This window comes from Rhododendron vialii, chromosome 8a (assembly GCF_030253575.1).
Source record: "Rhododendron vialii isolate Sample 1 chromosome 8a, ASM3025357v1".
Classification (NCBI taxonomy): domain Eukaryota; kingdom Viridiplantae; phylum Streptophyta; class Magnoliopsida; order Ericales; family Ericaceae; genus Rhododendron; species Rhododendron vialii.
Window position 1 is genome coordinate 32,904,124 of NC_080564.1, and position 60,948 is coordinate 32,965,071.

The window sequence follows — 60,948 nt, forward strand, 5'->3', positions numbered from 1 at the left end:
TTACTTCAAGCCAATCCTTTGAATCTTCTTTCTATGTGTGGTACTCCTATCCTCAAATTCCCGAGTTACAACACACAATCAATCTTTATCCGTTCATTGTTATAATAAATGGTCAGGAATACGCTCAAACTTTTTTCCGAAAAAATTTGACTTTTCTCTGAAAAAATATTTTTAAAATCTAGACCGTCCAAACACATTTGAACGGCCAGAATTAGGTGCACAACCGACACAACGATTGTGCGCGTAGCATTATTATTATTATTTTTTTTTATCACTTATCACTTAGATAATGCGCCATGAGAGTCACCTCAAAGTCTCAAACTATAATATATGTTATCACTTCTCAACAACTAGTAGGCCATAGCTTTACTATATATGTTACTCCCTTAATGGAGCTCACACGCTAACCTTGTCTCTTCAACAACTAGTAGAAACTCATCAAAATAAACGTGATTATGGTTACGTGTAGATCGACGAGTCAAGTAGTACTAAGTTGTCGAAGTTTTAAAAACAACTCGATCGAACTGCATTCAAGCTAGATTGGACGTAAGTACAGACGCACGTGCGTAAACAAGCTCATGAGTAGTGTGTTGGAGTTCAAGTAGCTAGCTAGCTCGAAAATTCGCATTTTAGAAACCTTTACTTATCACCCGTTTTGACCCGTCTTCGAAAACTAGGTTGGTTTTCTAATAACATCGATCAAAGACTTATCAACTGGTTGAGCTTTCAAAATACGTTCGAGCAAAGTTTCACGACAGAACAACCTCAATTTCTAATCGAGCTTTCAAAATATGTTCGAGCAAAGTTTCACGTCATAACAACCTCAATTGCAATTCTTTGGAATGAAATATGTATGCGTACCGCTGTGGATCTCTTGGCTTGCTTAGACTAAAGAACTGCAAAATCCCATATCACTATTACGTACGAAATTCAATCTACATTCTATACTCATCTATCGCAAAAGATCATAAATATATTCCATTGGACTTGTGTAGCAACCTATCACACCCAAGGGTTACCTCAATTAGTACCTAGGTTTTCAGTGTCTTCACCACCTTAAAATTGTTAGTGGCTATCCTCTCTTTTTTTTTTCCTAAACGGTTAGGGCGTTTCAGCCAGCTTACTCACACTTCAACTAATTCCCTCCTCGATCTGTCAAAGGCATGTCATCCGCACAGGAACTAGAAAATTCACAAGAAAATTACTTCCTTTCGACTTGACCTCAAGAATCGAACCTTGATCAATCGTGCCGGAAACAAACCCGCCCACCAACCAACCAACCAAACCGACCCCAGAGCATGTTGTTAGCTACTACCTACGAAAGTGCAAACACACAATCAAAAGAATTCCCCATTTCCTCTGAGGTAGGTTGGTACGTAGGAGTATCATTTTGAAGGCTTAAAATACTCAAAAAGGATCACCAAATGGAAGTCAATAAAGACTACTGCATTGGGCCCTGCATGCAGTATCCTGCGCACTAAATAAGCTAAGTGGGATATGGGTATATCCTCCGAATAATTTTCCTCCAATGACAGCCCCTCTCTATGTGATTTCCAAATCTCTTTTTGATCGAGTGGACTGGAGTCAAGCAATACTCCTACTTTTCAAAACCCCCACGGCATTTAGAAGACGAGACCCTTTTCTTGACTTCAACTGGGTGACGAAGTAATATTTCCATAATCTCCTAAAGTAAAGTAGCTTTTTTCTTAATTTGTCGGCCTAATGTAATACTACCTTCGTCCCAAAAAAAAAATTGTCTGATCAGCAAAATCAGAACTAAAAAATAAACGTAGTTTCGTCGAAAACAATTCTACTTTTTTTGCCGCTAGTTGTCGGATATTAATGAGTTCTTTTAGCTTATCACAAAAGAGGTTTGGCAAATATGCATTTTTTTTAAGTTTTAATTTTGGAGATCGGACAATTTTTTTCGAACGGAGAGGATAGCTTTCGACTATTCTATATGGATATATATCAGTTCACGGGATGTTAAACGTTGATCATGATTTGAATGCACTATATGGAACCATGATCAAGAAGTCATTAATATCCCGGTTATTAAAGAATAGCCTAGGCCTGGTTCTAGTAAGTTTTTTTTTTGGGGGCTTTTTTTTTAATTGAGAGTTTTGTTCTTATTAAAAAAAAAAATTGGTGTTCGTTAGTTTTATGCCAAACTTTTGTAAATTATTGATTCGCATCGACGAGAGGAATCGGAAAAATTTTAAAAAATTTACTTTTACCCAAATATTTTTAGAAATATCTAAAATAAAGCCCCAAAAACCAACTTTTGGGGCATTATCTTGGATATTTCTAAAAGTATTTTGGTAAAAGTAAAAATATTTGGGTTTTCCAATTCCTCTGGTTGAGACGAATCAATAGTTCATAAAAGTTTGACGTAAAATTACCAAACAAGTTTTTTTTTTTTTTTTGAATAAAGACAAAACGCCCGAAAAACCTAAAAAACTTAACAAGGTTAGCTGTGGTTAATCCTTCATTTGCATGCTTCGTGCTCCCTGTGGACATGAAACTCTAGCTGTAACTCAATGATGAAGCACTGTATTCTGAATGCATATCTAATTGCACAAGGCTTGTCTGCCATCCACATTTGGACCGCAGACGTGCGGTTGGAGTGTTCGCAATTATCGGATGGTGTTTTTAACAGTCGAGATTAAAAAAACACTTAAACTCTTCTCCGGAATTTTTTTTTAAAATCTGGACCGTTGAATGGAAAGATGAACGGTTGTGATACAACTGCATAGACTCTCTATAGTTGGACCGCAGAGACACCGGGTCCTATCTAATTACTAGGTTGGAATGATAGTGGAATATGCTAGTCCAGACTCCAGTTGAAATCGAACAGTTCTCGACAGTTGAGTGCTCCTTTATACATACACCCTTAAAAGTGGGAACTGGAATATCTTCTTAGTTTCTCCTTTCTGTCATACCACCTTCCATGTTCGGCGTCGCAGCCTCACATATTTTGGGTCACTGAACTGTGCCAAACGAGTACAGGGAACGTGATGAGAGTTGACCCAATCCAAGTTATGTCGATTCGTTCGTTCGTATGTAGAAAAAGAAAACGAGGATGGTTTTTTTTTTTTTGATAACCTGATTCCGAGTCAGCTTGCGCGTTTAGAAACCTGAAATTGATGATCGAGCGAACAACCAGAATACAAGACGCTTATACAACTTCTAGCTAGAAGAAAACGTCCGCTTATGCACTCGTGTGTGATTTTCAATCGCCTACGTACGGAGGTACTAGGATCAATTTTGAGGTGGAGAGTTGACGACTTTACTAGATCGACCATGGTAAAAACTAGCAATATTGTTCCCATTTTGCAACACTTAGACCCAAGTCAAAAGTCTATATGGGTGTTATTGGGTATACAAGACCCACGTCAAGAGTCTATATGGGTGTTATTGGGTATATAAGAAACCATGTAAAATACTACTAGTAACTTGAATTTAACTATTTGGGTCATGTGGTTAGACTCCAACAAGTAACTGATCCAGTAGACATGAGTGGTTACAAACAGAGCAACCCATTCACACAATCGTGGGGGCTCGGGCCAGGGAAAAGAGTACCCCTAGTCCAGTAACTTGTTAACACAGAACACATACGTACCTCTAATTCGTGGCTTCAACAAATGCCACTAACCAAGGTAATCATATACTACTGCACTAAAACTTTCCCTGCCTATCAGTCTATCTCGTAGCCAGGGCAACTCTAGACATTAGACAAATTGGGAATAAGGTACCATTCCATATATTCTCATTCAGAACGAAGAATCAACTAGCTAGGTGTCCGAACGGCCGTCACCCGCATAGTATAATTAAACATGTACGGTTTTACATCGTGTGATCTGTTCCCCAATTGATAAGAGAGTCGCTACGTTAGTTTAATCCAAATCCATCCTTTTGAGCCAAAAAAAAAAATTATCACATCGAAGCTATATTTCCCTGAAATGGCACACCATGTGTGCTTGCTACTATATCTTCTCTACAAATCAAAACACCACCATTTCTTTTTTCTCTAAATTTCCATGTTTTCCGTAAAGGAATAACCCTTTTCACGGTCGCATATCCGAGACTGAGAGAGAGGAGACTAAATAAATCTGCTCCATCCATTGTGGGTGGGTACTTATTTATCATGGAAATTGCTTGAGGATCTTTTTGCCAACTTTATCAGTCCTAAACGTATGGTAGCAATCACAAAACATCTACTTCTCGCCGCGTATAGGAGACTAGATGTCATTCTTCCCTTTATTTTGTTGGTTCATTAGTTTTACTTAGAATCGAAGAATCGAGAACCTAAAGCACTAAAGGGTTGTAGCGCCCCAAAGAACTTGATCATTCATGCAAAATATCAAAGTTAAGCCGGTACTAGCTAGGAATATTATCAAATATACTAATATGTACTGACTCAAACAAATGGATTAGCTTGATTTTTCGAATTGAAAATAAACTAGAGTCTGAATGCATGCATGACAACTAATATTCGATTAAGTTGATTTTATTTTTTTTGGTAAGCGTGATATGTTTACTGGATCCTATGATATGAACTTTTGAGAATGATGGTGGACTCGATGTATGGTCATCTCTCTCTGTTCTTTTTCAAATATATGTTTTAAGTGTTCAAATTAATTTATACTCACCTCGATTAATGTATGTGAGAACAATCTCACAGAGTCTATTATTAATCCCTCCTGTCACTTTGCAAGGAGAATCTTTCCATTGAGTTCAACAGTTGAAAACTTTTGACTGCCACTTATTCTCCACTTGAGGATCAAAAGATAGGTCTAATCACCAAACACTTCAGCTTTATGGATGGAAATACTTACTATAATACAATAAATATCATGCCAAACTTGTGCAGCAATAAAGGATGAAAAATGGGTATTTTATTGAGTTTATGGTCAGCAAAGAGAGCACATTCGCCGACCAAAAACCAGTAGTGTTTTTGAAAAAAGAAAATACAAACGTCAGCCTGATAGGCAATGAATAATGTGCAAAAAAAAAAAAGCACATTGGCATCTTTAAAAAGTATATAGATATTCGGGAAAACGTATTATATCTATGAAAAATACATTGAAATTCTTAACATTTTCGGCGTTAAAGTGTGAATTATTCACTGCATAGTGGGATGAAGTTAACAGAATCTAAAAATTATTAAAAAGAAACACCAACCTTTTTCTCTTTCATTCATGAAGAGCTGCATTCTGTGGAATGATTTGGGGTATTGACATGATTTTAGTGGCCAATAATGCAACTTTTTTTCCTTTTTTAAAAAGAGATCGAAAAGATGCAGGATGATCTGTTAGGAGTGAAATTATATATCCAATAGTTCGGGAGCGCCGCCACATAGTACTCCAGATCACTTCACAACCACTTCACAATCACACATTTTTGGAGGAACCACGACAAAATATATGAACCCTACATATAAATGTGTGGTTCTTAAGTGGTCCGGAGTATCACGTGACGGTACTCCCAGACTACTGAATAATAACTTCTGTTTGGAACTTTGGTTGGCGTAAATTGCTCGATTGACCTTGTCCATGGTGCGATATATATGTATATATATTTTGCTTAATTTACACTTTTCCACCCTAAGGTGTTTTTTATTTCTCTGTTAACCCGCAAAAATATATTTATTTGCTCACAGTTTGGTCCCTATAGTATGACATTGTTCTAAACTTGGCCCGATTCCTGTCCATCCAACCATTTTCTTGGATGAAATCTGCCATGCATGGAACACCGTGGCAACTTGGAGCTACGAGGAAGCACGTGGTTTTTTTATAACCCAATCCACACTGAAAAAGCGAGACATTTGACAATGTTTGCTTAGAGTTAATGACAATAGGAATCAAGTGCGAGACCAACATGTCTGTTGAATCTAAAAAGATCATACTCCTGATTCTACGACATAGATGGCAATGAACTTTGAGTCACGGAAACAATTTGGCGTGGTGATGGCCTACACTCTGATATACTACTATTTGATTGTTTAACCAATACAATAGTAGTCAAATCCTCAAAAGGATCCGTAAGTATTTGTTTCACATAATCCTCAACCACTAGTAATTTGGTGGACACAATTGATTTTACCGAATAGAGTGTTTAGTCAGAGTAAGTTAGACTACAACATATTTGAATTGATTACTACGGAGTAAAATATAAGCACAATTACAGTCAAAACAACAATATATTGTAGATGCGTTTTTTTTTCTTTTTGTCACAGAATAAAAGTTAATTGATTCTTATTTCAATTAACATTCAATTCTTGCTTACAATAATTTATGGTCACTTAACCTTTGTGTTCTTCGTGATGCCAATTGTTATAGAGTTTAACTTCTACACGGCCCTGCCGTGTACTGGGATTACACGACCAGCCATTCAAAAATTTACACGTTGCTATTACAACAAAGAAATGCTAATAAGGCATCGTCCCAGCCAAATCTAAGCCGTGTTTTGAGGCCACCACATGGGGAAATTTTGATTAATTTTTTCTTAGTAACCACATGTCCGAGTTAGTTTGAGCACACTTCGACTAATTTCGTAACCTAGAAGTTAACAATCGGACGAACTTCTAATGGCCCCAAAGTTTGAAATGTTTTGCTTTTGTAGAAATGGAACTTGTGACCTCACAAGTCACAAGATTTTGTGATTAAATACCCCATTACCAATACTCCTGGGGAAGTCGAAACAATTGCGATAGTACTTGAGGCAGTAAACAAGCCGAATCGAGCCGAGCTTAAAAATGTTCAAGTTCATTTGATAAGTACTTTAATGAACTCGAGCTCGAAAAAAAAAATGACGATCCAAGCTTCCCTATGTTTCACTCAAACTCAAATTTGTTTATGAGTCTAACAAATCAAAATATTAGATATTTACACTCTCGTATAGGTTTAAAACTGCAAATAAATTTTATTTTCTACATAATAGTTTATATAAATTATAAAACATGCAAAAATTTTAAGTTTATAGTATTTTTGAAAGTTTACACATGTACATGATATAAAAATTTCATTATGTACATTTAAAATTGATGCCCAGATTTGGCTCGTTTGGTACCCAAATTGAACTCAAACAAGTATTTATCGAGTTAAGTTTCGAACAATTTACAAACAACTCGGTCCGCTTGTAGCCCTAAATTAGTACTCGTGAAAAGCCTGCTTTAAGGTTTTTTCAATTTTCAAGGGATTTATCAAAGTGGATATGAAAAAACAATAAGTGCTCCCTACAGATGCCAAACATTTCAAACCTTGGGGCTACTGGAGATTTGCCCGGTCTTTAAGTTCAAAGTTTCAAAATTAGTTAAGATGCACTCAAGCAGCTGATGGACATCCAATTATAAAATATTCCTCGCGTGCTGGCTTCAAACCACCGTTTAGATTTGGCTGCATCACTTCTTTGATGCAATCATTACATATTAGCTAATGTGTAAGGTTTTGAATGCCTGGCCGTGTAGAAGTTAAACTCATTGTTATAAGAAAAAGTTGTGGTTTACCTTACAAGTCAATATTAAAAATAAAATTTAATTACTTATAACCTTTATTGGCACATTGTATTATGATCATTAGTGGTGCCTGTTTTGAGAACTTTAATTTTCGCCAAGTACTTATAAGCTAATATTGCATGTTATGAATATTTGTGGATTTAGTACTTATGAATGCTTGTGACAATTATTATGAGACATTATGCTTAATCATACAACTCCATAAACTTATGAATTCTTACTTATGGGAATTCATGGTATGTTTATTCTTTATTTCTATGAATATTTGTGGCTTTCTCATAAATGTTCCAAGAGTTTGTTATGGTTTGTTTGTGGCTTGTGAAATTTGATTATGAATTGGTTTATAAATTTTGTGGTATAACTTATTAATATAGTTGTGGTTAAATAGGGTGACATGTCAGGTTTACGTGTTCTTATCGTCACATTCCTTGAATCCCTGATATGGCGCGAACAAACTGTTTGCCGTGTGCATATGGTGCGTGTTTTCGTTACGGGTATTGAAATAATCATTTGAAGCTTTTTTCGATAATGACCCTACCCAATGGGCGGGCCACTCTGATATATATAGTAAATGGAACTTCTTTATTCGATGCACCTTTTAATTAAGGGCTAGAAATTCCATTCCCTTTTTTTTTCTCCCCTTTTTGGGGTATTCAAACAAATTTTATTAGCCAAAGCATTTTGTGGTATTCCACCGCAGTACCTCATCTCTTCTGGTTCTCGAATCCAGATTTTGAAAGGGAACCCCAAAAAAAAAAAAAAAAACTGCTAATCTCATGGTTGACGTATCAAGTATTGGGGAAAAGTTTCAATACACACCCCTACTTTCAAAAAATGTTACGCCTGTATTTGAAAAATGTCATATCTCTTGGTGGTAAATGAGACGTTGCTTAACTGTAAATGTTTGCTTTACAGTGGTTAGAGGTGCATGTGTTACACACTTTTAATTTATAGGTGTTACGTTTATTGGCTAAAATGTTATGTTCTCTCAGTAAAAATGTTACGTCTCTTAATATTGGGTGCATATATATCGTATCCCCAAAAGGTAGTTTGTATTGTAGCATTACCCCCAAGTATTGGGAACTTTCGTGGGAAAATTGCACAGTTTTCGTTTTTAAAATAATTCTTATTATCAGAAATGGCTATGCATGGTTGAATTTTCGTAAAATTTTTGTTTCGTGAAAATAAAACTTGACTATGACATTAAACCATTTTATACTTAGGTTAAGAAGGCATATTGTATGCTACTGGATTATTACATGACCCCTTCACATTTATTAATCTGATCTGCAATGTAGCACAATGTGTGTGAATGACCTAAGGTTTTTTTTTTTTTTTTTTTCCAGGCGAAAGTCCATTTTATTAGATGCAGTTAATGGGGTTTGAATTTCTCGCAAACACATAGGAGTATATGGTTCCTACCACTTGTCTGCCACTCCACTTGCACCAAAAAAAAAGAAGAAGAGGGGGATTGCATTTGACAACAAATTTCATTTGCTCTTCAAAACAGAGGTCAATGTAAGCATTTATTGATATTTCCGTTTGACAAAAAAAAAAGTTATTTATTGAGGGAAGAAGTCTAGGAACAAACCTTCCGAACACAACTGTGTCCGTAATTGTTCCATGTGTGTAGCCAAACATATATTTCAAACGGCTCCGGATGCAGTTGTGTTCCTAATTAACATTGCTCTTACTAAGGTTTTTCTTTTCATGGTCCATTTTCACCTCAAAAGCAAAAACAGAAAAAAACAAAAAAAACTGAGGTCCTTGTTAGCACTTATTCAAGATTTCCTTAATCAGTTTTTAAACTCTACTTACCAAAATTTTAGTAGGAAATTTCAGTAACATCCATTTGCCCCGGGCCGCCCCGGCCCGATTTAACATCACCCAATCCTTTCCCTATATAAAGGGGCCTCCCCTCCTTTCCCAAATCCAACAACTGCCTCCTAACTGAAGGCCTCTCTCTCTCACTCTCTCTCTTTCTCACTCTCTCTCTCTCATACTTGGGGTGATTTTGGAGAAATGGGTATAAACTCAAACAGGGTAGAACACTTCTCAGACGCTACAAACCACCATGAAACAACGGTTACAATTTGCAGTAGTACAGAAGCAATGCCAAATTTGGGAGTGCACAAAGTCTGTCTGCCACCCCACAAAACCACTCTCCAGAAACTCAGACACAGGCTGTCCGAGATTTTCTTCCCGGATGATCCACTCCACAGATTCAAGAACCAAACGTGGCTCAAGAAATTCCTTCTGGGTCTGCAGTTTTTCTTCCCCGTCTTCCAGTGGGGGCCTAATTACAGTCTCAAACTCCTGAGGTCTGATGTCATTTCTGGTCTCACCATTGCCAGCCTCGCCATCCCACAGGTCATATACACAAATACATACATACACATATATGTATGCATATATAAATATGTCAATCTACGCGTACGCGTGAATTCCATTCGAAGTTATACGTTGCTTTTCAAGTTGTTGGGTTTGATCTATCTTGTTTGGTTGCAGAATCCGTTTTGTAGGACTCTTAACTTATTTGTTTACTTGCTGGTTCGCAAAACTTACTTTAGAAATATTTTTGAAACAGAACTGGTTTTTGACGAAATAAGTTCTCCAAAATTCTTGAAAACCGTATTTGTCAAAAACGAGTAAATTCTCAAATGATTAGCATTATTTCAAAAACAGTTTCGGAGAAAGTACGATGCGAAAATGTCTCAAATAATTGCAGATTTTTGAGAGTAATACTGTAGTCCCTTTTTACTGATACCACGTAGATTTCATATTGCAGGGGATAAGTTATGCAAAGCTTGCGAATCTGCCGCCTATAATTGGGCTATGTAAGTATCAAAACCAGTAACTACTCTGTTTTTTTCTTCTTAGTTTCAGTAATTTACTAGAACTAGTTTATATGGTAGATTTCTTTTGATTGAGGTGGTTTTTATTTGAATTGGGTTTTCTATGCAGATTCAAGTTTCGTGCCTCCATTGATATACTCTGTCCTCGGGAGTTCGAGACACATAGGAGTTGGTCCAGTCTCCATAGCATCTCTTGTCATGGGCACCATGCTTAGTGAAACTGTTTCGTATGCCGACCAACCGATTCTCTATCTTCAGCTGGCTTTCACTGCTACTTTCTTTGCTGGTGTTTTTCAAGCCTCTTTGGGCCTACTAAGGTATATTATTCGTCTCTGAACAATTTTAACTGTGTAATCTTACTGTGTTCAGTAACGTTTAATCTTTTAAAAGAAACATCTGTCATGTGGCTCTATCGTTAACCGGAGCCCCCTACCACGACCCTTCACTTGTGGCCAGCATGGCCCCAAAAATTTTGATCTTGGTAGAGTTGTACTGGGGACTTGTTCTTATTTTCGTCCTTGTTACCACTTGAGCAAGCCCTGTGGTTATATCTGTTGAGTGTTCAAATTTTTTAATTTTTCTGTTTTCAAAAAAACAGGACAATGATTTCAGTTTTTTGTTGACTGAAAAAAGCAGATATGAAAACTTGTTTGGTGGCTGGAGGTGGTCGGGGATGAAGAACAGACCCGAAACTTGTTTGGTGGCTGGAGGTGGTCGGGGATGGAGAACAGACCCGAAACTTGTTTTCAAACAATTTGTATAGAACTCATACGATGGTAGTTAGTATCAAACATGTTTGAGTTTCTAGATTTCTTTTAGGTAAAACGAAAGGGAAAAAACGAGGCAAAAACGTTATGAAACTAGTCTTGTGTGTTGTACAAAACAAAAGATTATGAACTAATGGCAGATTTCTTTTAGGTAAAACGAAAGGGAAAAAACGAGGCAAAAACGTTATGAAACTAGTCTTGTGTGTTGTACAAAACAAAAGATTATGAACTAATGGCATCATGAGAAATTAGTGAATGAGGTTTAAAATTTTTTGCAGGCTAGGATTTGTGATTGATTTTCTCTCAAAGGCCACCCTTGTTGGGTTCATGGCCGGCGCAGCAGTAATAGTATCTTTGCAACAACTGAAAGGGCTACTTGGGATTGTTCACTTCACTAGCAAGATGGAAATGGTCCCCGTTTTATCCTCCGTTTTCAGCCACAAAAACGAGGTAAAAAAATGGGATGCAATTGTTCACTTCACTAGCTTGTTTGGCCAACGGTTTTCAGACCTTAGCTTTTGAAAGGTTCGAAAACTGTCAACCGAACAAGTTTTAAAAAGGCATGCTGCCAAATCGATTCTGGAAAGCGCAACTAATCAGAGCGGATCCCAAATGATTTCTCTTATTGCTTTCTACCGTTTCTTTAAGTTCGACAGTTGCTGATCATTTACTTCACTAAATCTGATATGTGCAGTGGTCATGGCAAACTATTGTCATGGGGATCAGTTTTCTGGTGTTTCTGTTAGCAACAAGGCAAATAGTGAGTATGCTTCCTACAAAGCCCCCACCAAAAGGAACCAGCTTGCTTCTTACTATATACTAAAAGTCTGTTTTTGTTTGAATGATATAGAGCATGAGGAAACCAAAGCTTTTCTGGATTTCAGCAGCTGCACCGTTGACGTCGGTTATTCTTTCCACCCTCATTGTCTACCTCCTCAGATCCACGGCTCATGGAATTTCAACTGTAAGAATACAGATATCCATCTTTTTTTTTAGCCGGCAAAGAAAATTTCAGTGTCATAGAGTTGAAATGAAGTTGCTACAATAGGAAAAACAATGCGTTGAGAGAACATTCGAAGAGCATGAAACTCTCTTTCGGTACTGCTCATCAATCTCGTTTTTTATACGAAAAAATGACGCAACAAAAGAACAGAAAAGTGTAGCTGGCAAGATAACAAACTCACAGAAATACACCTTTTCCCATTACAATGTAGTTGCAATCCATTGGAACGGTATCACTGCTGTGTTCTCAAACTGCAATTCTTTGTGGCAGATTGGGCACTTGCCAAAGGGTCTGAATCCACCTTCATCAAACATGCTGTATTTTCAAGGCACTTATTTGGGGGTTGCACTCAAAACTGGCATCGTAACCGGAATACTCGCTCTTACAGTAAGTTTTTCCAGAAACTATCATTATCTCAAATTATGTGATCAAATGAAGCAAAACAGCTGTAAAAAGCAAAAAAGGCTAACATTATCAACACTATTTTTCTTGTGTTAAAAGGAAGGAATTGCTGTTGGAAGGACATTTGCTGCTTTGAAAAATTACCAAGTTGATGGTAACAAAGAAATGATGGCTATTGGTCTTATGAACATGGCTGGTTCTTGCTCCTCGTGCTATATCACTACTGGTGATTATCTCTTTGTCAATTACCCTAGTCTGATCTATACAGTTATCTCACATAGAAATCAATTAAGCTAATTTTTAATTACCTTTCGACTAATCTTTTACAGGATCATTTTCTCGATCAGCTGTGAATTACAATGCTGGGGCGCAAACAATCGTTTCAAACATTGTAATGTCATCAGCAGTGCTTGTAACTCTTTTGTTCCTCATGCCGCTGTTCACTTACACTCCAAATTTCATCTTGGCCGCCATTATCATAACCGCTGTGATTGGACTGATCGATTATCAAGCTGTATTTCGCTTGTGGAAAGTTGACAAGCTCGATTTCTTGGCTTGCATATGTTCCTTTCTCGGTGTTCTCTTCATTTCGGTCCCCTTAGGCCTAGCAATTGCTGTAAGTTCTTCTCTCCAAATGCATGGCTAGATTAATTACTTCATTTGGCTATGTCAAAATCCAAAATTCCAAAATTCTTAACTGACAATTTGGGTACGATTTTAGGTTGGAGTTTCGGTTTTCAAGATTCTCCTCCATGTTACCCGGCCAAATACAATGGTTTTGGGAAACATTCCCGGAACTCAGATATATCAAAACATTGGTAGATACAGAGAAGCTTTAAGAGTTCCCTCCTTTCTCATTGTCGCGGTTGAGTCCCCTTTCTTCTTTGCAAATTCCACATACCTCCAAGAAAGGTTAGTAAGTGTATCAGACTTCTGCAATTTATACATCTACGCAAAGACCAAGTCTCTTTGTATTCCAAATGCAATTACTCTGATCTAATTGTTGCAGTATCTTGTTGCAGAATACTAAGATGGGTTCGCGAGGAAGAAGAGCGCATAGAATCGAACAAAGAAAGTACGATGAAATGCATCATTTTGGATATGACTGGTATGTGCATTGCAAAAACTTTTTGCTAAAATTTCTCTGTAAATGTGTACTACGCGATATCTTATGTATTCATTATCCTCATTCTATCAAATTACTATTAAACAAGTTTTGGTTGAACTTGTGAAAAAACTACCTAAATGCATTTGTTATGGTGTCTAAAATTTCTAGTTTTTGACTTTCTACCATTTCCTTCTCCCAGCTGTTACAGCAATCGACACGAGTGGCATTGACACCATATGTGAACTTAGAAAGATGTTGGAGAAAAGATCACTCCAGGCAAGCGACTCTCACAACCAATCAATTAGACCCTTAAATTTCGATCAGTTTTCTAAAATTCTAAGTCATGTCTGTTCTTTGTTTCCCAGTTTGTGTTGGCAAATCCTGTTGGCAATGTGATGGAAAAGCTGCATCAGTCGAACGCCTTGGAGTCATTCGGGTTGAATGGACTATATTTGTCAGTTGGTGAAGCTGTGGCTGACATATCATCACCATGGAAGGCTGAGCCATGAAATCTCAAAGTGGTTCAAAGATGGAATCAGCACTTTCATTCATTTGTAGTCTAGGCTCGAGTTAGTTCCAACGAGAGGATTTTCGGCCTTTTTTTTGCTTTTCTTGTTTGAGAGAAGTTTTTAAGTACAAGAAGATTACTTACTACTATTAATTTCCAATTCATTTTGGGAATCACACAGTGCTAGGCTCTTCTAAGAAGAGGTTTTGAAACCAAGTTTACCCGATAATGACATAAGCCTTGGAGTTGTTTACTTCATACCACTCTCATAGGCATAGCCTTCTCCGATTCGGTTGCGAATTTGCGATAAGCTGCAGCCTTGTACATTGGGTAAAACTATACTCGCAATCTCTCTTGGTCTCGTCTCTTTCGTTGTCGAACGCAGTGTACCAAATTGTTTCCAGTAGTTCAGTATCGAGAAGAATAGACAAAAACTCAGACATGATATACCATATAGTACCTCAATGACTTTAGAAACCAGATAAATTGGTGCAGTGATGGAATTCAGATAATTGGGGAGTGAACAGACCAATGGAATTCAAAGTTCTCTTTGCGAACGTCCGACCAACTTTTGCTCCTGTGACATTTGGCCAGAATCCTGTTAGGAATCGAACTGCATGTTCAACCCGCAACGCCCCCTACGGATCTTGGAAACTATAGTCACCCTCAAGATCGAACGGCAAACGAAACAGTGCGTGATGAACAAAAAAGAAAGAACAAACAGATTTACATGAAAAACCTCAACGCGAGAAAAAACAAAAGAAACCACACTATCCACTATATGGAGTACAAGTCTTCTCTCTGAGAAGAGTTTTCTCTCGCCTCCCTCTCTATTTTCTCTTAAAACTCTTAACCCTAATTACAAGCTAACTGCGTCATAAATAGGTAAGGCCAATGGCCTAAAATGCCCTTTCCGAATTACGAAATACCGTTTTTGCTGCAGTTCGTTTGCTCCTAAAATCACACCCTTGGGCTGCAGCGTTGCTGAAGGTTGTCTGCATACCCAACAAATCCAGATCCGGGGGTGCTGTAGTGCACCCCCGCACTATATGTGTAGTGCGCCCTGCGGCCGATCCAGCCGTACATTTCGGCAATGGACGATTCGGATATTCATCTGAACAATGGACAGTTCAAATTTATAGGAGCTCGAATTTTCATATCGAGATGTACGGTCGGATCCGCCAAATCCCACACCATTCGATTTGATCCTCAACCAGCCTGTAGGTACTTGTCGACTCCTTCCATGATGTTCCATCCATATGCCTATTCTGCACGCGTCTCCACAAGGTTGGTCGTCCTGTTCAATGCGACCATTATTTTTTTAGTCTGAAAATTGTACGTATGTCTTTTTGTGGTGGACTATCATTTAAAAGAGATCGTATGATAGAAGATAGATTGAAAATCCAAACGGTGCGAGTAGCCAGGTTGCTGTCAATTAAAATTGGCATGCTTGGACCTCCCTTTAAATCCACATCAGCTTTGACATGACAGAAGACAGATCGGTTGGATTGTGAATTGCTGTAAAAAATTAATGTTAAAACTCAAGGATGGGATCAGGGGGTCTAGTGGCGGCGATCGCTACGACAAGAATTTTAGAAAATGCAATTATTATATGTAAAAAAAAAAATTATGCCCAACTTATATAGTCTCGCCACCACTAGATTTTTTTAGTATACATTTCACTAATACTAGGGTAAAATCCTGATTTCGTCCTTGGTTACAAGGTCCACCTCAGTTAATCGGAGATGCTCTTATTTGCATATCAAGAAATTAAATGGTATGTACTTCCAGATAGCGGGCCGTTTTGGCACTTAGGCTCCGTTCCAGAAATGGAATAAAAACTTATTTTTTGTTCAATAATAAGGCTCGTTCCACAAAGATAAGGAGGAGGTGCTTATTTTTGAAGAATTTATATAGGTACCAGTAGGCGCCGGGGAGGGAAATCGTACCGATGGCCGCGCCGGGCCGTCTCCAGCCACCGGACTGCCTATCCAAGCCGTTCAAAAATTCTTTAAAAAAAACCGAGGGGGTGATCATATATACACGAAAAAGGGGTGCTCGGATCAAGCACCCTACACACCTCGGATGCCGTTGATTCCCGCGTTGGCCCCCTCGATTTTTTTTTTTAGAATTTTTGGACGGCTTGGATCGGCCGTCCGGTGGCCGTAGACGGCCCGGCGCAGCCGTCGGTACGATTTCCCTCCGCCGTCGCCCATTATCATAGCAACAGTCTTATTTTTTGTATAAGGCAACTTCAAGCTCAAAAATCATGTGTTTACGCAAATAATTTTTCTATCACTATGGATCTTATTTGATAGATCTCATTGAAATCTTTAATACGGTGCAAAAAAAATTGAATTTTTTTTTTATTTACATTATTTTTGAGTTTGAAAATGTGAAAGAAACTTTTTATTTGGGTTTTGTGGAATGACCCTTCTTATTTTTTAATAAGAAGTGACAAAATAAGTACTTAATTTTTAAGAAGGTTTCCGGAACGGAGCCTTAGTATTTAGTTAGAAAACTTTCTTCCAAAAACAAATTCAGTTCGTTTCAGCTAGAAGAATTAATTAAAAACAAATCAGGGCCCTGTTTTGGAAAGAAATTAAATGATGAGAAATTTCCTTATATTTTTCTTTTTAAACCACTTTAATTCATCTTTCATGTTCCTCGATCTCCTCAAGGTGAGCAGGAAAATTTAAAAGATGATCAAATTATAAGAATAAATTGCTTAGGACACATTTCAAAAATAGCTGGAACACCTTAAAAATGCCTGAAGGATTTGATAAAGTACGAATGTCATCATTGGATATTAATTTTCTAATAGATATTGAAACGACTTAATATCTGGTATATATTGGCGAGTTTGAAAATACTTGGATGCATTTTGAAATAGTTTATTAGAAGAAAAAAAAACATTTTAGATTTTTCTAGGCGACATAAACGACTTATGCATTTCTTTTATGTACTTTAGTGAAATAATGGAAATTCACTTTTTTGAGTAGAATTAGTTTCCAACATACAAACTTTTTTGAAAAAAAAAAGGTTTTCAAGATGATGATATCTTAAATTTTTTAATTGATTATGTAAAGACCCGGTATTTTTAATAAATAATAATTATTATTATCAAAATAAAAATACTATTTTTGTTAATTTATTTAATGCGAAAAATTATTTATGTCGTCACGCTAATTTTATTTCTATAATCGATCATGTGCGCGCGTATCAGACGAGATTTTTCTAGTGTGTGCGTGTGTTATCCCGGACCAAACCCAGCCTTTTTTCCCATTTCATTTTCGGCAGAGAAGGGAGACAAATTCCCCCATTTTACTCCCTAATTCCCTCATATTTGGACAACACATAAGTACCCATGGGTCATTACCCCATGCAACCCACTCTTATGCCCCCCTTTTCCATTTTTCTTTTCTGTCTTCCAGCACCCTTCGGCTGAGAGAGAGAGAGAGAGAGGAGAAGCTGAAGAAGAACCAGCCGGCACCACCCGAAGCTCACCTCACTGCCGTAGCTCCATTCCCCAAACCTCCTGCAGTTCCACTGGACACCATCACCTCCTGCCGTGTTCAGCATCGCCATCCGACCGACCTCCGCCACCACTCCGACCCGCCACCGAATCACTCCGAAACCCATTTCGCCGGACGAGAGGTAGTTCGGAACTCACCTCCCTAAGTATATGTCATGTTTCTATTATGATTTTAGTGTTACGGTATGATATTAATTGAATCCGACGACGCCGGTTGAAGTCCGGCGGGAGCCCACTGTTTTCCGTTGAAAACAGTCACTGGAAAATCGAAATGTTAAATTAGTTTTAGAAAAATTACAGTTTGATCCCTCAAGTTTGTTTAGCTTGTAAATCTAACCCTAGTGTATTGGAATCTAAAATTATAAGCCCCAAAGTTAATTAGTTTTGGTTAAATCCTAGTTTTTATTGCGATCATGAATTATTTTAGTACTGACAATACTCCATGACGATTAAGAATAAACGTAGACTTTAGTTTTGATAAAGAAAAGAGAAAATACAGGAACCGCTTAATTTATTTTTCTCGCAAGATTAATTTTATTGATTGATTATTTTTATGGCAATATTAGATGTATCACAGGATTATTTTTATGGCATTATTAGTGGCATCGCATGATTATTTTTATGGCATGATTAGTTCTATTGCGAAATAAATTTTATCGCTCGATTAAACATTATTAACATGTTAGCCTGTATCGTGATAATGTTGAACTTGTGAAATGTTGTTGTACTGTTAGATTGGACAAATAGGTTCCCGCGGTTGGTTGCGATGTACGGATTTAACATATTAGACGTGAAAGTAGGTTTAATGGATAATGTGAGAGGATGTGATTTTGGATTCCAGGCAATCCTGGTTTGGAACCCGTGGTGTTGTATTATTGATGAATGATTGGTGGTGATTTGTTGAAAGTATGGATTTACGAACCCTGGGTACGGCATGGTGATGATCGGCTCTCGGATGTTTGGGACGGGACATAAGGGTGGTATTGTGCTTGTGTCACAAACCGGGACAGAGTATGCTCGCGTGCGCACCCGGGAAGTTTTATCCGAACTTATGGTCGCGGATGGGATACCGGGTATATAACTTAGGTATTTTTCATCCGGATCTGGAAAAGTGGAGTCGGATCACATCAGTGCCTTACGCTGGAGGTTATGGGTAGGAACGGATCTGTGGATAAGATTCGAGATTTCACTTAGGTTGAAGAATAGTAATAAAATGATTAATTGTTCTCTTTTTATGCTATGTCAATTAATGCACTTCAATTATATTTTCTTATTGCTTGTAAGTTATGGGTTCGGGTGGGTTTTGGCTACTGAGCGTCATCGCTCACGGTACTATGTTGCCCTGGTAACTCGAACGCCAGGTACCGAAGATGGAACAGAAGTGTCGTACGATTCGATCGAGTTAAATCCTAATGAGAAAGAAGCTGAAAACCTTGGTTTCCGTGCGCATAGTCGCTCTGATTAATTTAAGTCTACTTTATTTTGGAAGCTTCTAAGTTTATTTGGATATTGTAATATTTTGATTTATTCGAAACGGTTGTAAAATAATGACATTTGCTTTTGAAATGGTGACGCAGTAAATCTTTGAATTTCTTTTGTGGAAATAATCTTTTCATTATTATTTTTAATGTCTCCGAATTTTTGGGGCGTTACAGATTAATCATTTTCAGTAATTTGTGTTGCACTTTTTTAAAAATTGCAAATTTGAGTCAATTACTTTTGAAAAAAAAAAAGGAAATAGAAGAATATTATGGGGAGATTTCCCGTGAGGAAAGCTCTGGATGCGCCAACTGGACAGGGTTGAATTAATCTAATTTGTTGGCATACTTGAATTAATTTATTTTATATTCTAAATTGGTTTGAAAATAATTCTATTGACTAACCAATCAAAAAAATTATCTCAATCAGTCGTGATTACGATCGATGATACGCGGAGACTATATAGTCTTCAGAAAAAATTGGCGGATAACAAATCATTATTATAAAAAATAAAAAAAAAAGATTGGTCAAGAGATTCTAAACTCCTTCCTTACCTGTTGTCTTAAAAGGGGATCAAGGATGAGAGAGAATAATGATTACTATGTTGAAAGAGAGTCAAAATGGCAATCCGGTCATTTCGTCACTCAGATTCTATATATGGAATTGGAGTTAAAATGAAAAATCTAGGTTTTTTTTTTTTGAAATGACATGAAAAATCTAGGTTTGACTATTAATTTTTATGATCTAATAGTAGTAATATTTTCCCAAGCTCTTCTGCTGTGTGAGAGTAATTATCTAGTGTATGGGCACCGTTATGTACTACCCCAACACTCATATCTATCACATGTTTTTATGTGATCCGTACACTAGACACTGAGCTTCACAAAAATGTGTAGTGGATAAGAGTGTTAGGTCATCATGTGACAGTGCCCCAAGACCACCCAATTTTTTTTGGGCTCGGCAAAAGTTAGTAGCATTATTAAAATAGTTAAATTAACGATTTGATGAGTTGAACTTCTAAACCCTTTACACCTAGTATCTAAGTGCCGTTAGGCTCGTATCAAGGCCACCTAATAATTTTTCGTTGTATATAACGTTTGCCTATCCAAATTCCAAAAACTGGAGGCCTCTCTCTCTCTCTCTCTCTCTCTCTCTCTCTCTCTCTCTCTCTCTCTCTCTCTCTCTCTCGGGTGATTGTGGAGAAATGGTCTCAGAACGCTAGCCATGATACAATAGTTACAACATGGAGTTCTGAAGAAATGCCCAAACTGGAAGTGCACAGAGTCTGCTTGCCGCCACCCGAGACGACTCTTCAGAAAGTGAGACGCAGCACGTCCGAGATTTTCTTCCCGGATGATCCGTTCCACAGATTCAAGAACCAAACATGGCTCAAGAAATTGTATCTGGGTCTTCAGTTTATCTTCCCTGTTTTCCAGTGGGGCCCCGATTACAGTCTCAAACTTCTCAGGTCCGATGTCTTTTCTGGTCTCACCATTGCCAGCCTTGCAATCCCACAAGTAAGAATACCAACCATGACAGCCTTCAGACTCACACACCCCCGCCCACACGCGCACAAATATGTGTCTCCGGAACCGCCTTACATATGTATATGCATGTATGTTTTTTTATATGTGATATCACATGCTTACATGCATTTCATTTGTCTATTAGTCGGCCGGATTTGAACTTAGCGCTAGCTCCATTCGTTTCTGGCCAAAACTCTTCTTCCGAAAATTATTTTGAGTTGGGGTGGTGGTAGTGTGGCGGTGGAGACGGTTGTGGAGGTGGTCGGTTGGAGATCTAGGTGAGGCTGGTGAGCGAAAGCTGAGATTCGTACTCTTCATCGCCACCACGAGATGACTGGCCGGATGCTCTTAACTGTTTTCCGAATCTTTGTTCTAGAGATGAGACTTGAGAGAGCGCAAGAGGAATAAACTAACGGAGAGAGATTGATTTGTGAAGGTGCACAAGGATTTCGCTTCTTCGATCTTTTTTTTTTTTTTTTTCCAAAATCGTTAAAAGTTTTATTGATGAGATACAAAACCAAAATACATTAAAAGAGATGGCTATCCTATCCTTCCTAAAGGTGACAATAACCAATCAAGGAGGTCGAGTTTCCCAAGTCTGAATCCCAGACCCTAGCAACGCGGAAGTACCAAGCTTGTCCGATGCTACCGCATTCGCCACCCTTTGGAGTTTGGACAGAAAGAAAATCGCAGCTCATAAACTGATCTGCTGCCCTTCTGATATCTTCAATAATCACATTAACCCCTGCTGGGCAAGTCGCATTGTCGCACGGCTACTCAATATTCGATTGAACTAATTGTTGTGAATCCCCCTCGACCATAATCCTCCCAATCAAAAGGCCAGCAAATTACTCCAGTGCAGCCCTCCATTCCAAAGCTTCCGCATAAAGATTTTGCTTAACAGAGAGAGAGAGAGAGTAATTTCCATTAGTAATTTGATGAATTGAGACAATGGAGTGAGTCTAATTGAATTATGCTCAACAATTTTAAGTGTCTAATTGAAATTTATCAAAGCTTGGGTGTTTATTAGACATTAAGGTCCAAGGTTGAGAGGTATTTTAAGGAGTGATGCTACAGGTACCGACGGGGTCGGTACCGAAATCGTAGGGACGGCCGCGCCGGGCCATCTCCGGCTACCGGACGGCTGATCCGAGCCGTCCAAAAATTCTATAAAAAAAAAACGAGGGGGCCTACGCGGGAATCAACGGTATACACAACATATATACACGAAAAAATGGTGTTCGGATCAAGCACCTTACACACTTCGGATGCCGTTGATTCCCGCGAAGGCCCCCTCATTTTTTTTTTTATAGAATTTTTGGACAGCTCGGATCGGCCGTCCGGTGGCCGGAGATGGCCTGGCGCGGCCGTCCCTACGATTTTAGTACCGACCCCGTCGGTACCAATATCATTTCTGTATTTTAAGTTGATTTGGTAAATAGTTTAAACTTGGGAAAATTTAAAGAAACAAATGTTTTTTTGTGAGAAATACTTACAAAGCTGATTTCAGAAACAACCAAAAACCAAAAAGGAATTTTGTCTAACTTTTCTCTAAAGAATTTGATCCTTCCGAAATTATTTGCAGATTCGAAAATTTAGAGTAATTAGTTTTTTTACTGATCTCCTCATGTACATTCACGAAGCAGGGAATAAGTTATGCAAAGCTTGCGGATTTGCCTCCTATAATTGGACTATGTGAGTATCAAAAGCAAACTATTATTCCACTTCTTCTCTCTCTTTTTTTTTTTTTAATACAGGGTGTCCCGGACCAGTTTGCAAGCATCTTGAATTAATTCCTACAGCCTCTCCAACAATCTTTTTACATGCTTATGCGTGGAGGTGAGGTGAGGTCAAGAGTTGCTAGCAATCAGAACCGAACTCGAGACCTTACGTGGAATTAAACCCCTAAGTTCTAGTCCAAGACCACCAAACCAGCCCTTTGAGCTTTATCCTTCTTCTTTAATTGTAGTCCATTGGGTTGGTTTTTTTTCTTTGATTGAAGTGCTTTTCTCGTTATATGAATTGGTTTTTTTTTTTGTTTCAATGCAGATTCTAGTTTTGTGCCACCATTGATATACTCTGCTCTGGGGAGCTCGAGACACCTTGTAGTTGGTCCAAATTCAATAGCATCTTTGGTCTTGGCCACCATGCTTGGTGGCTATGTTTCACCCTCTGATCAACCAACTCTCTATCTCCAGTTGGCTTTTACTGCCACTTTCTTTGCTGGTGTATTTCAAGCCTCTTTGGGCCTACTAAGGTATTCGCTCCTGTCGGAGCCGGTCTTGATTTTTCTGGGGCACACAGAACTTTGAAGAAGAGTTTTTTTTTTTTTTTTGCATTTCTCGAACAAAATAACAAAAAGAGATGGGTCAACTTTAAAACTCAAAAATTATCAGCATTCAACGAGATAAAATTATGAAGCATGCATCGTTACAAGAATTTAAAGCTAGATATCCGGCTTCTTGCATTTTTGCATTTTTAGCCAAAAGTTCTCATATAATCAAAAAAATCCGCAATCTCTATATCCAATGGTTGCGCGATAGAATTCAACTTTGCAAAACTTCTTTATCGAAGCAACCGTAAAGGGAACAATCAAAGGTTATCTACAAACCAATCCATACGTTTGTGTGATACATTCATACATCATGATATCTCTTCAACCATTTGTTTATCGTACATAAAAACGGTTTCTACTACCAATATTGCAAAGAACTGACTTCATAATCGGATTTTGGATCAGGAAACGAATGATAACGAAAGAAGAGATTCTCATTATCATTTCAAATGGTTATCAAGCATCGCTTTCGATTTCAAAGAGTCAAATGGGTTTTGTTATGAACCAAGGGATAGATTGCACGCGCATGTGTACTACGATTTCAAAAAATCATTGTATCGAAAGTAATGTTGTATATGATTTGACGTTGAAAAGTCCAAGATCGCATATGTTATACGATTCGCTACATGTAACCTCTTTCAATAATCAACGACCAATCAAGACAAGCAGCCCGATCACGAATCCGTTCAAAAAATATATATTAGTCCAATCACGAATCCGTTCAAGAAAAAAATTAGTCCAATCACGAATGGAAAGCAATCAAACAGATGAAAACAGGATATTACTCCCTCCGTCCCAATTTACTTGTCCCGGTTCTATTCTAATTGGATTAAAAAACTAGTTATACCTTTAAAGTCGTAATGAATTTTCTATCCAATATGGATCTTGTTTGATAGATCTCGATTTGTTCTATAATTCAATATTTTCGAAATCACCTAAAACATTATAAATTACAAGATATAATTAATTGAAAAGTGATACGAACTCCAAAAAATGACGAGTAAATTGAGACGGATGGAATATTTATTTATTTATTTATTTTTGCCGTGTCTGTGTCCCCATTCATTTGGGACGGATGGAATATTTATTTATTTATTTATTGTACACGTGGACTATACTCATTGTATAGTTACAAGCAATCTGACCCTACAATTTTGAATGCTCCCAAATCGCCCTAATTCCAAATCGGGTGATTTTACAGGTTAGGATTCCTTATTGATTTCCTGTCAAAGGCTACTCTTGTTGGGTTCATGGCTGGTTCAGCAGTCATAGTGTCTTTGCAACAACTTAAAGGACTGCTTGGGATTGTTCACTTTAGTAACCAGATGCAAATAGTCCCAGTTTTATCCTCTGTTTTCACCCACAGAAATGAGGTATATAACAAGTATTTCCCTGATTGACAAAGATTTGCAAAGGTCCCTAATGGGGAAAAAAAAAATTTAATGTTACCTTTATTTGGAAATTTCTTTTTTGTGAGCCGAAAGAAAAATATAAAAATGAGGTATATGACAAGTATTTCCTCAGTTTTATCCTCTGCTTGGAGAGACATGCCCTGATTTTCTCTCTGATATATATTGCGCGCGCACACACAGAGATTTCTGGTTGTACTGACATCCCTACATCTCGTTTGTGCAGTGGTCGTGGCAAACATTTGCAATAGGATTCGGTTTCCTGTTATATTTGCTGACAGCAAGAGAAATAGTGAGTATGCCTAATAACGAAGTTTTTTGTTATGTGCTCCTGGAGCACCGCCACGTGGTGCTTCACACATTGCTGTGGTGGTGCTCCAGGACCACTATATAATCTAAAATAACTAGACAGTTCCTTAAACCATCTTAGTTCGGATTTTTTGAAGTACTGTATTTGGTTAATACGCACAGAGCAGGAGGAAGCCGGAGCTTTTCTGGGTTTCAGCTGCTGCCCCTTTAACCTCGGTTATTTTCTCCACGCTTATTGTCTACCTCTTCAGATCCAATGTCCATGGAATTCCAACTGTAAGATATGATTGTTTCGCAACGCCTCATGGTTAATTCTCTCTCTCTCTCTCTCTCTCTCTCTCTCTCTCTCTCTCTCTCTCTCTCTCTATTACTGTGTTTTCAAAATGCAACTTTTGATGTACAGATTGGGCATTTACCAAAGGGTCTTAATCCAACTTCATTAAACATGCTGTATTTCCATGGCACTTATTTGGGTGTTGCTCTCAAAACTGGCATAGTAACTGGAGTACTCTCTCTTACAGTAAGTCATCCAAAATACCATCAATTTCTCTAAGAGCAAGTCCACCTACTTTTGGCGTGCAAGTGTATCGCAAAGTCAAATAACAACAATGTTGTTGCACCGGTTTGGTGTCATTTCGGTGCAATTTCAAACCCAATAAACCCATGTCATTTCTTCGATGCATATACATTGGCTTAGTTGATGACAAATTTGGCAAAGCAAAGTTGCCGTCAAATTTGGCACCAAAGAGCAAAAAAATAACAAACAGGTGTGGACTTCGATTTTGCTAAGAAGTTATGTTTAATTATAACTTTGCCAGCCAATATAGCAACGTGTGGACTTGCTCTAGTACTTCATTCTGATCAAATGCAGCGTTACAGTAAAAAGACCAACACAAGTCGAAATAATGCTAAAATGACTCGTTGCTGTGTTGAAGGAAGGAATCGCTGTGGGAAGGACATTTGCTGCTCTAAAAAACTATCAAGTTGACGGTAACAAAGAAATGATGGCTATTGGTCTTATGAACATGGCTGGTTCCTGCTCTTCTTGCTACATCACCACAGGTGATGATCTCCTTATAATTTAGCTTACGTTTTCAGACACGAAACTACTTCTTGATTGATTTTCCATTATGCTAATCCTGCAGGATCGTTTTCCCGATCAGCTGTGAACTACAATGCTGGAGCGAAAACCGTGGTTTCGAACGTGATAATGTCGTTAACCGTGCTCGTGACTCTCCTGTTTCTAATGCCACTGTTGGCTTATACCCCCAACTTCATTTTGGCCGTGATCATCATTAGTGCCGTTGTTGGGCTAATAGATTATCAAGCTGCGTTTCGGTTGTGGAAAGTTGACAAGCTTGATTTCTTGGCTTTCTTGTGTTCCTTTCTCGGCGTTCTTTTCATTTCCTTCCCCATAGGCCTTGGGATTGCTGTAAGTTTTCATTTGGTTATTTGACTTGTAGACGCTCGCAAATTTTTTAGCTGACGAGTCTCTGACAATGCGCTTGCGATTTTAGGTTGGCGTTTCGGTTTTCAAGATTCTCCTTCATGTTACTAGGCCAAATACTGTGGTTCTGGGAAATATTCCGGGAACTCAGATATACCAAAGTCTTAGTAGATACAGAGAGGCTTTAAGAGTTCCCTCATTTCTCATAATCGCGGTGGAGTCCCCTTTCTGGTTTGCAAATTCCACATACCTACAAGAGAGGTTAGTCATAATTTTCGGACTCGTTCAAGTTACAGAGGATCTAACTTAAATAGTACATGGTATTTGAAGAAATGGAACAAACATCACAATTTTCCATGATGTGATCATGGCGCAGAATACTGAGATTGGTTCGCGAGGAGAAAGAGAACATAGAATCGAATGGAGGAAATCCAATGAAATGCATCATTTTGGATATGACTGGTAAGTGCATTGTCAAGACTCACATATGGCTACAATCAATATCTCAGTATATTTGTCCTATAGGAGAGCTTATGAATTGGGTACTAAATAAAGGTCGTTACGTATCGTATTGGACGTATCATCAATACTGTTACGTTTTCCGATACCGCAATTTAAAAGCTTGGGTAGACCATATGATATCAGATGACTTCTGCACTAGTGACGGTTTCTTGCATTGTTAGTTTCTAAATTTCTACCAATTTCCTTCCCCAGCTGTCACAGCAATAGACACAACCGGAATCCAAACATTGTGTGAACTAAGAGAAACGCTGGAGAAAAGATCACTGCAGGTAAAGCGAAATCCCTTAACCTACTTAGATATACCTCATATGTCATTTTCAGAATCCCAATCGAGTTTTGATGGTCATTTTTTTCTCCTGTTTTTATACAGTTTGTGCTGGCAAATCTCGGGGGAAATGTGATGGAAAAGCTGCATCGGTCAAACGCCTTGGAGTCGTTTGGGTCGAGTGGATTATATTTGACCGTTGGCGAAGCCGTGGCTGAGATATCATCAATATGGAAGGCTGAAATGCCGAAGCGCTTCACTAGGAAACATGGGGTGAAGCACCTTCCTCAGTAGTTCTGGATTCCAGCTTATAATAAGAAGTGTGCAGGATGGCATCAGGTGATGAAATCGGAAACATTCGCCTTTTAAGCTTGTCAAGTAGGTCAAGCCTGGAAAAATTCGGAATGATCGAATACTATAATCGAAGCGTATTCATCTTACAATTACGTTGAAAGTTATTTTAGCAGTTTAGTTTTTTTCGATATGTATGTGGTCCGACCACATAGTTTCCAGTATTCGATCAGACTGAATTTTTGCATGAGCAACCTACTCAACAAGCTTACGTAATTGAACATTTCCAATTTTATCATGCCCAAAATTGCCGCACAGCACCCGTGTTGTACCCTTTTTTTCCTATCAGCACCTGCGTTGTACTGCACAACTCAAACCCTAGTCCCACGATTTTGTGACATTGTTGATAGGGAATTATACTTTTCCAAATGCAGTAATTGTCATTAATATGTTGAGATTTATTCTGATCTTGGAAAGGAATGCTCATATTCTCTCTCTTAGTTTTTTTTTTTAATTTGCTAATTCGTTCTTACAAGGACCAAAGTGAAATATTGAAACCTACCTATAACTATAGGGACTAAAATAATAGATAAGCCTTTAATTTATCTACAGAAGCACAAAAGTTGGGTCTTTTGAAAAACAGCATAAACAATTTCCACAATAATCATACCAGTACGCTGGAAAATTTGAAGAGAGTTGTTTTAAACATTGTGTGAGTAGATGATAGAGCAGCTCTACAATACAAATTTTAACTAGGCCCAATAAACTTTCAACCAAAATAAATACGTTTTTGTCACGAACAAAAATTTCTCAGAAGGACCAAAGATTAAACTCCAGCTCAAACATGGTGGACAAAAAACCGAACAAAACGATCAGAAACTTGAGAGTAATTTCTGTAGCAGCAGAAAACAAATACCTTATTTAAAAAAAATTCGATAGGCAGATCTGAAAGCTGACCAAATGATTTTAAAGAATAAATACGATATCAGACCATTGGAAGTACATCGGTTGTCGATATCAACGCAACATGAACAACGTTTTTCACATCTACCTAAATTACACATGTAGGGTTCCGTAACATAATTGACTCGTAACTAGTTCTACTCTGATACCATCGGCAACTGCAAGAAGTTTTAAATAGCTATGGCCTGAAAATACCTCCAGCGAACACAATACCAACCCATAACAGTCTTTCCAGTATACCCTCTAAGAAAAGTTCAACTTTTTCTATATGATGATCTTTACCCAGCGAATCCTTCTGAGGAAAGACAAAAACAGCTATCGTATAATGCTCCCAGCTGCCGGGAAACCTGTTCTTCCCTGTTTAGTTTCTCTGCTCAATCAAACGTCTGCACAGAAAGGCTCCAAATTAGTTAGGCTGATATTGTGTCCAAGTGACACTTCAGATGATAAATACTGAGAAAAACCCACAGAGCTTTTCTTCTGTATGCCCAAGTCATTCACAAATGATCACTTAATAGAAATTGATCTTGGACATGGAAAACTGTGGTGGGGAGGAAATTGTTTTAGCGGAATGGTGGCGCGTATGGAAATATTAAGGTAAGGGAGATCCTAACCGTATTTTGTTACATTGCCCAGTGGCAAGGCAGTTAATGAACTTTGTTCTCTCTGTTGGGTGTTATTTCAGTGACGGCTTTTATGCCTGGAATGCTGTTCACTCATTAGGATAAGACGACGTCTGAGAAAAAAGATGAAGGCAGGCTTGTAGAGTTTCCCTATATATGTGTCTTCTGGTGCCTAAAGAGGACAGGAGATTGTTTTTCGATGAGATATTACCATGTTTCAAAGGCAGACTCTAGTCATGTAGACGTATGTTGGTATTGCGTTACAGGCATGCTTTGTCTGTATAAGGTTAACACCCCGGTTTAGGTGCTTCCAAAACATTCTATGAGAAAAATGTCATGTCCATGATAAGTTTGGGTTCCACACTCCGACCGGTCCCCCATTCTCAACAATGGATTATGTTTTTCCCGTCATTCCCATCAGAAAATTAATCATAAGAAACTTGGTAGGGAGGGAAAGGAATAATGGAGACCCACGTGCACAAACTTTGAAACAGATAAAAAAGCATTACTAAAAAATATGATGCGCTAAAATAACTGCCAAACAGGAATGCAACAAGCATAATCAGCAACAGATCCCAAGAAAGGAAATGATTAAAATTAATGAAACAAACAAACTCGAAACTGGGGCATGAAATTTTGACCAATTGGAAAGGTGGCGGAGGAGAAACAAACGAGTAAATCACAGAGATTTAATCTCTTCTAGGTACGGAATATACTATATAAGAGAACACAAAGCAATTATAATGTCAGAAAAGGCATTGGCTTACTTGAACGATATCTCGATATGGGTATTTCTCGCAGCTCACGTCTGATGCACAAATATTCACCTAACAATGCCATCACTGCAACTCCAGTTCCATTCACAACCCACCATGTAATCGAGGATGGCCAACCTCCATACATGATGCATATCAAGAGGTGGATGATGTAGAGGGTGGCTGAGAAATCTAAGCACTTCTTCGCCCTCTCAATCAAATAAACCATATAAACAGCTCTGCTTGAAGGGGGAAAAAGGGGGTCCAAGATAACAAAAAAAAATTATGCACTCTAGCAATTTGCATGAATCCTTAAATATTGCGAGTGCAACTACGTCTATAAATACACTGTTCAAAGAAATCAGGTGAATATTTATGGTGGAATACATTATTATACTCGAGAAACTGAAGCAACAGGAATCATGTTTCCTTCTAAGTAAGCAAAGAAGTATGAAGATGACAGTTAGATATACTTGTTAGGAGAGAGAGTAAACTACTAAGACGTTTTGTAGAAAGACAGTGAACTACTAGCCTGCCTCCTTCCGTCACTAATATACAATGTGACTCCTAAGCGATATTCTGACCACTTCACCATATAAGACTCTTTAAGCTGCTTTCTCCGTCCCCAACCTTCCAAATCCCCCTTCATCCCGATTCCCGACAAAAGCTTCGTGGCCTTCATAAGCGCTGAGCTGTCGAAAGGTTTGAATACCTCTCATAGAGAAATGAAAAACAAAAAGTGCATTTGATAGCAAAAGCATGCAACAAGTGAGACCTAGGAATGTGTAAGCACTGAGCTTGTGTGTGTGAGCACTGGGCTTTTAATCATTCAATTTCTGGACTTGAGCATTCGGAGCACGGGGCTTGAACATTTAAAGCACTGGGCTTGAGCATTCAAAGTGCGGAATTTCGAGCATTCAGAGCGCTGGGCCTGAGCATTCAAACATTGGGCTTGAGCATTCAAAGTGCGGAACTTCGAGCATTCAGAGCACTGGGCTCCAAGCATTCAAAGTGCGGAACTTTGAATGCACAGAGCGTTGGGCTTGAGCATTCAAAGTGCAAAACTTCGAGCATTCAGAGCACTGGGCTTCGAGCATTCTAAGTGCAAAACTTCGAGCATTCAGGCACTGGGCCTGAGCATCCAGAGCACTGGGCTCTGAGCATTCAAAGTACTGGGCTTCGAGTATTCAAAGTGCGGAACTTTGAGCATACAAGCGCACTAGGCTGAGTATTAGAGCACTGGGATGTGTATATCTCAATATTTTAGTGTTGTGTTGGTGTCTCCTGTTATTATAGTTTACAGAAATTTCTAACCAATATTTCCGACAGATCTAAGTTATCCAATAACAATACAACTCAAACAAGAAAAAAAAGATGATAGAATTCTCACCCGGCAATCGAGCCAAGTATAAATGAAGCAATGACACACCAACCAGTGACTGTAGATGCGGCAACTGTGGAATAATCAAAGAAATACACGAGACTCATTCGAGATACCCGAGTCCCAACAAGAATCTCCATAAAAACTCCCAGTGATAGATAGTATAAGCATTGAAGGGAAACAATCTGGGCAACAATGAGCCATGGATCCCACACCACTGCACCATAGAACATGACTTCAACCCCTTTTGAAGAAAACCCAATTCGCAAAACGCAAAAAGGTTCCAAATTCAATGCAACCCTACAGAATCAATCCAAAGGATTTCCCTCCAGCACCCAAAAATCCAATCTTTAGGGTTCAAAGATGACTTCAACCCCTTTTGAAGAAAACGCAAAAAGCTTCCAAACTCAATGCAACCCTATAGAATCAATCCGAAGGGTTGCTTTCAAGAACCCAAAAATCCAATCTTTAGGGTTCAAATTCAAATCTGAACCCGAGTTGATCTTGATGAACCAAAACCAAGAAATCTTCAACAATTGTCGAACCAAATCACGAGAATTGAAGTGATGACAAATCTCTGATTGAAATCAAAACAAACATAGACAGAGAACCTGAATTATATGGATTGGAACGAAATTCACAAGTGGGTCAAAGTGGGGAGGCCGTGGAAGCTGCAGATACAAGTGAAGCACAACCCGAGAGAGAGAGAGAGAGGTTTCTCTTCGACAGATGCGTATAGAGCAACGGATCTATGAATAAAAGAGAGGTGCCAGGGGCACATTACTTGGAGCATCTCCGGTCTGCACTTATATTTTTTTTTAAATTTGAGTCAAATTTTGGGTAAAAATTTATTTTTGGTAGACACATCTCCGATCGTCAAACTCAAATTTTACACCTCTTTCTCTTTCTCTCTCTCTCTAACTAGCCGTTGGAGAAATAGATCAAGACAAAAGTTTGTCTCAGATTTGGAGAAAAAAATAGGTGAAACCCAAAATGGAGAAGGATTTGGGTCAAAGATTGGAGAGAGATTTTTGTGGTTTTTGCCCCATTTTTAAATTTGAGTCTTAAAATGGGTCAAGGCTGGAGATGCTCTTATGCCTCACCTCCGGTACATCCCTCTCACATACAGGGGTGGGATCCATTTTTAAATTGAGTCTTAAAATGGATCAAAACTGAAGATGCTCTTATGGATCACCTAAGGTACATCCCTCTCACATACAGGTACTGATGTGCCTCTGGCATTTTCTGATGAATAAAACTGGGCAAATAATTTGTCCCCATGAACTATTCCGTTTTTTTGCCCTCAAGTATTGATTGAACTTTGAGTTCACTAACAATTTCGATATTCATGCTCCAGCCACTTTTCACTGATAACGCTGCATCAGTGAAAGTAAAGCGCAAAAATCAATTTTCGTTATTATAGTCAAATGGTTAATGGCCCGTTAAATCTTGAAGGCAAGTTAACGCGTGCCCTCCAACACTTCTGCCCACCAAATTAACAGCCCCTTTGGCTACACAGTACACGGTAAGAAAGTAAAAGAAATGAGTGTGATCTCTCTTATTAGTAAGAAAAGAAAAAAAAAAGTGTGGTTTCTTACCTTGTCAAATAAATAACCGTGAGAAATCAAATTCTCTTCCTCCCATTCCGGTGACCAAACTCTCTTCTCGCCTCTCTCGCCTTGACAAGACGAAGACAGCGGTGCAAACGATCCGACAAGAGGGTGACAATCCGACAAGAGGGTGGACCGCACATGCTACTGGAAGTCGATGACGATCCATTTGTCCTCCCTTTCTTGTAAGGGTTTCTGCTCTCCCATCGTTTCTCACCCTCTCCCACCTCTTTGATCATCCAAACATGTAAGAGAATTGGTTCTTGCTCGATTTCTTTTCTTCTCTCCTGAAATCGCTCAATCCAAATGGGCTGTAAGAGAGGAGGGGAAATTTCTTTGGGTTTTGATCTGGTTTATGTTGATGGGTGGGTACAAAATTAGGTGTGGTTCTGATTAAAGGTTTGTTTTGCCTTTTATTTTGGTTGAGTAGGCATGTTGGGCGACATGAGATTATGTGTGTCAAAAAATTTCACCATCAATGTTTTATCAAAGATCATACGGTAACTTATTGCCAATTCTAATTCAAACTGAGGCTAAAAACCGGGGGCGGTCTCTAATTTATTAATTTTATGATTCCAATAGTTACGACTACTTAAATCTTTAAATCATCATAAAGGATACTTACAGTTCGAAGTGGATGAGATTTGTACAATTAGAAGAGTTGGCATATATAGATTTGATCGAGAAGATCCAATCCAATTCCAATGAAGAAATGATTTGCTGCATATAATATGGAGATCTTCTTTCTTGTTTTCTTATTTAGTGGACTCATTAATAGTTCTGACCTGATATTCCAAAATGGAGTATAACTGTGATTAAACAAGATCATGAGAACATATAATCAGAATAAGTAACTACAAAAACACAAACGGTTAAACTGAGGGGAAACAACTTTTCTTATTTAAAATACTTCATGACCCATAGAACCAACTTCAACCTTCAAACAAAAACAACCATCTACCTTTTACTACTAACGAGACCAACTAATTCCTAATAAGATAACTAATCGATTTCAATGGTGGGCCGGTCGTGGCGGTAGGGCTCCCCAGCCTGGGAAGTGGTGGGCCGGTCGTGGCGGTAGCGCCCCCCAGCCTGGGAAGTGGTGGGCCGGTTGTGGCGGTAGCGCCCCCCAGCCTGGGAAGGGATGTCTGAAGTGTGGACGTGGGAGGAAATGACGATGACGTCCCCACCATGGGTGCAGCAACCACTCTGATTGATAGACATTGTCGTCTTGTTCGGTGCTCTCGGCTTGTTCTACAATCTCAACTTGTTCAGTGTTAGAGACATCACTGCCACTGTCTTTTGGTGGTGGAAATTTGCGGGCCGGTAGTGGTGGCAATGCCCCACCGTGACCAGGGATGGGCCACCTAGGAAAGTGTGGGTGGCCCCAAGGACCTCTTGGGAGTGGGCGTCGCCACGGGTGAAACCACTCCGGCTGGACAACGTCACTGTCAGATTGTTTGGCAATGGAGGTACCACTATTCTCACTGGCTAAGCTACCATTGAGAAATATGGCTAGAGAAATGAGAAAGAAGACGAAAGTGGCGATAGACTTCATCTTCATGGCTATACTATTCTCTCTCTCTCCCTCTGTCTAAGAAATGATAATAAAAAACTGTAAGTTCTTCGATAGGTATATATAGAGGCACGAGCAAAATAACTTGATAGGATGATGGTTATCTGATATTGGGAATTAGTTTTATTGTCTAATTAATTTAGTGAGGATGAAATTAATTAGATAAGATTTTGTTCATCCTAAATTCTTATCTAATTAGATTTGTACTTATCTCATTTCAATGGATGGAAGGGTCATATTTTGCTAGTGCCCTCGAAAAATGGGATAATAGTATTTGATTATCGGTATTATTTGAGCTCAGATTCGTTTTTTATTTAAATGAAACGTTCTTTTATTTTTTTCTTTTTTTTCCTTTCAATAAGGAGATTCAAGTCTGGGATAATTAAAAAATGAGAAAAACACAAAAGAATGATACTCCTATTTGGTTACATTATTTAACTTATTATGTCCCTTTGAATTCAGCAAAAATTCACACCAATTATCCTAGAGAGTGATGGATCATTTTACTGTTCTATTGTTAAACCAAACAAGATAATTGTACAGATTAAAACAAAAAAACAAGATAACTGTACTTGTAGATCAATATCCACAAGTTGCGCAGATTTTATTTTATCCTTTTTGGACTCATTCCTACTGAAGAGTTTTTATTTGACTTGGTTTCCGATAATAATGGTAACTGTTTTGGCCTATCTAAATGGTTGAAGATGAAATTGGGTGAGATTTAATTATTTAATTTAGTTCAAGTTTATTCAAAATTTTAAAAAAATACTTGAAGATTTTGGCCTGTTTTAGCCTCTCTTTTTATTTTTTGAACATCAGAATTTTCATTCAATAAATCATACCGCCTCTACAAAGAAAATCCATAACAGAAATAAAGAGAAGACCCGAAACCTACATCGCCAAGACCGAAATATCGCCAACAGTCTTGTAACCCAATGACATTTTCTCACCTCTTCCACATGAAAGGTGAGGATTCGAGTCTCGCCAAGAGCGCGAGTGTTTGGTGTGGTGGTTGATGACCTTTGGAAAGAAAAATAAAAAAAAATAAAAAGCAGGGGCGGGGAAAAGACCAAAATATCACGTAGTGCAAAGCAGAACGAACATAAATCAGGTATAATGGTAGCCAAATAGTGAGAAAGTGGACTAGCTCTGGCCAGAAAAGAGTGAGTCGCAAACCAATTTGAACGACATGAAAGATGGATATTTGAAAAATAAGTACCTATTTTCCTTAGCGTATCGTGGCCTGAGTTCCATTTGAATATCAACTGCCAACCAGGAACACCAATAACATGTTATTCTGTACTAGGGTATTATATAGTTTATATAAATATTTTGAATAAATTAATGTACAACCTGACCGCATAGCGCAGTGGATTAGCGCGTTTGACTTCGGATCAAAAGGTCGTGGGTTCGACTCCCACTGTGGTCGACTCAATGATTTGTTTTCATTTTTGGATAGGAAAAGTTACTGTAATTGATTTTGGCCGCTGATTTTGTCACTTTCTTTTTTTGTTAGCGTCGCTCCCTTGCAAATGTATTTTTTTGGTATCACTCTCCTGCAAGTGTATTTTTTGTATCACTCTCTTGCAAGTGTATTTTTGGTATCACTCCCCTGCAAGAGAGTGACGTTAACAAAAAAATAAATAGCAAAATCATTTCTCTTGATTTTCACACCTCTTTTTCTTTATAACAACACTCCTTTTTGTCTTCTTGTGTTGTGAATTTACAAAATTAACCTTTTATTTGTATACGTTTTCACATTTGAGATGGTAATATTGTAAATTCACATTACAAAATGATAAAAAAGAAAAAAGTAAAAAGAAAAAAAAGAATGAAAATCAGTACCCTAAAAAAATATAGTTTACTCAAAGTCCCAACTGACAGACCTTTGCATCCTTCACTGTAATTGTTGAATCCCATTATTTTTGTTTCTATTTTCTTTCACTGTAATTGTTGAATCCCATTATTTTTGTTTCTATTTTCTTTCACTGTAATTGTTGAATCCCATTACTCTCCACCATTCAAACAGACTGCACCCATAAAAACCCATAAAAACTGAGTGAAATATTTATTTCTTGGCGATTCAAGGATCGGTTAAACGGTGTCACAAAAAGACTTAGGTCCAATTCAGTTGTATGGAAAGGATGAAAAATGATGAGGAAAATAACTTTTTTGTAACTTTCTTGTTTTTTCCGTTACAATAAAAATTGCAAGACCCAATTTTCCTATTTGATGACACTTTCCTGCAAAAAATACGGAATTTTAAATGTCCTCTGAACTTACAAGTCAAGAGAACACACAAAGGCATTTTCCTTCGCTTCATTTTTTTTGAAAATACAGTTTCCCTATCCCCACACAATATTCTCAACAATTGAATAGGCCGAAAACAGCGTGCTGCCAAAATGTCCATAGAGTAAAACTAATAATCGCATAATACAATAGCAATGCATGTAAAATATTGGCTAACTCATTCTTCTTAATTTTTTTTCCTTTTTCCTTTTATGTGTTTTGTTCGTCTTTTCTAAATTTTTGTTAGATTTACCTAATATTTTTTAGATTAATCATCCGTTACAACAAGAAGAGTTTAAAAAGTAAAAATTATGATAAAAAAAAATTTCAGTAAAGACGAAAAAAAGTATCAAATAGCTATATTTTTTTGTCTAAAGTGCCGTCTTATATGAGCTTTTTTCAACATCGGTCCATATTTTTATACTTATTCGATTCCTCTCGTCGAGACAAATAATTAATCCTAAAAATTATAACAAAAAATGAAAAATACCGAAAAAATTCCAGGACAAAATACGTAGTTCACAACCTAAGTGGCTACAATTCAAAAATGCCAGTGCCATTTCTTTTCCAGGTACTGATGTTTTGTCAATTACTACAAACCTGAAATTGAACCATTTACACACACTCAAGTCTCAACAGTCAACACCCAATGCACTGAAAAACTTAGCTCGAAGAACATGAACATGAAGGCCCAAGAACAAGCTAGTTTTTAAGAACATCAGAATCTAGAGGAAAAAATTGTTAAAAAGCGAGTAAGCGTAAAAGCTTGCTATGAATTATCACGTTGCGGATTTCCCTTTCTCCTCCTGCTAAATTTCTTCCTGGAAAATGGAGCATTGCTACCACCGCCTTCGTCTTTTTGATGGTGCCGATCATTTACAGGAGCTCTTGACGAATTTATTTGCCTCCTCAATGGAACATTGCTACCGCCTTCATCTTTTTGATGATGCCGATCATTTACAGGGGCTCTTGACGAATTTATTTCACTCCTTAATGGAGCATTGCTACCGCCTTCATCTTTTTGAAGATGCCAATCATTTACAGGAGCTCTGGACGAATTTATTTGACTCCTTAATCGCAATATCTCTCCCTTAGCCAATGCCAATTCCTCTTCCAGTTTCTTCGCTCTATTCCCGAAATTCTCTCTTTCCATCCCAAGCTTCATAATAAGGCTATGTGCATCTTCCATATTTTCTCGGGCCTCTTGAGAAAACTGTTTCTGCTCCACAAGCGAATTGTACATCACATGTTTCTCGTCTTCGAGGCTAGAAATCTGAGATTTACTCATCTCTAGTTCTCTTGAAATTAGCAACGCATTTAGATTCATCTCATCAAGTGACTTGGTAGCCTCTTCCAAATCCATTTCAAGAGATTTTCGTGATTCTTTACTGCTCACCAAATCTTTTAATTCTTTGTTCAGAGAAGTAACAACCTTCCTTTCTTCATTTAAATCATGAGTTGCGCTTTCTGCTTTCTTGTAGACATCAACCAATTCCTTCCGTAGAATGTCATTATTTTCTGCAGCAGCTGCCAGTTCAAGGGATGCGATTCGCAACTCATCTTTTTTTTTCTTCAAAACATCATTTGCTGATTTGAGCTCAGCAGCCAACACTTCTGAACTGCATTTCGCCTCATCAAATTTCAAGTGGAATAATTCCGCCGCTTTGGAAAACTCAACCTTCACCTTAGAAATCTCTAACTCAAGGTCTAAGCACAGACTTCTGGACTGATTTAGTTGTTCTTGCATATCAGAAACCTCATCTCTTGACTTTCCAAGATTTTCCCGCGTAAGTTGGGGCTCAGACTTCAAGTTCTCAACTTGTTTCAACTCTATATCTAGCATTTTCCTCAAATCTTCCCTTTCTTGGGTCAAATCAGGGATTAACACTTGGTTTCTGCTCAGTTCAGTTAAAGCAATATCTATCTTTTCTTTAAGCTGGTGAAGATCGCAGTCTCTTTCTCCCAAGAGTTTGACATTCGCAGCTGCTTTTTCTTCTGAAGATGATTTCAGATCATCGTATTCAGTCCGAATAGCATCAAATTTACGGATAGAATCTTCCTTTTGTTCAGTTAAAGACCTTATTTGAGCATTCAAACCGTCCACCACACCATTCATCAATTCTAATTCTTTTTCGTTTCTCAGAAATTCTTGTTTCAACCTTGTTATTTCTGAATTAGCTCCAGCTAGTTCATCCTTTGTCTGCTCATAGGTTGAATTTAGCCTCTTAAGGTCAGATTCTTTTGCAGACAATGTAGAATGTAGATCATGAAGAGTATCTTCTTTATTCGTGATCTCTGCACTGAGCAATGTTATCCTCTTTTGCAAGACTTCGATTGAGTTAATCTTCTTCTCTAACTTATCTTCTAATTCCTTCTTACCTTCCTTAGCCTTCGTGTGTTGAGTTCGAATGCTCTCTATTTGGAAACTGAGATCCTCAACCAATCGTTTCTCGTTTTGCAGCTCCAGTTCTCGTCTAGTTGCTATGTTTTTTGCCGATTTTAATTGGTTCATCAGAGACTGCTGCTCTTCATTTGCTTCTTTAAGTTGCTTGTCTTGTTCTTCGTTCTCATTCAGCAGCTTTGACTCAAAGTTCTTCTCCAGTGAATCAATGATCACTTCCTTTTTATTCAGCTTACTTATCAGCTGCATGTCCAATGGGTGGGGAATTTGGTTAAAAGACAACATATAACCGAACACACTGTAAGAAACCAAATGATTATAAAAAGAAGGGGTAGTGATAGCGAAGTATGCAAGCAAGCATTAGGCGAAAAATTCAGTCTGGAAGGCATAATTCCCCTTTGAAACTCACTCTTCCAGCATAAGAAAGGTGAAAAAACCGGTGGCTACGGTGGAATTAAAACTTTGAAAGGTGATAAATGGTCAAGATACAAAAAAAAAAAACTCTCCGCGCAACATTACACTCTGTGCTCTTCATGTTAAAGTAAGTTACATGATTACATCATCATCAGAGACAACCTTTTGGTAAGTCCATAGCATGCTCGCCAGACGAAACAAAGTATTATCTATTTCCAAAGAATGTCTAGACCATTTTAGAGAGGGGATCAATTAAGAGAAGCAAAAATTGCTTACAGATTCTATTATTGCTTCAGTAGCAATCTGCTCCTTCCTAGTCAATACATAGAGTGCCCCAAGCAGCACAGAACTGAATATACCGAAGCCATTCAGAAGAGAAAGAAAGGAATTTGGTGATGCATCTCCTTGAAGTATTTGCTGGACACAGAAAAGTACTCATTTCAGAACCTTTTGATATGCCTGATCATCAGAAAACATAAAAGAACAAAATTGACTCATTTTGAGTTCTTTTGAAGATTAATTGGGCACAGATTCAGACCTTTGGTTTTTGCTTCTGGTCTGCCATCCCTAATCCAGGTTCTTCTGAAATATAGTACATAGAGAAGACAAGATTAACGAGAAAATATAACCATGAAAAGAATAAAGACAAAAAAAAAAAAAAGGCTGCTTTTTCTCTTTTGGCAATAAATATACAGTGAATACAAATTATTAAAACGCATTTCATCTTTTTGGTGATGATACTAGCAATTGGAGGTATATAACCAACCTGACAAACAGAACAAACTTCTTAAGAGAACACCGTTTTTATTTTTTGGATAGCAAAATTGTTTCTCTGAACCTTTCTTGAGAGAACTAACGAAGCTACAAAAAAAAAAATGAAAAAGGAGGGCAAATTATTACTAAGAGAAGCACCCAAATCATATAGATGTATCTTTAGACATTGGAGCAACGGGGAAAAGGAAAAATATGGGCAAATTATTACTGAGAGAAGCACCCAAATCATATAGATGTATCTTTAGACATTGGAGCAACGGGGAAAAGGTGCAATATTATTCCAAACTGTAGTGACTATATAACTATACTTCAGCCACTTAACTGCAAAATCGATGACAGGGTTAAGAATATAGCAAATGTAAGAGTTTTTCCCGACTTTCCTTTCAATGAAAAACCCAGGGAACACCAAAGTAGGTCATAAGACATGGTATAATACCTCTTCTCAACTTGAACATTCAATCAAGACCCCTTAAGTCCAAAGTTTGCATTTCAAGCCTGTCTACATAAGTAAAAGACTAAAAGGACCATTCTTGAGTTCGTCGTTCCACAGCTCCCAAAACACATTAATAAGGCTTGATTACAAAATACTTACAGAGAGAGAGAGAGAGAGAATCGTTGTACCAAGAAAATTTTACTAGAGATGGTATGGGATGTAACTTTGTCACCGAAGAAATAGATGAAAAATAATCCGGGAGACATGAATTTTGCAGTCTACAATACCATTACTCTCAAGATCATCAAAGCTGGAGACTTGTTTGTCATCTTATCATTACCAGTGAGTCACTCATCATGTGATTATTTTCTTCTTCTTCTTTTTGATAAGTACTTATCATGTGATTCTTTAGTAATCACTTCTTTGCTTAGGCATTGATGCAAATCACCTTATTCTCAACTTCCTGACCCCTTGGATCTTAAACCTAGTAAAGCCTTTACCTCGGAAATCTATTTAGGAACTGCATATGATCCCATAGTTTAGGTTGTGAGTTAAAATTTTCAAAGGCAAAGAGTACTTATCAAGAAACCATGGTGATAGAAAAGAACCAAGAGGCATTTCTTTTTATTTATCCCATAAACGGAAAATGTTGAAAATGCAACTGCTAACATCAATTTGGTGCATGCACATTGCTCAAAACCAAAAAGTTCATAATGCAAGATTTTCTAGGCAAAACTCAGCATAATTAGCAAAGATAAACACCTAATGACAAGTAAATTGAATTTGATAAGCAATTATATTCAAAAACTATTCCTCTAATCAAGACCAACTGAGCAGAAATTATCTTCAGAAAAGAAGATTCAAAGTTCTTTAATGCCATGACCCATCTAACCAAATTCATCCATTTATAACATCAACTTGGTGCATGCACATTGCTCCAAACCAAATCAAGAATCGAATTTAAATTAAGATTCTAGAGGCATATTCAGGATAATTAGCAAGATAACAACATGATGACAAGTAAAGTTAAATTTGATAAGCAATTACATTCAAATATTATTCCTCTAACTGAGGCCAACCGGATCACACACACACACAAACTGAGGCCAACCCATTAGAAATTCTCTTCAGAAAAGAGGATTCAAAGCCTAACAACTACCACAACCCATCTCCCCAAATTCATCAATTTACCAAAAATAAAGAGAAAAAAATCTGGTTCAAGTAAACCACAAAAATCAAGAAAATGCCCAGAACTGACCTCTTGCTAAACCTTCAAGAGGTTTAGCCTTCAATTGAAGAAAGGGAAGAACTGAAATACCCACGAAAAGAATAGCTCTTCTTTTGCAGAAGACGCCGTCGTTTGGGTTCTCTTGGCGGATACAAGCCATCGTTGTCCTGTTCTTCCCCTTGAATCCTCCATTTCTTGAGAAAGAGTATAAGAAGACGGACTGAGAAGAGAATGGTGAATAAGCAGAAGAAGAAGAAGAGGGAGAGGGAGAGTGTGGAAAACAAGAACTCCCCATTCCGAAACTCATAGCTTTGTGTTGATTTTGAAAACAAGGGACGCCCCTCAGATCCTGCTTCTGCTTCTGGTCTTTGCTCTTCGATTTCGTGTTTCCATGGCTCTGACTTGAATAGACTTATTTGCCCTCGTAACGAGGGACAGGGTCACAGGGGGATGGTGGGGTCACTGTGGTGCCGTGGGTGCCACCAAAGTCACATACTGTAATACGTACGTGGGTGTGCCATCGCAAGTGTCATCGGATCACATCTCAAACAACAGAGTGAAATTTATAACAGTGAAGATTGAGAACCAAAACGTTTGCACATTTTTTATTTTATCTAACTACAGTACATCTCTCCCAATACTTCGACAATAATTTTTATCTTAGCTAATCTATTATAGGTATATTTTTTATTATTTTTCTTGTATTTCTTTGTTTTCCACATGGGGAGAGGGAGAACGTATTGATAATATACACTCCCTCGATCCGTATCATTTTGCTTAGTTTCTTTGGGAGTTTTCAGCTTGTTAAGGGGATATGCATTTAGAGTTGTGCTACCTTCACATCCAAGTGCACACCCACACACACAAAATGTATGGGTGTGCACTTGGGTGTGCACTTGGATGTGATCCTAAAATTTTCGATGCATTTAAATACATGTTTCCTCAAAAGTTTTTCCTTCAATTTTTCACGGAGGCCGAGTCCCTGCAGTGAGGCCAAATCACTGCAGGTTACAGCCGCACAAAACTACACCGTTTTGTGCCAATTTGGTTATTCGCTGAAGCAATCCTCTCTCTCTCTCTCTCTCTCCTTTTCTTCTACTCTCCTCTCCCTCTGTTTTATGTTGAGATTGAATCACTTTGCCCCTCTCTTTCATCAAGGCTATCCATTCTTCGATGAAAGACTTTTTTCCAACTTCATTGCTGAACTTGGGAGTTGGAACTCCAACTTCAGTGAATCGTTGGTTCCAAATAAAATAAAAAAAATTTCCTGTGAATCCGAATTCTTCTTGCTGGCACTCATCGGTAATCCAACATTAAAATCAACCAATTAATTTACATCAAAGGGACAAAAGATATCAAAAAGTAAAGATTCAGGAGAGGGTAAGGAAATTTTCAACTACAAATTGGTCCACAAGTCCACCCAAGTTGTTGAACGTTTAATCGAGTTGCATCAAAAGTGATGCCCACAAAGTAGTTTCTGCAACGGGTCCCTCTATAGAGCAATTCTAACTCTACAATTGAGTACGATGGATAGCCGAATTGTATTGGAACACTGCCGAAATCAAACCCTCAGTTCGCTATCGTTTTTCCACCTACACTGAAACCATTTCAGATGAAGGGGTTTCCATAGATAATGAATCAGATTGGGGTTGAGAAATTAAAACTGAAGCAGGGTTGGAAATATTGAGTGAATTGGTGATCGTGCGGGAGAAGCGAGAACGGATGGTAGAGGGAGGGGCCATGGGAGAGAAATAGAGGAAGAAAACAAGGAAAAGGACAAAGGGATCTTGTAGATAGAGAGAGAGAGAGAAGAGTGCTCATGGGAAAAGATGCAGCGAACAACCAAATTGGCACAAAACGTCGTAGTTTTGTGTGGCTGCAACCTGCAGTGATTTGGCCTCACTGCAGGGACTCGGCCTCCTTCATTTTCACATTTAAAAATATTTTATTTTTTATAACTCAAGGTATCCGGAACCAGTATACTCGCATCTAAAAACCATTTGTAAACTTTTTCCGGACAAATATTTGCTTATGCACCACGCTTCAAGTTTCCAAATTTATTACTAGTCAAGTTTTAAATTTATCAGAAAACCTAAAAATGAAGTAACAGGTGACATAAAAATGTTAATGCAACATTAATCTAGTTTTAAATTTATCAGAAAACCTAAAAATGAAGTAACCGGTGACATAAAAAATGTTAATGCAACATTAATCTATTGGCAGCTGGGCGTATTTTTGTTTTTCAACCTCCATTGAAATAATGAGTCTAACACGATATTCAACTTGTGCATGAAGGCAATAAGGTGAAATAAAGAACTCAAGAATTCAATTAAACCATACCAAGTTCTGAGAAAAATGTGAAACCCAATTACCAAAAATCGGCCTGAATATTAATCCAATGAAACTTTACACTACATTGATGTCCCTGGAACCGGCAAGCCGGCCTTGAGTTGAAGCTCGAAGTACGGTTGCTTTAGGCCCGCGAAAATTTATGGACTTTTAGAGGCTCCTGCTACTTTAATACCCATTCTCTAGCAGTTGAACAAAAAAGAGTCTCGTCTTTTATCTTTTCTGAATCGCTTTAGACCATCGAAAAATTAGAACTGGCCCCCAACTACAAAATCAAACTCCAAGCTAGTTCGATCTGTGGCTCCCATTTTACCATATTGAAAGCTGAAACCACCATCTGCAAACAGATAAGAAAAATGGTCATATTTCCATCAATGACTTCTGGCAATTAACAAGTTTTTTTTTTTCCTTCAAATAATTCCGAATCCGGCTCGAAGGATCAACTAGCTTTTGACAAAATGATCAAATTAGCAGCTCTTAGCTAAATTTAAAAGATGATCCCAGATTCAGTCTCTTACCTTCTAGTCTAACTCATTAGTTGGATCAATGACTCACATGGAAGCTGATCAGTGATCCAAAAGGAAGACAAGCTCGTCGTTGCCGGAGAAAGAAAGGCTCTTATCAGCTGCTTTTGATATTTCCTCAGCTAAAATCCCCACAGCTAGGCATTCATAACTGCAAAATGATGACTTACCCCTGCAATGGAATGGTTTCAAACCGCACACTGAACAAAAATCGCGATCTGAAGTAAAGTTGAAACTAGCTAAGGTCGTAAAGAAGTCGAGTCGAGTCATCAGTCGAGTCGAGCTGAGTAGTAGATGGTTTAATCTTCAAAATGCTGTTAAGTTTGTTTGGCTTTCTTTATTGATTTGAGCATATTTCAGACTTAGCCTGGATCAAGCTGAGCTCGAATAGCTTAGGTTGTCCATGAAGAGTAAATTACACTACTGCACCCCGTACTTTCATCTTATTTCATTTTAGTCACATGTGCTTTTAATTCTATTAATTTAAACCTTGTATAAATTTTCATTTTCTTTTCAATTTACTCCTTTAATCATCTTGCATTAAATGGAAAGAATAAAAATTAGGAAAAAACATATAACACGAGGTAAAATGTTGAGACCACTAGTGTAATTGACTATCTTCCTTTCTAGAATTCGTATGACAAGTCCAAAATAACCCCCCAAAAAAATTACGTACAGGAGTCGCAAGTGTTGTTTTTTTCCTCTTATGAAAAATAGAAATGAAGGAGATAGTAGAAGAACTATTATAAAACAAAAATGCAGAATTTTAATTGATGAAACTAACTAGCTAGGAAATCCAAAATTCAACCTAGCTACTTCTATAGGAACCGATGGTGTGATCTAGTAGTCTGTAAAGTATGAATTTATTGAGCAAAGTTTAAGAGCTGGGCCACTAACTAAAATAGAAGTACTTATTTGTCAAATTAGTACTTATTTTTTGAATTAAAAATAAAATATTATGAGAGTGACTTGTCTCATAAAACGAAAAATAAATACTTAAAAAATAATAACCTTAGCGGAACTGGCCAAGATTCTCAAATGCATTCAAGTTCACTAAGTTAGAAAATTAGTTAATAATTTCGAACAAGCCTTTTAACTAGGCAAAATTTGAAACTATGAGAAGATGGAACTTAGGGCAAACCTGTAAATGTAAACATCTTCCCCCACTTCCATTTTCTTGCTGCATGCTTCACACAAGTTGGGGAACTCAACAGAAGGGGCGCCAGAGCAGGTGGCCACTTGATGAAATAAACTGATCATCACCTCTTCTCTCTTCTTTCCGGAAGCGATGATCAACCGGTTCGGATGGAATTCCAGGCTTAAGTCAAGGAAAATGTGGGTGATTCTAGGGTTTGGACCGTAACAAGTTACACGGGTATAGTCCTCGGAAAGCAATATCTGGCTTGCTGTTATCGCCATCGGTACTGTTTCACGGTCAAGGGTATTTTGGTCATTTGAGGGTGTAGACTTTGGAACAGTACTCTCATTGATCAAATGATTAGAGATAGAAGATAAGTTGACCAAATGGGGTCCAAAAATCAGGTTATTAATCTTGGATGACTTATCAGAAACCTCCATAACTGGTGTCCTGCTTTCGTCGTCGGTGATTAGGTCTAATATGCCTAATAACCCATTTTCTGATGACAAATCTGAGGAATTAAGTCGTGATTTTGAATTTGATGAAGTAACGGTATCCATTTGCTAATAATAATGCTCCCTGCATTTGAATTGAGAGAATCAAGTACTGTGAACATGCATTTGAAATGATTTGGTAAATTAAAGGAAAAAATTAATAGAAATTAATTAAGACTAGAAAGGTTAATATATATACGAGTACTGCTATATACACCGACCATTTTGGACCGAAACCGTACCGACGGCCGCGCGCGGCCGTCTCCGGCCACCGGACGGCCGATCCGAGCCGTCCAAAAATTTTAAAAAAAAAAACCGAGGGGCCCAACGCGGGAATCAACGTCATCCGATGTGTGTAGGGTGCTTGATCTAAACACCCTATTTTTCGTGTATATATGTATACACGAAAAATAGGGTGTTTAGATCAAGCACCCTACACACATCGGATGACGTTGATTCCCGCGTTGGGCCCCTCGGTTTTTTTTTTTAAAATTTTTGGACGGCTCGGATCGGCCGTCCGGTGGCCGGAGACGGCCGCGCGCGGCCGTCGGTACGGTTTCGGTCCAAAAATGGTCGGTACACATAGGATTTTCTTTTCCATATATACTGGTATATATATATGTACACCAGAAGCATGTGATTAATATTTGTCTTTTTATGTTAGGGCAACAGATTAATGAGAACATTAATTAATGACATTCATAGCGTCCCATGAGCTAGATTAATAAGTTGTCTAATTAATTAGTTGTACTTGCATTGGCTAACTATATAGAAATTTCTGGAAAAATTAATGTTTGCATGAAGAAGTTTTAAATAAATAAATAAACTCATTTTCTGGTAATTAAACTTTAAAACTTCATTTTTTTCTTGTTTTAAAAGAAAAAAATATTTTATGACTTTGAGTAAGAGATTTATTACGATTGTGTTATCTTATGGCTTAAAATGTTAATATGAAATGATAAAGCTAGTTGATAAAGGCATCATAATTCGATACATAACTTTTAAATTGACCATCATCGATCCGACTTAAATGATATGCAGTACTCAAAAGAAAGTCAAAAAATAAATGACAGACAAGATATATATAGATGGAAATATTTTTATATCGAATCCAAAAGTATAAACTACCAAGTAAAAAGGTCCACTTGTTACGTCATAAAACAATCTATACGCGCGCGTGTACGTAGATCGAACTAACTCAATGCGATAATAGAATTGTCGCATTGAATTATAACAAAATGGTTGCCTATGCGAATTGTAAATCAGATTATGGTATCTATGCATAATCGAAGCATCTCGGGGGGGTTTTTTCATTTTTTTTTTCAATGGAATCAATGCTCAGATAACTTTGCATAAAGTTTAGAAATAAAATACACAATTAGGAAAGCATCAAAAAAACCATTAGATAAATAAATAGATTTTACAATCAAACAATCTTCTGTCTTCTTAATTAGTAAACTCACAAGTTAGCCTGCAATATTCAAATACGCTTTCTTAGATTGTTACATGAAAGTGAGGAGACTCAATTTGGCGGACTCAAAAGATAAATCTCCAGAACTTCAAAAGTGGTAATTGAAGTTTGTATAAACTGCTGACGTTTCAATGAAAGCATACAAAAATATAAAATGGTTAGTCAAGATATAAGCAAAGACTGTCCCGAATATCTAGTTATTGAAATTTAAAAAACGATGAGTTTTCCATGTCTTGCCTGGGTGTCACAAAAATGAAATAGAGAATGTATGTCAAAACAAAGAATTTAACACAATTGAGGTGTGAATTTCAAATGCTGAAAAAACAAGTGTCAACTACCAGTAGATGAAATGCTTGGGGTCAGTGTCCGTTCATTAACCAATTGAATCTATAGAGGCTAAACATTTCAAATCTTGGGACTATTGAAGGGTTTTCCGGTTGTTAACTCAGGGCCCCAAAATTATTCAAGTTGCAAACAAGCTAAACTAGACATGCGAATTCCGGTTGTTTAAAAAAAAAAAAGTAGATCAAATGCTGGGACAGTGGGACAGTGAATTTCTGAAACTGAATCGTAGATGATATGAAAGAATGGACAACGTGCGAACATACCTGGTTCTCCTCTGAGTCCTCTCTCTCTCTCTCTCTCTCTCTCTCTCTCTCTCTCTCTCTCTCTCTAAAAAGTCCAGAGATGAGTTTGAGAGACCAAAATGCGGTTTTTATGCATGGATGCTGACAACCTGCTGGTGTGAATTTACCCAAAAAAAAACCTGCTGGTGTGAAACTTGCCTCCTCTGTCCCTTTCAAAAACACACACACACTCTCTCTCTCTCTCTCTCTCTCTCTCTCTCTCTCTCTCTCTCTAACACATGCATTTATATCACCAAACTTAAGGCCTCTCTCTCTCTCTTGATTAGTTCACACGTATGGCACATGTCAAGGAATACGTGCGTGGACCCATAATATTCTGGGCTTTAGATGACATAAACCGTTGAATGCATTTTAAATAGATATTCAAGCCCATTGGGTCACTACCAAGTGATTTGAGGCGTGCTATCGACACCCTCTCGTACTTTGCTTTCTACAAATTCGGTTGTGATTCACTAGTCGGTGACTTAGCAATTGATCCCTCACAGAGCTCACCTCATGAGATTGAATTTTCTACGATTACTCTAGAAAATTAAAATAGATTAATGTTATATCCAATTGCCTCTCCACCATTTTTATTTATTTATATTTTTTTTTTGGGGAGGGGGAGGACATTGGAGCCGGAAACCATTCGATGAAGCTCTAAGATCTATCCACATAATCGTATCAAATTTAGTAATGCTACAGATACACATATAGTGAAACAAATATACATATAATTGAGATCATCTGATACACATTAGTCTCACATGATACATGTAAGATCCATACAATTAGAAAATTTTAAACAAATTTACGGCGGATCTATGTTGCTAGATCCATACCCTTAACCATTTTTCACACATTTGGTAGCGTGAGTGACTATAAATTTTTTTTTTTTTGACGAACAAGATCAATTCTGGTAAATTAAAATCAACAAGGCTTTTATTTTTAAGAAACCTTTTGGTGTGGGACCGTGGGACATGGAACCAGAAAACAGACTGACCCAAAACGCCTTCTTTTGTATTTTTCTAGGGCCGAGGAATTCAATTAACGCCAGTTTCAAAAAAATCGGTTGGCTGATAAGCCAAATGACAACAATACCCTTGGCTTATGTTTGTGTAAAAAACACCAAATTCATTCCTATGCGACTCTCATTAGTTGGCTCTCTTATAGGAATTCTTGCAAACCAAGTTACCAACAGAAATTAATCAAATGCATTAATTAATAAATCATTAAACCAACACATAGTACATGTGTTTGTGATGAGGATTCGAGGTGTCACCTTCACTCAAGTTGGAAGGGATCAATTTAATGACAAGAAACGTTACTCTTAATTAATAAGCTACGGAGAATTTTCGCAAACTAAGAAATAATATATGGTCAACGGTACGTCTTCAACAATTCACGATTGGCTAGTCAAACAATTATGACATCAATTTTGACTTGTGCATTTCTTAGAATGTTAAAAAAACGATATCCTAATCACAAGTAGTTAGTCAACGAAGTTAATTTACATTGATTTTGTATTTTATACATTATTATGGTAACATGAATATACTCAAAATCTCGTAATAATTCGTAAGCAATAATTGATATCTATACACTCTTTTGTTGTGCTAATGCATCATATGCAATTCCGATAACTTATCAATTAATGTACTTACCGTGAACAATGGTCCAAATCTAAAAACTACACTATTGGCAATTTTTATTTTTTAGAATCTTAATTAGTTCATTGTAGTTATTCATGGCAGCTCTCAACAGACCACAATAAATTCAAAAGTGGCAATATATACGTTTGTCCACCATTTCAAGTCACACAACACAACAAATTAATGACGGGCTACGCACAACAGAAAGAATATTAGGCGGACATAAATGGGCGGAGCTTAAATGATCTTTCCAGGCTAGAATAACCAGAAATGATATCCGCGCAGCAAATGCACACAAATTGCGGTGTGGGGCCCACAACGGAAAGCAATCTATTTAAAGAGCCTTTCAAACAGAGAGAATCTGTACTAATCAAACTCGATTCGAAACTAGCTTGTCAACAATCTTTCAAACAGAAAGAATCTGTACTAATCAAACTCGATTCGAAACTAGCTTGTCAACAATCTAATTTCCCCAACGATGTATTTCCAGTGGCAGTACAACATGATCAGTTTCAGCGAAAAACCCAGTCATTACAATTTGGTTCTTCATTTTCAACTGTTTACAACCTGGTTTTATGCTTGTCAGTGGCCATATTCACGTAGGGGGCTACAACTTGTTTTGATCTACGCTGCAAAGAAAACCTCACAACTGCAAAATAAATAGACCATAGCATAGTCTGTATACGGCAAGAGAAAAAGAGAACACTTTCAAAGCGTTAAAAGTAACGAAGCAATATATGTTATGTCCGCAACAAGTAAATCAATCCCAATACATAACAACTCAAGGAACAGCCCTATACGGCGAAGAAGTAAACCAACAACAAAAGACTCTTTTAGGAAAACTACAAATCAAATCTTGCATCTGACAAAATTTGACCTCTCAGCAAGGAGCGCAATAATTCTCCCCACAAAGCAAGATTTATAGAAAGGGGAAGAAAAATCCAGTAGCATAAATCCAACCATGGGATGAACCCCGAAAACATAACCCATAACAAAAATATGGCACTTAAAAAGCCTGTAAGAGTCGAGAATAGGTCTCTCTTCCAACAAATACAGAATGCAAGATGAAATCAAATTTAATGTCACTCTTACAAACGCATTTGGAAAACTGGATTCGGGACATCTATCTTTATAATGATAGAATACACACACCATCGAAAATCAGAAAGATGGTTTTACAGATCCAAACAATTTCACCAGCAAAACCTCCCTGTAGCCTTTACCAATGGTCCATCAAAAGAGTTCGTAGGCTCAGAAATATAATCAAATTGACACAAATTTTTCCTGCATCGAACACTAAAGAATAAGTAGGTTTACTAAATTAAGCAGAGCCCGGTTCTGTCTCGGACTTTTCTGTCTCCATGGGCTCTGCAGCAGCTGGTGGCACCTCATTATTGGCATCTCCATCATTCTCACTCGGACCCTGACTCTGTGGCTCACTTCCTTGGGGAGTGGCAGGTGATGGAGTTTCAGCTGTAGCTGGTTTGGCCGGCTTAGGTTTCGTCATTATAGGCCGGCAAAACCTGTTATAACAAATTCTGCTAAATCAATATCATGACAAACTACTGGCAAGCAGTCATTGCACCTTGAAGGACAAGTACAAGACCAAGTTAAAACATTTTCTTACATAAGTCCGTCTAATTCAATACATCTAGAAATTAACTACTGACATTTCCAATCAATTCATTCATACAAAAGACACTAAACACACTAAAAGACTATCTTTTTCATCTTTTCCGAACTTTTTTCGTCTTTAGTGAACTATTTCCGACTTTGGTCTATATTTTTATATTTTTAAGATTCATCTCATCAAGACAACCGATAATCAACAATTAACCCAAAAAATCTTACCCGAATCTCATAAAAATTAAGAGAAAATACCAAAAAAGACCGAAAAATTGCAGCCAAAGGGGGTCATAATGGCTATCTGGATAAGATTTACCTATTTACATGTATATCTACTACATCGATGTTTCATGTACCAAAGACTATATGAACCCATCGAGCCTTATCAGTTCAGTAAAGCTCGATCATCGATTCCGGTTGATGTTCCAGACTCCAAAACACTTCCCGTCGCTACGTGTGCTGGAGAATGGAGGGGAGGAGAGTTTCATTACCAGTCCCTATCCTATCACACAGAATTGTCTGTTTCTAGATGATGTCGATATGAGAATCAGAAAACTTTCTTTCCACAGATCCACAGAAGGACCACAGATAGTATGCATATTCGGGTCCTAACTATATTGGAACCAGCTTAACTATGAACTGATGCACCAGACACAGACAGAGATGCATTAAATTGAAAATTTAAGAAAGACTAAACAAGAAGGAAAAGAAAACACATTTCCACCGGCATCAAATAAAAATACCGAACCTGTCAAGGGCTTCGGCCTTCTTTCTAATGTCGGCTGACAAGATGACTGGAGTAGCATACTTGGGCAGCAAGTCTTGTTGCTGCATTCTCTCTCTTAACCAAGCTTCTGCTTCCACGCATTCATTCATAACCTACCAGCAACCCAACCCAAAACAAATATTAAAACCAATATCGGCAGCATCTATGCATGCGTGCGTACATACGTGTGTGTGTGTGTGAGAGAGAGAGAGAGAGAGAGAGAGAGAGAGAGATCTCACACCTTCTGCTTCTCTGTCAAGTCAATGTGATCAAATTTAGGATCACTTGACATTGCAGCTTCTCTGAAACCAGTCACACAATAGACAAGTTGTTCAATCACCGATCCCCTCTCAGTATGCTCCTTGTATCGCTCCTCAATAGGATCTCCTTGCTACCGATTTTAAATTCCAAGTAAGATATACAAACCTAGTAATTAAATCAGAGGGAAAAAAAACACCAAATGACACAAAAGCAACCTTCTTGAGTTCCTCAAGCTTGGCAATGTAAACGCCTTTGGTCTCGTCTTCACCATCTTCGTACAACCAATCTTCCACCTCTTGGAGTTTAGCAGTTAACTCTTCCCTCTCCGAATCAATAACAAAGTCCTGGTATTTGTCGTGCAGCTGGAGAAAATAGAGAAACTGGTGAGTTCAAAATATTCAAGCTTCTCATAGGATCTTTTTGAGGAGCTCATTGTAATACCTTGTTTCTCATGTCATAAACATAGGCCTCCACAGCATTCTTTTTATCTTTGGTTTCTTCCATAATACGATCCTGCAAAGCCATTTCAAACTCCTTTTCCACTGCCTTTTGCACATCAGCAGGAGCCATTCCTCCATAAACAATCTCAGATACAGGAACGTTAGATTTCTTGACCTTCTTTTTTGGAACCTCTACCTACAAAATTAGAGGAAAACATAATTTCATGTAAAAAGCAATAATGGTTTACTCATATAGCAATTTGTTATCCAAAAACTACTTCCATAAAAGTTGATAGAAGACAATAATCCGTCTTCAAAACTGCAAGTCTGCGATGGGCCAGCCTAGAAGGTAACAAAAACAAAACAGGCATGTATTTCATCAATCATCATACTACAGACTTCTTATTTCCTTTAGCTTCTGCCTACTTGAGCTTTGTAATTTGAAGGACTTTCCTTCTTAAGAGAGTTTTTAATTCCTTAAAGCTCAGTGAGCTTTGTGCTTTGAAGGATATTCTTATTTCTAAGGCCATAGAATTCGACCTTCAAGTGCCTTGCTTATTGCTATCTGTCTGCATGCTTTTCCAACTTCTTCGGAAAGACCGACTTAGTTATCATATATTCATATTTAAAGTTTAACATGAATAAAGGTACTGAGAACCGAAAAGCATAAAGGAAACAAAAACAACTACTGAAAAGAAGAAATCAAAGCTGAGAGAAAGCGAAACATCTAGGTTATGGATAAAGATACGAGTCCAAAACCCATCACATAGCAGAAGATATTTAAATCAACTTGTAGGAGACTAATCCAGAAGTGTAGGCCAGGTGACATCCCCAGTGACCCACCACTGACGCCTCTAGTAGATGATTTGCTACCAAGAAGTCCTTTAGCAGTTGTGACTGCCGCTTAGGCGGATGCTGAATTTCTCCAGCATTCTTGCAATATTTAGGAGCCAGAAGTTTAGACCAACACATGGAGACAAATACAAATACCAAGTGGATCGCTGACAGTCAGGTTGAAGGCCATGCAAATTTGAGGTTGTGAATGCAGATGGGGAAGGAATAAAATCATCAATTGAACATGACGACAAATAGTCACCTCAGACATCTTGCCTACAGGAAAAAGTAAGACCATAAGCCTAATCCCTAGCACCAAAGGGGAATATCCAGAGATAATTATTCCTTTGCTCGCTCCTAATCATTTATATACCGATACTAGATACACAGCTTTTCTATGTTACAGAAAGGTTGGGATATAAATTGCTACTGGATCTTGAAGAACTCTGCGTGTCCACGGACAAGTTAATGTAAATGGTGTAATGCGAGGATCATTATAGTGTCCAATCAACCCAGCCAAATATTAAATGGATAAAAGCTTAAGAGATAAAACAAACAACAACAAAACCAATTTGAGAGCCAGCATGCAAATCTTCATGATAGCTTATTGTATGGGAAATGTCTCCTAATTACCTTAGCATCTGTTTCCATATGACTAGGCTTGTCCCCAGAATCTGGGACACCATTTTCTGCCCCTGGAGTATCGAATTTGGCATCTTGCATATTAATGTCAGTTTCAGTAGCCGAGGGAGCAGAGTCACTTGGAGTTTCATCTGTATCCATCTTAGCAGCTTCTTTTGCAACTGGAACTTCACCTTCCTCTTCTTCCAACATCTGAACATCAAACAAAATCACAAACAATTTGTCAGTTTTCCATAATTCACCGCCATAGTAAAAAGAAAAACGAAAACTTCTTCAAAGACTTACCGTGGCAGACTCGACAAATACAATGCCATGCAGATTTAGACGAACTTTCACCTTCAATTTTGCCCGTTCACTCTTCGTGGGTTTAAAAGGACCAATCTATGGACAAACACAGACATCTTTGTCAAGGAAAATACCTCAAAGAACTATAAAGTCCTCACCTTCGGAGATGATCTAAATACTATTCCAAAATCACAGGGTCAATTACCGTATATGTGCTAATCTTAGCAGGCGCCAGCAGTTCGCTGACATCACCATATTGGACGTCTATTGTAAAGGTTCCTGATCTAGAGAATGTCGTGGCCTTGATACTAGGAATTGGATTCCCCTTCGGAATGACAATAACGCTTTGTTGATTATCTGCACCTCCATTTTCAGTATCCAGAGCAGCACCTTTCCATGACAAAGCAATGGGAAAAGGGAAACTCTCGTTGACCTTGAAACAAAAGGAGAAAAAGTTTCATTAACATGCCACATAATATGCAGTTTAATTAAATCTAACATGAGCTTCAGAGTCAGGCCTTCAAGGAAATCAAAGCCAACCTTAAGTAACTTATCGTACTTAATTCTTCGAATACCAAAATGTTAAGAATGACAATATGCATAGCTAATTGTGCAGTATGAATGAGTCCCTTGTGAGCTTAAAAATTAACGAATTTCTGTAAGAAAAAAGGAAAGAAAAGCCTCAATTTGGCGTCAATGCCATGTTGAGCCCAAATTTCACATATGACTGTTCTCTCTGCTCATCTATTTCTTTACAAATTTCAGGTACGTGGTAAAGAGAAGTGAAGTTCAATTGATCATGCATGCCCGCAACAGAGGTTGGGGTTCTATGGAGCAACTCAGACAAGAGATAGTCAAAAGTTCGCAAATAGAATTCAAATGAGATACCAATGAATTAATATACACGTTGAGAGGAAAAACTCTTAAGAACATAGAATGCCCTCCTTCAGCAAAACATGTAGTGGGTTAGTGGGAGTTCCCACAAAGAGGAAAAAATTATAAGCCACTAAATTCAACAAGAGGCATCCTTACCTGAAATTCCCGCACTTTAAACGTGGGGCTGAGAATAGCACACTCCAAGGCACAGCCTTTGGCAACACACTCACTTGCATTCATCGTCCGCCTAGGCTCCTTGCCAAAGAACTCTGTTAAAATCCTGAGCATGGCAGGAACACGAGAGCCAGAACCAACAACCTCAACCGAGTGAATATTCTCAACCGTCAGTCCAGCTTCGGAAAGAGCCTTCTCCAATGGCTTCCTCACGCGCTCCAAAATTGGAATGCTAATTTGTTCAAACTCTTCTCTCTTGATGAAACTCCTAACATCCTTCTCATCCATCAAGCACTCAATATTCAGAGGTGCCTCTGGGTTTGCACTAAGAACTTTCTTCAGCTTTTCACAAGCAGCACGAAGCCGGAGGCAAGCCCTGGCATTCTGGTAAACGTCAATCTTGTACTGTTCTTTGAACTGGATAGCAAAATGGTGAAACAGAACTTCATCAAAATCTCTACCACCTAATGATCGGTCAAATGCATGGGCCAAAATCTTTAGCTGGCCTTTCTTGAACCCAGCAATGCAAACTTGCATACTCGCGTGGCCAATGTCAACAAATGCAACATTTAGTTGGTCATTCTCGGGTAGGTCTGTCTTATAAATTCCATATGCCAAAGCAGTTGCAGTTGTTTCGTGAATCAACCGGAGAGGGTGCAAACCTGCAATAGTAGCTGCATCTAAAACAGCTCTTCTTTGGAGATCCGTGAAATAAATTGGTATCCCAATACAGCAGTCCACAACTGCCGCATTTAAGTTCTTCTCCGCTATGCTCTTAAGATTAGAGAGCACCATTCCCAATACTTGAGTTGGTGTAAACGTCCTTGATTCTCCTAGATACCGTGCATGAATTAGAGGGTATCCATCAGGACCTTCGGTAACAGCAAAAGGCAATGTCTTGATATCTCGTTGCAGCTCAGGATCTGAAAACTGACGCCCAATCAGACGCTTTACCTGAGAAATTGTATTCTTTGGATTCATCATACTTGATGCAGCCCCTGCTGTTCCAAGGAACCGCTGTTTGTCCCCAAAGCATACAAGAGCTGGAGTCTCACGTTTCGACTCATCATTTAGAACAACATCAATTCCTCTTTGCCGAGCTACGGCGACAACGCCGCTCTCGTTCCCAAAATCTAAACCAACCACGCTCATTTTCAAAAGAAGGTTTTGCTTGGGCACACGAAATCAATTGACTCCGAGCAGATAAAGTGACAACCTGAAAGTAAACAAAATAAAATGCCATTTATTACTTCCAATTAACATGGACCGCCTTAAACACGATATGAAGCCAAATATATATACATACATACATACATACATACATACATATATATATATATATATATATATATATATATATATATATATATATTTTCCCTTTTTAACAACTGCACCAGGTGATCATAAGAAGAAACAGGTCCCATTCAATGTAAACTTGCAATGTAGTTCCGTTACAAACCTTAGGCAAGTACATCCAGAGGATTTTAACTAATCAGTCTCAATCTATTTAGAAAATCGCATCTCAACCCTAATCAATGACTATCACACTCAATTTGCCATAGTAGTCAGTGAACATATCTACCCTAGATATTCCCGCTTCAGTAAGTCTTGAAAAGAGAAAATCGTGTAACAATTACTTGCTCTGTCCCTTTTTGTTTCCTCTCTCCGGGAGACAGGTGTCATTATGACCGTAAAAAATAAACTACTTCCCGAAATAACTTTTGACCTGTTCGAGAAAAAAAACTCAAAAGCACATTATTTTGTTACATCAAGATGTCGCGATTTTTTGTAGAAAGCAAACAAAACGGGATGGAGGCGTCCATGCATCTAAAAAACAAGACAAATTTAGCCCACGTGAACTCGTGAGGGACTATCCTTTCTATCGCTTGTGCTTGCTTTTCACTCTTGAGACAACGGTCCCATTCAATGCAAACTTGCAATGTAGTTCTGTCACAAACCTTACACAAGTACACATGATTTTAACTAATCAGTCTCAATCTATTTAGGCCTTGTTCGGACAAAAAATCTCACCTGGCTTTCCCGCCAAAAGCTAAGGCTTATTGGCTTATTGCCAAAGAGCCATTTGCTGGAACCCCTTCTGACACACACAGCCTCTCCCGACCCCACCCCGGTGTTCCAAAAATACCCACTACGGCGGAGAAAGGAGAAAGGAGAAAGGGATAGGGTTTGTTGGGAAGTCCAGGGCAAGACAAATAGGCAGGGAAAGCCAGCTTAATTATTTGTAAACAGCCCCTTAATAACTCACTTATGAACCGTAACGTCCGTAACCAACCACTATCACACTCAATTTGCCATTAGAGTCGGTAAACAAGATTAACCTAAATAGTTGTCAAGAAAAGACATAATTTTTTTCCCTTTTAGTAGTCTCGGAAAGGGAGAATCACGTAACACAACTACTCCCTCTGTCCCTTTATGTACTCTCTACGGGATTAGAGTGTCCCTTTGATCTTAAAAAATAAACTACCTCCCAAACTAACTTTTTATGTTTTCGCACCGTTCTAAGGATCTCAATGGGTAAATGAGCACCTACGGACGGGCAAAATAGTCGGAAAACTACTCTCAAAAGCACATCATTTTTTGACGTCACAACGGCACGACTTTCCGTAAAAAAAACAAACAAAACGGGACGGAGGCGTCCATGCACCTCAAAAACAAGACAAATTTAGCTCAGTTAAGTACCCAAAAAAAATCCTTCTGCTAGTTAACCAACAAAATCCCACTTAAGCATCACTAACTTCTACTATAACAAGCTGCCGCGGTAATGATCTGCTAAATCTCAATGATTAAACCTAGATTCGGCAACGGCCGAGCGTTGGGGTAAAACCACATTCCTCGAACCAATTCAACAGTACGGTACACGAATCAAGACTGACACAGATCTGGAGGTTCTAGAGAAGGTTAGGGTTAGGGAGATCGTACCTGTGATCGAGTGCGCCGCCGCAGTATCAGAGATTTTTTTTTTTTTCCTGGAACTCCAAATACGACTTGGTCGAGGTTGTCGTGGATTCTCCCACTCTCTCTCTCCTGTTTTCTGAAGACGGAAACGGGTGATGCGAGGAGAGAGAGTGGAAGGGGAGGGGTTTTAACGTGAGATTTGCGGAAGGGTTTGTGGAATTGCGAGGAAATTTTGTGGAATTTATATATAGACTACGGTAATTCCTTTTCTTTATTTTTTTATAAAAAAAAATAGGATGGTCAAAAAGTTTCTAGTGGTCGTAGAGGGGTCTAGGGATGCTGATACTTCTAGAAAGATCTTGAGATGGAGAACTTTCACTTTGTGGACCGTGCAATGTGAAGCGTTTGAATGTTAAATACGTAAGTACTTTGTGAGTACGTATTTTTTTGGTATAAAGTGTCGTACTCTGCATGAGTAAATTGACGGCGAGGGCTTAACACCGGAGTAGCGTTCAGTTGCCCATGACAGTGAGGACTCGGCCGTCGGCAAAGGTTGCCGGCGTCTCGTTCTCTTCTGTCAGAAGCGTGTCGGCGATTGACAGTGTTGGATAGCAATTTGAGTGGAATTTTCATTGGGTTTTTTTTTTCTTTTGTGTGTGTTATTTCTGATTTGGTTTCTGCTCCACCCTTAGACGACTTAGGTCCCGTTCCATAACTTAAAATAAGTACTTGTTTTTTAAAAAGAAAATTTCAAGCTCAAAAATAATGTGTTTACACAAATAATTTTCCTAGCAATATGAATATTATTTGATAGATCTTATCGATATCTTTTATATGGTGCAAAAAATAATAATAATAATAATAATAATTTTTTATTTACATTATTTTTGAGTTTAAAAATGTGAAATAAGTACTTATTTTTTAAGAAGGTGTTATGAAACGGAGCCTTACTCCATAGTATCTAAATCTCTAACAATCACTGGTGCAGAATTTTATTGTCGGTGTGGATATAATTTTGAGACTCACGTTTAGGATTTCCACATAAGTTCGCCTCTTTGTCTTTATTGGAGATATTGTAAGTGGGAGGAAGCTATGGTACACAGGATATACCGTATGCCTAAATTATGACAATTTGTGATTTTCATTATGCCAATTTTTGGTTTTCTAATGCATATTTATGATTCTAGTTACGACTTGTACATTAAAATTTACCTATTGAACAGGTCATTAGCAGGTTACCCATAATTAAAAAATATTGTTATTATGTAACCATAATTATTCGTACCGAAATCCATAATACTTGTACCCTAACCAAATATATGCATACAATATCAAAAATTAAATAATGTTACCCACAAATGTTATAACAACACCATAAATTGGCATTATCTTACCACAATGAATCATACCAAATTTTTTTGACTCGGATGATATTCCGTAACAAAATCAAAATATGTCGTACCAAAATCAACAATTGTTATACCCAAGCCAAAAATATTTGTAAAATGCCACAAATTTTAGAAAATAACCACAATTATTATGACAACACCTAAAATTGTCATTTTCTTAACACAACGTGTCATATCAAAAGAAAACATATTTAAATACCACAAATTTTATAACAAACCATAATTGTTATGACAAAACCATAAATTGACGTTTTCTTACCACAATGTGTCGTACCAAAGGAAATTAATTAAAATATTCCGTAATAACACATGTCTAAAATACAACAAATTTAGTAATATAACCAAATTTGTTATGACAACACCATAAATTGACGTTTTCATATCCACAACGTGTCGTATAAAAAAATTCAATCAGAATGTTCAATTAACGGGAGTTATAATCAACAAAATATCATACCTCAAATTCAGTAATATAACCAAATTTGTTATAACAACACCATAAATTAACGTTTTCGTACCTACAACGTATCGTATAAAAAAATTCAATTGAAATGCTCAATTAACGATAGTTATTATTAGCAAAATACCATACCGCAAATTCAGTAATATAACCAAATTTGTTATGACAACACCATAAATTGGCATTTTCATACCCACAACGTGTCGTATAAAAAAAATTCAATCGGAATGTTCAGTAAACGATAGTTATAATTGACAAAATACAATACCACTAATTATTTT

The 60,948-nt window shown here is 37.9% G+C and overlaps 6 protein-coding genes, 1 long non-coding RNA gene and 1 other non-coding gene across 9 annotated transcripts; 4 read left to right on the forward strand and 4 right to left on the reverse strand.

Annotated features, from left to right (window-relative positions):
- Nucleotides 1-9,448: 9,448 nt before the first annotated feature.
- LOC131335488 (probable sulfate transporter 3.4) lies at nt 9,449-14,417 on the forward strand. Its single transcript, XM_058370867.1, has 13 exons — nt 9,449-9,886; nt 10,305-10,353; nt 10,481-10,688; nt 11,417-11,588; nt 11,833-11,898; nt 11,989-12,102; nt 12,412-12,528; nt 12,643-12,769; nt 12,873-13,159; nt 13,265-13,455; nt 13,566-13,651; nt 13,851-13,927; nt 14,017-14,417. The coding sequence occupies exons 1-13, from the start codon at nt 9,539-9,541 to the stop codon at nt 14,158-14,160; spliced, it is 1,986 nt and encodes a 661-aa protein (XP_058226850.1). The 5' UTR covers nt 9,449-9,538; the 3' UTR covers nt 14,161-14,417.
- A 5,950-nt stretch (nt 14,418-20,367) lies between these two features.
- On the forward strand, nt 20,368-27,590 carry LOC131298787 (probable sulfate transporter 3.4). Its single transcript, XM_058324257.1, has 13 exons — nt 20,368-20,690; nt 22,346-22,394; nt 22,749-22,956; nt 24,236-24,407; nt 24,670-24,735; nt 24,915-25,028; nt 25,156-25,272; nt 25,688-25,814; nt 25,898-26,184; nt 26,270-26,460; nt 26,576-26,661; nt 26,914-26,990; nt 27,092-27,590. The coding sequence occupies exons 1-13, from the start codon at nt 20,433-20,435 to the stop codon at nt 27,278-27,280; spliced, it is 1,941 nt and encodes a 646-aa protein (XP_058180240.1). The 5' UTR covers nt 20,368-20,432; the 3' UTR covers nt 27,281-27,590.
- Nucleotides 27,591-28,230: 640 nt separating this feature from the next.
- Nucleotides 28,231-31,410, reverse strand: LOC131335490 (uncharacterized). The gene is made up of 3 exons (XM_058370869.1): nt 31,009-31,410; nt 29,631-29,857; nt 28,231-28,626 (listed from the first exon to the last, which is right to left on the reverse strand). The coding sequence occupies exons 1-3, from the start codon at nt 31,230-31,232 to the stop codon at nt 28,619-28,621; spliced, it is 459 nt and encodes a 152-aa protein (XP_058226852.1). The 5' UTR covers nt 31,233-31,410; the 3' UTR covers nt 28,231-28,618.
- Nucleotides 31,153-31,774, forward strand: LOC131335491 (uncharacterized). Its single transcript, XR_009202532.1, has 2 exons — nt 31,153-31,279; nt 31,398-31,774. It is a non-coding gene; the product is annotated as an uncharacterized LOC131335491 (long non-coding RNA).
- A 3,766-nt stretch (nt 31,775-35,540) lies between these two features.
- On the forward strand, nt 35,541-35,614 carry TRNAR-UCG (transfer RNA arginine (anticodon UCG)). Its single transcript has one exon. It is a non-coding gene; the product is annotated as a tRNA-Arg (tRNA).
- A 1,400-nt stretch (nt 35,615-37,014) lies between these two features.
- On the reverse strand, nt 37,015-42,139 carry LOC131335493 (MAR-binding filament-like protein 1-1). Of its 2 annotated transcripts, XM_058370871.1 has the most exons (5): nt 41,755-42,138; nt 40,056-40,150; nt 39,828-39,871; nt 39,566-39,706; nt 37,015-39,118 (listed from the first exon to the last, which is right to left on the reverse strand). In XM_058370871.1, exons 3-5 carry the CDS (start codon nt 39,852-39,854, stop codon nt 37,244-37,246), a joined length of 2,043 nt encoding a protein of 680 aa, XP_058226854.1. In that variant the 5' UTR covers nt 39,855-39,871; nt 40,056-40,150; nt 41,755-42,138; the 3' UTR covers nt 37,015-37,243. The 2 variants fall into 2 exon arrangements, with proteins under 2 accessions (XP_058226854.1, XP_058226853.1); XM_058370870.1 differs by lacking the exon at nt 40,056-40,150 and having other exon boundaries at nt 41,755-42,139.
- A 2,199-nt stretch (nt 42,140-44,338) lies between these two features.
- Nucleotides 44,339-46,295, reverse strand: LOC131298788 (FCS-Like Zinc finger 8-like). The gene is made up of 3 exons (XM_058324258.1): nt 45,739-46,295; nt 44,661-44,769; nt 44,339-44,410 (listed from the first exon to the last, which is right to left on the reverse strand). Exons 1-3 carry the CDS (start codon nt 46,293-46,295, stop codon nt 44,339-44,341), a joined length of 738 nt encoding a protein of 245 aa, XP_058180241.1.
- Nucleotides 46,296-50,942: 4,647 nt separating this feature from the next.
- LOC131335495 (heat shock 70 kDa protein 15-like) lies at nt 50,943-59,187 on the reverse strand. The gene is made up of 10 exons (XM_058370872.1): nt 58,823-59,187; nt 55,865-57,098; nt 55,038-55,265; nt 54,833-54,928; nt 54,539-54,739; nt 53,073-53,267; nt 52,847-52,993; nt 52,612-52,761; nt 52,353-52,483; nt 50,943-51,501 (listed from the first exon to the last, which is right to left on the reverse strand). The coding sequence occupies exons 2-10, from the start codon at nt 57,032-57,034 to the stop codon at nt 51,300-51,302; spliced, it is 2,520 nt and encodes an 839-aa protein (XP_058226855.1). The 5' UTR covers nt 57,035-57,098; nt 58,823-59,187; the 3' UTR covers nt 50,943-51,299.
- Nucleotides 59,188-60,948: the final 1,761 nt, after the last annotated feature.

Bases quoted from the DNA above. Each gene is read 5' to 3' on its own strand.
- LOC131335495 (XM_058370872.1), bottom strand. From the start codon at position 57,034: ATGAGCGTGGTTGGTTTAGATTTTGGGAACGAGAGCGGCGTTGTCGCC. The intron at 54,929-55,037 runs GTAATTGACCCT...GTTTGTCCATAG, and splicing joins CTAAGATTAGCACATATACG to ATTGGTCCTTTTAAACCCAC. The intron at 52,994-53,072 runs GTATTACAATGA...TATTTTCTCCAG, and splicing joins TTTATGACATGAGAAACAAG to CTGCACGACAAATACCAGGA.
- LOC131298788 (XM_058324258.1), bottom strand. From the start codon at position 46,295: ATGGATACCGTTACTTCATCAAATTCAAAATCACGACTTAATTCCTCA. The intron at 44,770-45,738 runs GTTTGCCCTAAG...ATTCCATTGCAG, and splicing joins GAAGATGTTTACATTTACAG to GGGTAAGTCATCATTTTGCA. The intron at 44,411-44,660 runs GTCTTCCTTTTG...ATCTGTTTGCAG, and splicing joins TCTCCGGCAACGACGAGCTT to ATGGTGGTTTCAGCTTTCAA.
- LOC131298787 (XM_058324257.1), top strand. From the start codon at position 20,433: ATGCCCAAACTGGAAGTGCACAGAGTCTGCTTGCCGCCACCCGAGACG. The intron at 22,957-24,235 runs GTATTCGCTCCT...GTGATTTTACAG, and splicing joins GCCTCTTTGGGCCTACTAAG to GTTAGGATTCCTTATTGATT. The intron at 26,461-26,575 runs GTTAGTCATAAT...ATCATGGCGCAG, and splicing joins TCCACATACCTACAAGAGAG to AATACTGAGATTGGTTCGCG.
- LOC131335490 (XM_058370869.1), bottom strand. From the start codon at position 31,232: ATGTTCTATGGTGCAGTGGTGTGGGATCCATGGCTCATTGTTGCCCAG. The intron at 29,858-31,008 runs GTGAGAATTCTA...CCCTTCAAGCAG, and splicing joins ATACTTGGCTCGATTGCCGG to AGCTGTTTATATGGTTTATT.
- LOC131335488 (XM_058370867.1), top strand. From the start codon at position 9,539: ATGGGTATAAACTCAAACAGGGTAGAACACTTCTCAGACGCTACAAAC. The intron at 11,899-11,988 runs GTGAGTATGCTT...TGAATGATATAG, and splicing joins TGTTAGCAACAAGGCAAATA to AGCATGAGGAAACCAAAGCT. The intron at 13,160-13,264 runs GTAAGTTCTTCT...GTACGATTTTAG, and splicing joins CCTTAGGCCTAGCAATTGCT to GTTGGAGTTTCGGTTTTCAA.
- LOC131335493 (XM_058370870.1), bottom strand. From the start codon at position 42,031: ATGAGTTTCGGAATGGGGAGTTCTTGTTTTCCACACTCTCCCTCTCCC. The intron at 39,872-41,754 runs GTCAGTTCTGGG...ACTATATTTCAG, and splicing joins TCTTGAAGGTTTAGCAAGAG to AAGAACCTGGATTAGGGATG. The intron at 39,707-39,827 runs GTCTGAATCTGT...TTCTGTGTCCAG, and splicing joins ACCAGAAGCAAAAACCAAAG to CAAATACTTCAAGGAGATGC.